Genomic DNA, 72089 nt, shown 5'->3' with positions numbered 1-72089 from the left:
TAAAAATGTATTTTAAAAAAAAACCCTGTACTTAGAGCCTGGCCAGCATGGCTCAGTGGTTGAGTGTCAACCTAAGAACCAGGAGGTCAGAGTTTGATTCCCTGTCAGGGCACATGCCAGAGTTGCAGTCCTGATCTGCAGTGGGGGGCATGCAGGAAGCAGCCGAGGAATGATTCTCTCTCATCATTGATGTTTCTCTCTCTCTCTCTCCCTCTCTCTTCCTCTCTGAAATCAATAAAATTATATTAAAAATAAATAAATAAAACTGCACTTAGAAATTGAGAATTATGCTTAGAAAAAATTGTCACACCCTAATAGTATTTGCTGCCAAGTATAGCTTTCTACTAACTGTCTTTTTATGGAAATCTGAAAGCTATAGTTTGCTTGAGAAATTTTTCAAATGTTGAAGGTAGCTGTTAATAATTTATAAATGTCAAAAATTAGTATTTTATTCAGTAACTCTTAGCTTTTATTGTTTTCTTTCTCACGTTGGATATTCATTTTAATTAGACACGTTTTCCTCAGAAGAGTCCCAGTACTGCATATTAGAATAATGCAATATTTTTCTAAGTAGTTATTTACACATTTGATTACTATATTAACCTTGTGAAATAAGCAAGGTAGGATCTTTATCTTTATTCTATAATTTTTTTTTTTTTTTAAAAAAGCAAAAATGAAGGGCAGCAAAGATAAAAGACAGAAGGCTAGAAACACATTAAATACTATCACCCAAAAATGATGACTACTCTCAAAATTTATTAGTGTTATAAAATGTTTAATTTTTCCTATTTTCATAATATATTCATAGAGAAAGCCCAATCTATACCTACCCCACTTTCAAAATGTGTATATTTTCACTCACTGACTCTCTTTTCACTTTGCTATTAGAAAATGAGTGCCTGAGAGTGAGCCATGAAAAGATGCCATCAGACTGTACCAAAAATTAGTGAGGACCATGTAGAGCCAGTTTCCATCCTTTCTTGCCCCCCTTCCCTGATACCCACGAGGGGGGGAAAAACACACAAAAAACCAACAGGCTTGTAAGCACCCAGCTATGGCCACAGAGCTGTTTGATTGCTTAAGCTGGGTGGTCAGACAATAGGACCAGAAAGAATGGCCGCTTCCTTCCTTCCTGTTGAGTGTTCTGCCTGAGTGAGCAAATTCAATAGCACTTTGCTTCACAGCAACACTAGGCTCTAGCATGAGGGAAAATCAACAAAGAGCCATTCTAGGGCATTTCCAACCCCACCTAAGCCAAGCCTCTGAGCTATAGAACCATGGGGGAGGGGCTGGCCACATTCAGGCACCCTTGGCTTGGCGGGTTGCATGAAGGCATGTAAACATGCAGTTATTGTTTATATTAATGGCTGTTACTTACCATACTCCGTGCATCTCTAATTGCCCGGTTTCAGTGTTTTCCACTTTCTAATCTACAATTTTCTGAAAAGCTTCAACACTTTTCTCATTGTGGTAACAAAGACAAAATTTGTATGGACAACTGTGATGACATAACTCTAGCATCATTTTAAATGCTCCTCCAGTGAGCCATCCTTTTCTCCCACTGCCTTTTAAATACAGGTACATAATGATTTGGCCAATTTGGCAGTTAAAAATGGGAACCAGAGGAGCTGTGAAAGACATTAAATATTTAATACTACATAGTTCTGTTTTTACTAAAACTAAATTTCTAAGTTAAAATCAAAATTTTTATTGTCTCTATAAGCACAGATATAGTTTGTAATTTCAAAGGATTTTACAAGTACCTCTGCTGCATTTATACACAAGAGAAATAACATTGACGAAGGTCCTTTTCATATTGGTTCAATGTTTTCTAAATGTGTAACTTGTGTATGTATATACCTATGTTACCAACATTTTGAGGAAATATGCCTTTAAATTACCTGTCAAAAATTAAGTATCAGAGTAGTGCATTACCTTTATTTTCCCCTCCATGTAAACCATACTCAGAATAAATTATGTCAGTAGGCTGAATTTTTAGGGGTGGTCCCCAAGATTCCACACCCTAGCTTCTGTAACTCATGAATGTGATGAGACATGGCTCCCTTGATAGTGTTGTTATATGGCACAGTTGGCCTTTAACAGGGAGATTATCCAGATGGCTCTAACCTAATTTAAGGTTAATCACACAAACCTTAAAAAGCAAAGAACTTTCTCCAGATGCGCAGAAGAGAACGTAAGAGAGATTCAAAGTGCGAAAGGCTTTGACAGACCATTGTTGGTTTGAAGATGGAGGGAGCTACATGAGAAGGAATATGGGTGGCTGGGAGTTGCTGAGGGTGACCATAAGAAAACAACCATAAGGGAAACAGGAACCTCCATCCTATGGCCCTAAATGTGCTAGAAACTGGGTTCTGCCAATAGTCTGAATGAGCTTGCCCAGAACAAGATTCTCCCTCAGAGCTTCTAAATATGGGCCCGGCCTTGATAACCTTGACTTTGCCCTTGTGAGACCCTGAGCCAAGAATTGAGCCAAGCCCACCCAACTCAGAATCTATAGAACCGTGAGATATTAAATTTATTTTGTTTTAAGCCAAGAGTGTTAATTTGTCAGGGCAGCAATAAGAAAATAATACATCTGGATCCAAGATGTCAGCAGACAGGATGGCAGTGAGAAAGAGAGTGTGAGTGAGTGAGAGAATGAAAGGGGAGTGTGTGGATGTGTGGGGTATGTGTGTGTGAGAGTGAGGGACAGTTATATTCCACAGGACTGTTGGAGACTGGTGGACCAGGCTCCCCTAGCCAAGCAGCCTCTACTACCACTGAAATCTCTCCCAGGATGGCCAGTTCTGCTGCAAAGACTGTGCCATCTTGAGGGAGAGAGCAGCTGTGGCTGGGAGCCCAACCTTACCTCCACCCTGGGGAGACCTCTGACACCACCTGGGACCCTACAGCCACATTGGCCAGGGACCAGCTGCCACGGCTGTGAACCCATGAACATGGAGACTCCAGCCTCCCAAACCATGGGCTCCTAAAAAGTTTGTCCAGGGGAAGACAAAGTGGTGGCCGAATAGGCAGACAGGTCTGGCACCTTCTCATGGAGCAGATAGAAGAAACAGCTGAATCAAATAACATCCACCAGGAATTGGCGAAGTAAGTAGAGTTGGAGAGGCAATCTGTGGACAGAAAGTCTCTATTGGCTTACTCATATATCTAATTTCCTCTCCCCACTCCAAGTTCATGTACCCTTCTCTTTTCTCTTTCTTCGTTGGCCAATTTTTTCTTGTTGTTGTTGCTTGTTTGATAGTTTGTTAGTTTTTGTTTTTTATTGTATGCTTTTTTCTTCCTCTCCTAGCTTATTCTCTTCTTCTAATAGCTTAATTAGTTTCACTCACCAAACTCAGGCTTATCTGCTGCCTACTCTATTTTCCTTTTTCAAAACTAGATGAATATAAAGATAGATTAAAGAAAGGGGGAAATTTTTAATATATAAATTTTTATATATTTTTTGAATATATATATTTTAATTACTATTATTTTTTAATTATTATTTTTTATTATTATTTTTAATTGAGTATTTTGTTTTTTACTTTTCCTCTTATACACTCATTCTCTTTCTACCTCCTCTATACTGAATCGTGGCCATTCCCCCATTCATTCAATTCCTTTACCTTACCTTCTGGAAATAAGCTCTGCCTCTTAGATTCAGCTCCCCTCCTTTTTTTTTTTTTCTGGGGGTTTGTTGTTTGCATTTTTTGGTTTAGTTGTTGGTTTTGTGAAGTTTCCTCTATATATAAATATATATTTCTTTTTTTCTTTTCTCTTTCTTTCCCCTTCTTTTTTCTTCATTTTTTAATTCTCTTATCTTTTTTTCTTTTCTCAATATCATTTTTTGTGCTCTATTCTCTACCCTAATTCTCTTTTCTCTGGTGGTCACCTTTAGTTGGGGTTATTGATGTCGTGAGTACATTTGTGTTTTGTTCCCTCTGTGTCGTGTCTTGTCGAGTTGTGTTTTGTGCCTTTTCATCAATGTGGTAGAAAGTGAGCCACATAACCAGACACCCAGAGAGGAGTGAAAATGGGGAGACAAAGAAACAGCCCCCACATGAAAAAAAACAAACAAACAAACAAGGAATCACCAGAAAAGGAAGTAAACAAAATGGAGGCAAGTGATTTGTCAGAGAAAGAATTCAGAGCTATGACCATAAGGACGCTGAAAAGGACAGAAGACAAATTTAACAACATTTGTAAGAATCAAGAGGAAATGAAGAAGAACCAAGGAGAAATGAAGAATGACATAGCTGCAATAAAGAACTCAATAGAAAGCATTGACAGTAGACTAGAAGATGCTGAGTTCCATGTCAGAGAGCTAGAATACAAGGTAGAAAAAAACACCCAAGCAGAGCAGCAACTGAAAAAAAAAAAATCCTTAAAAAACAGGAGGAGAGCCTAAGGGAACTTTGGAACAACACAAAAGGAAACAACATCCACATAATAGGGGTGCCAGAAAAAGAGGAAACTAAGAAAGGAATAGAAAACCTGTTTGAAGAAATAATGACAGAAAACTTCCCTGATGTTGGGAAGAAAAAAACTCACACCAGTCCAAGAAGCTCAGAGTCCCAAACAAGATGAACCCCAAAAGACCAGTACCAAGACACATCATAATTAAATTGGCAAACACCAAAGACAAAGTAAGAATCTTAAAGGCTGCCAGAGAGAGACAGAAAGTTACCTACAAGGGATCTCCCATTAGACTATCAACTGTTTTCTCAACAGAAGCACATTAGGCCAGAAGGGAATGGAATGAAATATACAAAGTGATGCAAAGCAAGGAACTGAATCCAAGAATACTATACCCAGCAAGACTATCATTCAAAAGGACTAAGGGAGTTTATTATCACCAAACCAGCAATGCAAGAAATGCTAGAGTCTGCTGTTAAAAGAAGAAATAGGAAGGGAAGAAGGAATGCAGGAATAAAGAACATAAATGGTGACAAACAAGCACCTATCAAGAATAACTTTAAATGTAAATAGATTAAATGTTCCAATAAAAAGACATAGAGTAGCTGAATGGATAAGAAAACATGACCCTATATCTGCTGTCTACAGGAGACCCACCTCAGAACAAAGGACTCACACAGACTGATAGTGAAGGGTTAAAAATTTTTTTTTCTAGAAGATATCAAGGGAGAGATCGACAGCAATACAGTCATAGTAGGGGACTTTAATACCCCATTGACATCACTGGATAAATCCTCTAAACAAAAAATCAGCAAAGAAACATCAATCCTAAATGACTCACTAGATCAGATGGACTTAATTGACATGTTCAGAACATTTCACCCCAAAACATTATGCTAAGCGAAATAAGCCAGTTGGAGAAAGATAAATATCACAGGATCTCACTCATTTGTGGATTATAATCATTAACATAAACTGATGAACAAAAATGGATCCAGAGACAAAGTGGCACTGAGCAGATCATCCAACCTCAGGGAGAAGGCAGGGGAGTGGGGGGTGGGTGGTTAGAGATTAACAAAAGGACTTGTATGCATGTATAGTAGCATGACCAATGGACACAGACACTGGGGCGGTGGGGGCTTGCCCTGGGGGGTGCGAGTAGCCAGGCGGGGAGTTAATGGGAGAAAAAAGGAGACATGTAATACTTTAAACAATAAAAATAAATAAATAAATAAATAAATATATTTTTAAAAATTTAAAACAAAAAAAATAATACATCTTTCTTCTTCACTATGCTGAATTTTCTCAGTTACATCTACAACCTTATGAATATGAAAATTTATTTTGTCATCTTTTGTTGTTAATTTGGGCATAGCATCTGCCACTGTGATATCCATATTTGAATATTTCTGGCAGTAAAAGTATTTATTTATTTGTTTATTTTTGTTATTTTTATTATTATTTTTTTAAATGGACAGTTCCACAACTGAAACTTGGCAACATCCAACATTATTCTTATAGAGGTATTCAGAGTACCTGAAACCATAATATGGTTATACTAAATTATATTAGTCATCAGATGGATTTGAACTGAAAAATATCTTGGATTCAAAATTGAAGATGAAAGACATGGTTCTTTATTAAGCAACTAAACAATGTATAACTTCATCTTTCTATTTGAAAAATTATACTCCACATGCATTCTCATTTATAATCATTTACACATGAACTAATTAAAACCTTCATTGTATTCCATAAAAATGAGTAAGGGCAAAAATCTCTAATGAAGAATAATAAAATTTCCTAAGAGCTAGAGACTATGTGAAGGTATTTTTCATTTAAACTTTAAAACATTCCTTTTATGATTATAGCCCTTGCCCAGCTGGGGTGGCTCAGTGGTTGAGCTTCGACCTACGAACCAGGAGGTCAGGATTTGATTCCTGGTCAGGACGCATGCCTGGGCTGAGGGCTCGATCACTGGTGTCGTGTGTGCAGGAGGCAGCTGATGATGATTCTCTCTCATCACTGATGTTTCTATCTCTCTCTCCCTCTCCCTTCCTCTTTGAAATCAATAAAAATATGTATTAAAAACAAGTATAGCCCTTTCACAGAAGCAGCAGCAGCTCAGAGAGGTTACAGGATTTACCCAAGCTCACACAGCTGGGATATGAGCCATGGCAAATTGACAACAGAATTGCAGATCTTATTTTTAGCAATGTAAAATACAATTTTGTTTGGAGAGAAGTTGCAAGTACAGAACAAATAACTTTTTTCTCCCTGAATCATTTGTGAGTAAGTTGATCTGATGTTCCATCACCAACAAATATATAGGTGCATATTTGACACAAATTAAGACATTGTCTTATACTAGTATAAGCACAAGCACAGTATAATCATCAAAAATTAAGACATTAACCTTTATACATTACCTCCATTTAATCCTCAGACCCAATTTAACGTTTACCAATCAACCCAATAATGTTCTTTATGAGAAATGGATCTAGTTCAAAAACACACATTTCCTTTGGGTGTCATGTCTTATTAATCTCTTTCATGAACAATTCCTTGAGAATTATAGGCCAGTTATTTTATAAACTATTCCTCAATGTCCATGTTTTTAGTCTTGTTTTCTAGACTTAAGTTATGTATCTTTGACAGGAATATCACAAAAGTAATGCTGTGTTCTTCTCATTACAAAGTATCTAGTAGCACACAATGTATACAATTTAATCTTTTTTCATCAGGTTTGAATATTTATTACATATTCACAAAGTATAAAGAAGAACATTAGAGTGGGGTTTGAAGTTTTAATGCTTTCTGAATATTTAGCACACAATTTATTTCCATGGAGGTTCTATGTCTGTTTCTTCCTGAAAAAATAAAAAATTATTATATGTAATTATAGAATCACTCTTGTTTTATCTATCTTAAATAAATTGCAGGCCACTTAGAAGCTGCTAATTTTATGGATTTCACACAAAATTACACACACACACACACACACATTTTAGTGTAGAATTATAAACAAAGTATATGTTCAATAAATCATTAATAAATGAATACATTGAATAGGTAAACATAATTGATCAATATTTTAGCTCTATGAAAAACAGTTAATAAAATACAGTGTATGTATATCATAAATACATTTTATAAATATCATTGGTTTTATTTGGTGGCTTAATAGTTTGCTTAGGCATTAAGAGTGAAATGTAGAATTAATGGTTTAAAATGTGTTTACCATTTAATCTTCTTGATTAAGGTGGTGTCTGACAGGTTTTCATCCTATGAATTATTTTTGTTCCTTTATAATTAAAAGGATTTTTTGGGGAAGTTATTTTAAGAAATGAAATATCCTATTACTTATTAAATGTCAGTTCATTCATTTATTAATTCATATCAGTATCATCTTCTAGATTTGTACTTTAGTTAATAATCCATTAATATTGTGGGGGCTAAAAAAGATTAACACTTTACCTCTTCATCTTGGGCTAATAATCAAATTAACAGAAACAGATTATCAGGAGAAAGCCAAATTTTAATACACATAGACGAGGAATTCACATAAGTAGGAAAAAATTCCAAAGGCAATGAGGCAACATTGGGTATATATGACATTTTTGAGTAAAGAAGAAAGGTGGGAGATAACGGAGTAGATTTCAGGAGTAATCATGAGTTTGAGGAAGAGCAACATACATGGCAGGAAAATTCCTGCTAGGCAACTCAGAAACAAAGGAAGGCAGGCCTGGAGTCTTCTGGGCTAATGCCAGAGTGAAGATACTTAATGCGATGAAGCCCAGGCTGATTTCCTAAGGCAGGTTTTCCTGTCTGAATCTCTTGGGCAGGAAATAGGGGAGTACCAAAAGCTCTTTCTGACTCTTGTTTCAGAATAAATCAATATCCCTCAAAAAGGTGCTCCTCTCCGGCCCCTGTACATACTTAATTAAATTTGATTTTCTCCTGTTCATCTGTCTTATGTAAAGGGGAGGGGCGGGGGTGTCAAAACTTTGGTTCTCTTCAGTATCATTACTATTATATTTATTTTGGCCAGTGGTGACCTATGTGAGCTGGCTTCTGCATCCATTTGACACCTTGGCATTCGTTTCTGTTAGTTGCTTTCTGGAGCAACAGCCCTGGAATAGCCATTTCTCCAGGATTCTCTCATTCCTTTGTGTGGAGGATGACATTTGGGAGCCCAGATGTGAGTGTCAGAGGTACTTCCGCCAGCAAGGTATTGTTGCCAGGCCCTTTCACAGAACTAGGTAATATATGTAAGTATATAGACATAAACATTAACATCTGTTTTTATTTCTATTTATAATGCTCTATGCTGAAATCCAGAGTCCACACCAATACCCCCTATCCCAATCCCATATCACAGGGTGAACTGAAATTTTCTCCTTTTTTTATTTGTAACTTCCTTATGAGTAAGTAAGAGATTCTGAGATTGCATGTTCCCAGGAATCAGAATTTACCTATTGGAATATCTGGGCTGTTAAATTCAGAATATTCTTTGTCAAACTTTCTCTGTCATCTCCAGTTTTGTTTTGTTTTTGCTCTTTTCTGATCTACTTCTCTAATCTTCCAGTTTCTTGTGCACACCCCTAAGGTGTTGCTTGTTACTTACTTTGAATTACATTAAGAGATTCAGAACAAACTTCTCCAAAATGTGCCACTTTGGCATGTATGTTATTTTGAGCAGATGGCAATCAAGACCCAGCAGATTCAAGAAAAACATGTACCTCTCCCTTAACTGAAATGTAGAAGGGGTCCTGGCCCAGAAAGAGAGCTATTACCAGAACCAACTTTAATTTGAATGACCTACCTGTATGGCAGGAGAAACATTTAATTACCAACCATCTGCTCTTCTTATCGTCCTCTGAATTAACCCAGGCCGGATCCTATTTCTTAGCTCAGATGGCATATAAGCTTCAAATTGACTAACTTGTCCTTGGATCTCATATTCTTAGGGTGCCCCTCAACCTCCGAGTGAGAATAAACAAATCATCTTTTCTGACAAAGAACAGTTTAGACTGCCACCATTTTGGCAGCTGCCATGTTGGCGCATGACTTGCAGCTCCCTGGGGGCTGCCATCTTGAAACAGCAAAGGCCAACCCCTCCCTTTGAATTAGCCAATCAAAAAAGACTGTGCGCTTGAGTGAGGAACAGGTCACGTGTGTCAGGACTAAAAAGCCAAGCTGACTACCTGCTCAGTGTGTGCGTGCTTCCAGACCATGTGCTGCACACCCTTCTAAGCAGAAGTAAAGGTATTTTCCTTGCTGCCTGGCTCCTGAGTATGCTTTGTGTTCTACCAGGACCCCTGAATTTGGGGGCTTGCCTTATTTCTTACAATTCGGAGGCATGTCCGGGATACCATTTGTCGTCACAGGAAAATTGGACCCCTCTCCTGAGGAGGTACGCCCCCGCTGCCGAGTTGCTGGGGCCTTGGTGAGGAGGGACAGCCATAACCCCTGGGCCAACTATGAGCTCGGGATTGAGAGTCAGCCAGCAATGCATGAAGGGCCCAAGCAAGACCCGCAGCATGAGCCACAGTGGGAAATTGGACTGAGTACTACTTTGGTGATTGGATATCCTCGGAAGTTGGGTATATGTGACTGGGATGTGTCTTGGATCTAAAGCGAGTGTGGAGTTCTGATCTGTGGTTCTTTTCTCCTGAGAGGGGAGTGGCCAGAGAGGGACAAAGCAGATCTTAGGGAGTACAATAAATGAAATGGGGGGCTGAGTACATTGTACATAGTCACAAAGGACCTGCCCAGAATGGGAAACAGAAATTCTAGGCCTAGGGAATACATTCCCCTGAAATAGTCCATTGGGAGAATGCTGAGATTTTGGGGAGGCAAGTTCCCAAACCAGGGACAGAAGACATTGCTCTGCTTTAGTGGCTCTTGAGGCAGGACATTCTATGGTGTAAACTTTTAGTATGTGTGTGCACCTGTTTAAGAGTGTTTGTTGATGTTTTGTATCTCTTTGTTTGTTTAATTTGGTTAAAGATGGGGCAAGCCCAGTTGTGTGTGGTGAGGCTGAATACGTGACAGAGACTGCAGGAAAGTCCCAGTAGCTGCCAAGAATCCTTATTCTTGGGGACTCTTCCTGCTCGCCCTGGCAGGGTGTTAGTCCACCAGAAACACTTAGCTAGTGAGATTTCTGTCCGTGTGTCTGTAACGTAATGTTGACTTTCTATCTTTTAGGGACTTTAGTTTGCTCTTTCCTGTTTTATGAATATAGGGAAGTAAGCTATACGGGCTGGGTTGGGCAGCAAGGTTAATGCTTCCAGGATAATGGACAGTTCTTGAATGAGGGTGGACCACATTCCAAGGTTGACTCCCAGGTTCCGGGGGCGTACAACTCCCAGCCAGGTTGGTATGTCCTTTCTTTGAACAGAAAGGGCAATCATGGTTAACAGCATAATTAATATTTCCCATAACCATAACTAGTCCCCAATGTTCTGTTTTTCCCCATAACACTGGGAAGAATAGATCTGTATAAGTACCCTCTATCAATGAAGCGGGGGCACTCCTGTTCTTATAGAGAAAAATAAAATAATATATTTTCATATTGAGTTATCCCTCTTATAAAATTGGTCAAGAAAATGCTTTAGGTAATAATTGGCTTTAAAATTTCAAAATTGTTAAGATATAATAAATAGATGTAACTAAATGAAGGATTTATGATGAAGCTTTTCAGTAATAATTATAAATGCGTTAATAATAAAAGTCCAGTCACTCAAGAGGAGATTGACTGTGCTCTTTGTTGGAGGAAGGGGCCAGTCGTCCTTCTCCCTGTAAAGGCAGAGAAGCCTAAAAGAGAACAAGGGCAGACAGAGAAATGAGATCTCTTGTCCCGCCTTCCCCTCCCTATGTGACCAGGGGAGAATCTGAGGGAACAGCCAAGATGGTGATTTACAATCCCAGCCTCCTCCTCAGGAGGAGAGCTATCTGATAAGGCTCCAACCTGAGGCCTCTGTGCCACCAGAAACCAGCTTTTCTAGGCTGAGAAAGAAGTTGGAGCAGTGAAAAAAAAAAAAAAAAAAAGAGTTAAAATCTCTGCAGAAAGACCCATGTGGCTTAGCTGACCAGCTAGACCCATTTTGGGGCCCACAAGTGTATACGTAGACCTGAGTTAATGTCTATCTTGGGGATACTATTCTCAGGAAAAGAAGTGGGAAAGATTTGAAGGTCAGTATGGCTATCTGGGAAAGGGAGCATATAGGTCACAGAGAAAAAGGAAGGGACTCTTGCTGAGCCTTTAGATCCCAAGGCCAGCATTCTCACCCCCTTCCCAAAGAACAGTTTCTTTACTTAACAGTCCTGATACTATCAGAAGCTGAACTCATTATCACCCAAACCTTAGCATGTTATCTCTAAGGAAAAATGTGGCAGTTTTGAATCCAAGCAGTTAGAGGTCTGGGAACATGCTGTGGGGCCTGCTCCCCGCCCCACCACCCTTTTCTCCAGCCTCATGGGTCTATACATAATTTTCCGAAGTCTTTGATAACTTAAAGGCTTTGGAGCATTGCTGGTTAAATGATAAACACCTAAATATTTTGAAATAACAGGATACTGAAACATTAATTAATTTGAGTTTGACTCTTAGGGAAAATATAGAGGATGGATTTGAATCTATTAATGAATAAGTCTTGTATTTTATTTGAAATAGCTCTTAAAATGTGAATGTATTGCTAATCTGAGGAATATCAATTACTTACATGACACCTAAAAATTAAGGTTTCTAAGGGTTAAGAATTCTAAAATTATGGAAATAAATTATGGTTTTGGTATAATAGAGAAAGCATGAGGTATGAAATGCATTGTGAAGGAGAAAGAAAGTGGTTTCTAAAGCTGGTTATTTCTGAAAGTTGTAAGATTTCTAAAGAAAGATTTGTGAAAGTTATAGAATGCTTGTAAAAAAAATACTGAAAAGAAGTTGAATAAATGACACAGGCCAGTAAGCCAGGGTAAGTAAATAGGGAAATTGAAATAGTTAAACAGCAGTTTGGAGCCATTAGTAAATCCTATCTTCCCTAAACCAATGTGCTCAGGAAGACTGAAAGCAGAAATCCAATTAGTGTCATTTGCTGACCACACCCAAGGACAAATGAAGTTAGAAAATAAACCTTATTTTGATTAGTACTTTTCTGAAGCAAAAGTTCTATAAAGTAATATGCTATATTAATCAGGTATTTTTAAAAAAAGTAATCTTAGTTATGGGAACTGTAGTTTACTAGCTTCTGTTTGTGTTTAATACCCTCTTGTCACTTTGAATGCTATATAATATTTTGGTAGACTGGGCTTGACACCTTCCTAGGGTTTAAATTTTAAGAAAAGTTGTTTGTTTGTTTTACTTAGAGTTGGCTGTAGGTGACTCCAATAGGTCCTGGAATGCCTCAAGATCTTCCTACAATGGAAGCATCTCTCTCACATTAGAAGGCCTCCTGACCCAAGGCCCTCCTCTTGAGTTTCTGGTTCATCCCCATCGACGAGAAGACTACGTTTGTTCTAATCAAGACTTGGAAGGGAAGCAAGTTGGAACCTTCCTGGGAAGAATCCTACCTTGTCTTGCTTACCACAGAGACTGCTGTTAGGACTGCAGAGCAAGGTTGGACCCATCACACATGGGTTAAGGGTGGACACACCTCAACTTGAACGGCCATACCAGGACATATCCTCTTGAAATTAACACTAAAACTGTGAACTCTCATAATAACCATCATGTACTGAGTTCTATTTGCTTTAGTGATCTGACAAATTGTGGGGGCTTACAATGTGGGTTGGAAAAGGTGTACAGTCTGGATCATGCTTACCCAGTTAAGTTATTGATTATAGATAATTTGAATGACTTGGATATTTCAGCTTTTAGGTCAAAAGATTGGCTAAGACTAGATTGAGGAGTAGATGTCACAGGACAAGATCCCCTAGGCCACTGCCACCACCATGCAAATAGAAGTAGGATATAAGGGAATGAATGCCTGGGTGGAATGGATTAAATATTGTGTACGTACCCTAAATAAAAGTGACTGTTATGCTTGTGTGGCAGGAAGGCTAGAGGCCCAAGTGATCCCATTTCCATTTGGATGGACCTCAGACAGTAATGGGATGGAATGTGTGCTTGCCTTGTACCAGGAGGAAACTGCCTGAGGAAATACTTCCTGTAAGACTCGTCCTGTTGTTCCCATCCAACAGAGGTAAAGAGCAAGGATCCCCCCAAACAATCCAGCCCCATCCTCCAATGTAAGCTATTCCTCCTGCCTCTCAAGCTAGGGGGTAGAGAGGGACAGTACTCAGAATTTATGAGAAATTTTCCCAGTTGCATAAATGGCCGAGTATTCTCAGAAGCCAATCAGGCTGCACTGTCAATACCTCATGCTGATATCTGGTGGTGTCATGGGGGATCCTGACTTGTGGCCTTGCCCAGCAAATGAAATGGAACTTGCACTCTGATACAATTGGCTGTCCCTTTCATTTGGCATATCGTAAACCATTTACAATGGACAGACAGACTAGGAAAAGGAGAGAGTCCAGGAGGCTCCTTTGATCCCCATATATACACAGATCCCACTGGGGTTCCAGGAGCAGGAGTGCCAAAGGAGTTTAAGGCAAAAATCAGATTGCGGCAGGATTTGAATCTGTCCTGTTCTGGTGGCCCACTGTGAACAAGAATGTGGTTGGATTAATTATCCTATATAATAAAAGGCTAATATGCAAATTGACTGAATGGTGAAACAACCAAACAACCGGTCACTATGACCTGTGCTGACCACCAGGGGGGGTATGTGGAACATGGCGGTGTCAGCCATGGAGGAATGGTGGAGCAGGTGAGCGGGGGCACCAAACCAAGGCGGAGCAATGGTTGCTGTCATCGAGGAGAGTCTCTAGTGGTTACTGAAAATTCTTTGCTCCCACACACTGCGGTCCTGACCAGCACTCACACCTGCTGCTGGTGCCAGCCCCAATCGGTCCACACCATCAGTGCATGGGAGAAGCTGCGGCAGGAGCGGGGCTTCCAGTGGACAGGGAACTGGGGCTGCAGCAGTAGGGGCCAGGTGGGGGCACGGAAGATGGGCCAAGAACCGCCCCTGTGCCCACCACAGCCTCGTGGCCCACAGTTCCTTTCAAGGTGCATGAATCCGTGCACTGGGTTCCTACTATAACCAGCAAAGGCTTGTTAACTATACTTGAGACACAGTTAAAGAGATAGCTGAACAGTTAGATGCCACCAGCAGGATGACCTGGGAGGACAGGTTGACCTTGGATATGATTCTGGCAGAAAAAGGAGGGATATGTGTAATGTTGAGGCCAGGGCTGTACATTCATCGCTGACAACACAGCAGACAGACCATCAATGAGGCCCTAAGGCATTGGCAGCTTTAGCTGATGAGTGAGCTAGAACCTGCTATCTAGGGTCTTTTCTCTGACTCACTGGAGCAATGGTTTGGAAAGTGGAAGGGAATGATGGTGTCCATATTTACCCCTTTGATTAGGCATTACAATGATGGGATGTTACATCATCCCATGTATGGAAGGTCTTATCCAAAGGTTAATTGAAACCACATTGACCAAACAGCAAATCAGTCTTCTCCTAGTCACCGTAGAGCATGAAAGTCAATGGATGTCTGCTGAGTTTAAAGAAAAGAGTTTAAATAAAGAAAAGGGGGGAATTGTGAGAATAAAAAAGTCATCTTTTCTGTCAAAGAACAGTTTAGACAGCCACCATTTTGGACTGCATGACTTGGTAGCCACTATTTTGGCCACATGACTTGTAGCTCCCTTGGGGGCCACCATCTTGAAATATCAAAGGCCAACCCCTTCCTTTGAATTAGCCAATCATGAAAGTCTGTTTGTCTGAGCTCCAATCAAGAGTGAGGGACAGGTCACGTGCGTATGGATTAAAAAGCCGAGCAGACTGCCTGCTCAGTGTGTGCGTGCTTCCAGACCATGTGTGCGCATACCCTTCTATGCAGAAGTAAATATATTTGCCTTGCTGCCTGGCTCCCAAGTATGTTTTGTGTTCTACCAGGACCCCTGAATCTTGGGGCTCACCTTATTTCTTACACCTCATACATATGAAATTTGTTTTCCTTCTGTTAATCTGTTTTATGTTAATTTGGTTGTTAGACCAACTAAAGAATTCAGATGGAGTAAAAGAAAAATTTTTGGCCCCCACAATGTATGTGCCTCTCTGTTCGACTGTAATGCCATAACCGTATAGATATTCCTGACATAGTACTTGGCACAAAATGTGTTAACAAGAATTAAAACATGAATAATGGAACAAATAATAAATGAACAGAATGGGCAATTTTCACGTCTTTAAAATACCAGACCATTGACCTGATCTGACAAGGAAAATCCATTTCAAAGTGTTGCTTAGACTCTAATCCCAGAGCTGGCTTGGCTGATTAGATAAGAAGGACATTTCTTTCTGGTGTTCTTGAAGACTACACGTGTCAGGCTAACCAGAGTCTTTAGATCTAAGTGTTACTTGTGTTCATTTATTGTGAATTCCTGTATTTGTTGTATACAATCCACTTGTATTGACGATAAGTCTATTAAGCATATTATAGGGTGAAAATAAACACAACATGGGAGGGCAGATATTTATTGATAGGTTAACTTAGTAAAACTGCAGAGGAAATGGGGGTGAATCAGCCAATAACTACTTGCACTATTAGAAGGAAAATAGCAATCCCCTTTTTGATATTTTTTTTAAAGCTATTTAACTTTTGAAGCGTTTTTGTCATTCTGTCTTTAGAATTAATCTAATTTTAGAAATAAAAGAACTGAGATGTAGAGAGTTCAAGGACATGCCAAGTCATAGAGTCATCCTTTATTTGAAGGGCCTGTCCATAATGAAATAACCTGAAAAGTTTAGTAAACATTGATGTTTGATTTCTGATCTTCTACTGTAGAATTCTGTTCACCAAATTGTGAATTGAATGAATGCCTTTTTCCCCACCCCTAAATTCCTTTCTTAACTTTTTTTTTTTTTAATGTTGAATAGTATGATTTACTCTCATTTTCAGAAAGGGCCACACAACAACTTCTAACAATTACTGCTCAGGCAAAGCCAGTGACATTGTATGCCTTTGTTAGAATGTTTAATTTGGGTAAAGCTGGCAGAAAAATGAAAATTTCCCCTAGCTTATTAGTTAATAAGTACACTTCTATTGTGGGTCATAGTGGCTTCTTTCAGTGAGTGTTTTGGCAACTCTTTTAGTTAATTAAAAGCTAGACTACATGTACTAATTATTCATTATCGAGCTGTCTTCTTTGCACTGCTGTTTACTCTGGTAAAAATATGAAGGTAGAGGGTTATTTTGCTATACAAATGGCAGATCAGAAGTATTTCATTCATTTAGTCTTACTGAATTATGCCCTCAGAAACAGAATGAAACACAGGGTGTAACTAAATCAGGGCAATATTTGCAAACTACCAAGATGTCTGATACAATTATTTTAATTAAAATGACTATCTATGAACATTTTGTTTGTCATATTCTGTTAATAATGGAGAAAAATACTATTCTTTTATTTTGATAAAATGTTTGACATTTTTCTTCTTCCCCTCTCCCCTGCTCCACCCAAAGCAGTACATGAATCCCTTCCTTGAATTTTAAGAGCTCTCATATGCTTTGAAGGTCTTGCATATTATTATTCGTTAGTTATTATTATTAGAACTAATAATTTCCCTAAATCCACCTTTCATTTTTGGCTAACCAATTTGGTTCAAATGTGTGTACTAGTACACACAGGAGTTTTAACAGGGTGTCCTATTTCTCAAAATCAGGAAACCTTTGTTAGAAGCTCTGTAGGAGGCATTCAAGGTTAAAATTCAGCCGGACTCTCTGGGCAAAGCCAGCACCTTCACTCCCACCCCCACTCCAGTGCTGAGCTTTCCTCCCCTCCCCTCCCCCAGAGGAGGAAGCTCATCAACATTAGCACACAAATGCAAACTAACCAGCCAGGCCTCTCCCTAGGAATACAAATTAGGGGCAGGTAGTGGAAGAGCTTAGAAAGCTGAAATCAGTCACAATGAAAAGGATGAATAGATGAGAGACCGAAAGTGGGGTGAAGTGTTTAGCTTTTGTCATTTAAAAGGACATCTTTAACTCTTTGCCTTCTAGAGGCTACCCCCTCACCAAATAATAGAGCTTTGCAATCAAGAGTTCCCGCGTTAAAAAAAAAAAAAGGTATCAGGTTTCTTTCTATAAGGTATAATGATAAAATTAGATATTGGTTTCACTAGGGCCTATGTCTGACAAAAATGCATTGAGAGCCTGTGACATTGAATCATTTACTAGAAGACTTTTTATTTAAAAAAAGAGAGAGAAAGAGGTTCACATTAGTGACTAGTGCACTTCCTTTTCTTCTCTTGGTCACTACTTTCAGCTCAATGCAAATCATGTTTTACTGCATTTACACTTGGCTGAGTTCTGACTTGGGGAGTGAGTTTGGCTGGAAGCTTGAATCTTATTTCCTAATTTGCTCTACATTGTATAGCAATCGATGACAGACCCTTGCCATAGCTTTTGATAATAATTATGAGATCAATGGCCAAACAAGTTTGTTTTCTAGGTTGCTAAAGTTTCAGATATTCCAAAACTGGGTATCCGGGAAGCAATACTTTGGGCAAAGCAACCAGCACACACACACACACACACACACACACACACACACACACACACTCAGACTAAAATCTGAATGTTTATGCCAGGTGCTACCTCAGTGGTTAGAAACAGAAGTACAGAGTAAGAAGATGCTTTAGAGCAGGGGTGGGCAAACTTTTTGACTCGAGGGCCACAATGGGTTCTTAAACTGGACCGGAGGGCCAGAACAAAAGCATGGATGGAGTGTTTGTGTGAACTAATATAAATTCAAAGTAAACATCATTACATAAAAGGGTACGGTCTTTTTTTTTTTTTTTTTTTTTTTTAGTTTTATTCATTTCAAACTGGCCGGATCCGGCCCATGGGCCATAGTTAGCCCACGGCTGCTATAGAGCCTTAATATAAGCTAACCAAGGGGCACAGTAGTAAGTACACAGCTTCATGAATAAAAGCCAGGGCGTCTCCTATAACAGCAGATTGTGATTTAGAGCTAAATGTTTTTGTTTTAATTAAGAGTGTTAAGATGAATTTCCTAATTTGGAAAGAGCAATCCTTACTTTAATGCTGCTAGAGATCGTGAATCATATATTATAATTTATTAAATACCTCTGTGTGCACTTCAACCAGACTCATACTCATCCCTGATCCTTACATTTTTGTAAAACAAGTTTGGACAAACAAGTTATAATTGCTGAAGAAGGTATATGTCATTGAAGCATAGAAAGAGTTAGTAAAATATAAATTCTAAGATACCTAAAATGATAATTAATATAATGACCTTTTAGGGAAAGAGGCTAGAAGATTAATACATTTGAGGAGGGCCATGCTTGTAAGGAGATTTTACATCTATTATGGCATATTAAGCATATTTCCATTTTATAGGGGGTGAGGGAAGCAGGGCCACAGAAAGTTTCAGTGTGTTATTTTGTTTTTTGACACTTCTAACTAAATCCAATACATCATCTTGTTCCCCCTTTCCTTTTATTTCTCCACATATAAGCAATTATTGAGGACAAAATAAGGGTCTTTTTTACTCAGTGTCATGAATGGTACTGTTTATAAGTGCTTAAATTTTTTTTTGAGCAATTTAAGAGTTCCACACCAGACACCTGTGTTTCTCATAACTGAGGTGTTTATTCATCACCTTTGATTTCACACACAGGTAACACTGCTGAGTTTCTCCTCTGAAATCTATCAACAGTAAAATCCATGAGACAATCATTGTGAAATAGAAATTTTTAGTGGTGAAATAGGCAGGTTTTGGGAATTTTTAAAATTAAAGGGGTCCAAAACACAGGGCTACAGAGTTGCAAAAGTTTACATTTCCATAAAACAGGGAAGTTGGGAGAAGCAGAAATTATATTTCCATAAGACAAGGGAACTGGGAGTAGCAAAAGGTCTATGTTAGGTCACCAAAGGAGGACCACACAAGGCCAGAGTGATGAGGGATTACAAATTTATTTGATCATCCACACACCTGGTGGCTGAGCCTGGATGGCCCCAGCACCCAGTGACAGGTGTCAGCGGCTTTTAAAGGACTTTTGGCGGGAAGCGGGGGGGGGGGGGGGGGGGGGGTACTTTCCTGGCTGGAGACTTCTTTATGCATACCCGGAGGGGAGAGAATGGAATGTGGTCACCACAAGTGAAAAGTGGTCTTCAGCAAAGGGAATGTCCATAATGAAATCACAGGGAAAACCAGTTCCCAGGGGAGGGGTATCAACTCAATTGCTCGATCAAACCTAACAGTCCAGCCCTTTTGTTTTATGGAATAGGGATGAAGGTCACATCTTCTGTAATTACTTCCTGCTGAGGTGGGACATTGAGGTCACAGGGGAATGGACTCTGATAGTAGTGGGCTGGACAAAGGCGCAGCAGCATGGTTTCCCCAAGAGACTGGTTGGTGAAGTCTTGAGAGGGATCCTGTTGAGGGACTTGGGAGGTAAAAGCTGGTCCTGAGGCTGCCACAGTGTCACTTGTCTAGTTTTGCTGCATTTCTGGGGCTGGAGCTGAAATACAACTGAGACTTAGATGTTATCTTTAGGGGGAAAAAGATTAGGGGTCTCAGTTGCCTCGCTAGTGATATGAAAGGGGAGAATAAGTTACCCTGGGGGTGAGGTTCTTGTTTTCTCAGTTTTGCCCCTTGCTGGGCATCCACAGATTTCTTGTAGGTCCTGAGACAGGGTTTCAAAATAGGTAGAGCAGTGGTTAAGCTCCCTATGGCAGTTCCAACCCCTGCTGTGATGCCCAGGGTCATTAGGAGAAAGGACTTCTCTTTCGTGTCAGATATGATGGGTTACAGGGACAGGTAAAGACTGATTGCTGGGGGCCACATCTACACTGAGTGAGAGACAAGAGTACAGGTTCCTGTCCAGCTGATGGGGAGACATGTATGTGTTTTCCCCACAGAGGAAGACAAATACCTGATCATGGAGATAAGCTGAAAGGTCTAAGCGAAGAGGTGGCCTAAAGGGTACGAGATTCTCTTTCCTGATTCCACGCTCCAAGCTGAGAAGGTAGTCACCATGGTGCTACCAATAAGGGGTGATAGATGAGTGGTTGAGATTTTATTGCAGTGAAAGTGGGAGGAAATGCTAGAATGGGCTGTTATCCAAGGGCAAAAAGAAAGGGAAGCAAAGGAGCAGTTGAAGCCAGGCACTTGGATGGTTGGATAAGAGGTAAGACAGACTAGATTGGCTGCGATCAATTAGTTGTAAGACACCACTGCACTCAGACCAGCCAAATTTAGTACTTTAAATTTCCTGAGGTTATAAGCTCCCGTTTACTTGCTTAACTTCTTATTTTTACTGAACCTTAATCCCTACTGTTTTTACTTTTAAACCTTAACTTACTTTTACTTTCTTTCAAACAGAGCAACCAACTTGGTTGCCTACCAGAAAAACAGGTAGGAGAGAGACATGATGGCCAATGCTGCAATGCATACATCTCAAGTAAATGCAGCTTTCTTTTTACTTATGGTGTCTCAATAATGGTGAGATTTAATGCTTGAATAATAACTTTTAGTTTACTCAGTAAATAGTAGTGAAAGAGATTTTTAAATTTCTTCTCTTTAAGTTTAAATTTACTGCTAAACAGCATTCTTTTTGGCTAGTGCTCATTTGCACATATATGCAAATTTTACTTTGGATTTTACTAGAACCAGTTGCTCATAAAATATTGGCTTCTCATATGAATGAGTTTATATGAGACCTTGATTATATTGTGAAAAGCTAACTTATCAAGTAATTAAAGTATGCTCCTTGATTGAAAATCAAATTAAGCAAACATACATTTGACCCATGGAGTACAGACCCCCCTGCCACCCAGCCAATCTGAAGAGCAAGCTGAGTGGGGGTCTGAGGCATTATGTATGCTCCTGTCTTAAAATTCCGCTGCTGAATATTTTGGTTTAGCTTAAGAAGTATCCAGCAACCTTGTCTTGCCAGGCTTGGAGACTGAAACCTCACTTTCTTGCTCAGAGTAAAATGGCCCTTTTACAATTCTTGTAAATAGTTAACTTTAGAACTTCTTCCTTTTTTTCAACATGTCTCTTTTCCTTCTCATCACATACGCAACCTTCACAAATTTCACACTTTCAAATTAGCCTTCAAACCTTCTTTCTATGTCCTTCAATAATGCATAACCATGCCTCAGACCTTCCATTAAGTATTTCTACTCTAATATTCTTTCTTTCTGTCATACGTTCAGCAACTTGTACAGACCTTTTCTTTCTTTTTTAAATGTATTAGAATTCTTCACTCTTAGAAACCTTAAACAAGACATGTTTATTAAGTTGAGTATTACTATTTTTTTTAGCTTAAAAAATTAATTAGGAAACTTTCTTCCTTAACCCCTCCCCCCACCCCCATCCTCCAGTTATCCTGTGTTCTGGAATGGTTTGAATAACATAGAAATTATGATTTCTTATAATTATGGTTTGGATATAATAGCCTATAAATCTATCAGTACCTGATACTCTTTTTTATTATTTTTTTAAATTAAATTTATTAAAGTTTCATTGGTTAATAAAATTATACAGGTGCACAATCTATAATACATTGTCTCTATATTGTATTGTGTGTTCACCACCCTCTGTCACCTCCCCCCCATACATTCTTCTACCTCCAATGATACTCTTTTAAGTGTAAATCTTTAACAATCTTTCCAATTGCCTCTATGGTGCTCACATATTCATATTTAACTCTCCTTGAATAAATCTTGCTAATTTATATTTTCTTAGGAAAGAATTAATGTTATCCAGATTTTCTGATTATTTATTAAACAACCCCAACTCAGTAAAAATTATGTGTTTTGCCGAAACCGGTTTGGCTCAGTGGATGGAGCGTCTGCCTGCGGACTGAAGGGTCCCGGGTTCGATTCCGGTCAGGGGCATGTACCTGGGTTGCGGGCGCATCCCCAGTGGGGGATGTGCAGGAGGCAGCTGATCGATGTTTCTCTCTCATCGATGTTTCTGGCTCTCTATCTCTCTCCCTTCCTCTCTGTAAAAAATCAATAAAATATATATATAAAAAAATTATGTGTTTTGCTTGCAGTGTTATTGGTTTCCCTCGTGCCTATACTAAATTAACTAAAATCCTCTGTGTATCATAATATTACTTTTTAAAAATATGTTTTTAAACTGACTTTAGAGAGGAAAGGAGAGGGAAACATCAGTGGGCTGCCTCTGGCATGCCCCCTATTAAGGATTGAGCCTGCCACCCAGGAAATGTTCCCTGACAGGGAATAGAACCAGTGACTTCTTGATGCATGGTACAACACTCAACCAACTGAGCCACACTGGCTAAGGCCATAATATTAAAATCCTAACTCATATATCAGTTGAAGAAATAAAAGTGCTGAGGTCTTTGAAGATGCATTCCTTGGGGGAGGGAGAAGGGAAGATTATGTCTATTTCCTCCACTAGCGCCTGTGCTAGGTGTGTTGAACACTCAAAAAAAGGAATAAACTGACTGTGCCAGATGGGGACAAGTGTACCCTCATTCTCCACCCAGGTTAGTGAAGTGTGAAACCAGGTACTTATCTCCTTTAGCCTCCTTCTACCACCCACTTTGGGTATAGCCATGTACCTGTTCAAAACTTGGACAATCTAATATCCCCAAAGTAGTGCCAAAGCAGCAGTATTTAGGTTTAGTATTAAGCCACTAATTTAATTAAAACAAGCTCCTACTATATTCAAAATACTATAATAAATCCTCTGAAAGATATAAAGAAGAATGAGATATAGTCTTTGCCATCCGGCAACTGACAATCTAGTTGGGAAAACTTGTTTGGAAGTAATGGCAGTTTATAAAGGAGATCCTAAACAGCACGACAGCATCATTCTATTTAACAAAGATCCAGTTAGCATCTAGGAACCAATCAGTATCTAGGTGCTATACTAGACATTATTTGTATAAAAATTAGTAATCCTCAAGAAGCTAATGATCTAACCAGGGAGACTCAGGTAGATGAAGTTAACTACACTGTGATGTGATTTATTGTTCTATGTGATGAATAAAATGGTGCATGGGTGTCCAAAGGAAAGTTGTGCATGGGCAGGAAAATCAGTCATGAGGATGGCTTTCTTATAAGGCTAACATTTAAGATGGACCCAGGAAACAAAGACAATGTATTACTACGCAGCATATAAGAAGAGGACTCATGAGGCAAGACATGAGGTTAAAACATGTGAAAGTGTGTTTGCACTGGGGAGGGAAACTGGGGTAGTGGAGAGAGAGAAATCATTGTAGCCAGATTGTTCAGTGTCTTGAATTGTTATTTTGTTTTTAAGTATATTTTTATTGATTTCAGAGAGAAGGAAGAAGGAGCAAGGGACAGAAACATCAATGATGAGAGAGAATCATCGATTGGCCACCTCCTGCATGCCCTGACCGGGAATGGAACCATGACCTCCTGGTTCATAGACCAATGTTCAACCACTAAACCACATCAGTTGAGCTTGAGTTTTTGAATAGGTTAATAAAGAACTTTAATTTTTAAAGCAATAGAGTATTTAGTTTACATTAAATATTCTGAGTGCCCTTTACCTTATCACAGCAAAAGAGTTGGGTTTATATCAATAAATTTGGAACTTATATTTGGATTGATGAGCCTTAACACATAAAATTCTTGATATATGCTGAATTCACTTTGGGAGCCATAGGAGCAGCCATCCTCCTAAACAACTGAGAAGCTTCTATGAGCCCGTTAGGAGAGCCCTAGCAACAAATTAACATACTATCAACAAAGGAATAAGTAGCAAATGTTCCAAATTGCAGGCATTAATTTGAAGTCAACCTGCTTCTCATTAGTTTATTCATTTAATAAAAGCCATTTTTATTTAATGATGGTTAATAATTCCCTCTTTCAACACCAGAGAGTCTAGTCAGTATGATGCTGCACATGGTGATAATAATTTAATAAGAGCTCATATTTGAGGCTTTCTGATAGAGTAATTTTGTAGAATGAAATTTATCCTAAAACCGTTATGTGCATTGCATTGTTGTTATCACAAAACTTCTGTGAGGTACACACTGTTTTTAATCCTTGGCCCTTAAAGAAACTGAAGCTTAAAGAGATGATGTGTTTCTTCCAAGGTCATGCACTTAGTTGCAAATCCAGCTCTCAAATTCTACCTGACTTTGGAAATGACATTTTCAATGTTGCTCATGTTGTTGTTTTACAAAGATAACTCTAGCAGTAAGTGAAAGACAAAACAGGCACAAGCTATTTAGAAAGAGAAAGCAAGCTAAGAGCCTGGAACAGTTACCCAGGCAAGAAATGAACAAAGCCTGGTGTCACACACTGACCAGGAGGAGGATGTAAGGCAAACAGATGCCAGAGTCATCTGTGAGATTATGTTGACCAAACTTGGACATCCATTGGATGTGAAGGATAAGAAGAGACAAGAGTCAAAGGTGATTTTAAAAATAGCTCAAGTGACTAGGCAAACGATGATAACATCAACCAACACAGGGCAGGCAGGCATGCAAAGGAGCAGGTTGTAGTGGGACATTCACAGGAGTGGTTGGAACTGAAGATATAACTTTTAAAATCAGTTTAAATAATACCAGTACTATAGGGATAGATGTCTTGACTCAGGGAGGATCTATAGTAAGATAAGATAAGGAAACAAGCTAGAATCCTAGAAAAATTCCCAAATCCCAGGTATACCTGTGGTCAAAACAGGTGCTCTGAGCGTTTGAAGAAGGCAGCATTTAATTCTGGCTGAGGGTCTCAAGCAGGCATTTTGGAGGAGGTAGGATTCACAGTGGAATTATTTATTTATTTATTTATTTATTTATTTATTTATTTATTTATTAGAGAAGAAGGGAGAGAGAAAGATCAATTTATCATTACACTTACTTATGCATTCATTGGTTTCTTCTTATATGTGCCCTGACCTGAGATATAATCCACAACCTTGGTGTATTGGGACAATGTTTTAACAAACCCAGCCAGAGCTATGGTGGAATTTCTTTTTTTAAATTTATCTTTAATTGTTGAAAGTATTACAGATGTCCCTTGGTTTGATGTCCTCCCCCATTGACTCCCCTCACCCCGTAACCCCACCCCCCTCCCAGGCCTTCACCACTCTATTTTCTGTGTCCACGGGTTATGCATATATGCATATAAGTTCCCCAGTTAATCACTCCCCTCCCTTCTCCCTCCCTCCCACTTTCCCTCTAAAATTCGTCCGTCTGTTCCATGCCTCTATGTCTCTGGATCTATTTTATTCATCAATTTATTTTGTTTGTTAGATTCCACATATGAATGAGATCGTGTGATACTTACCTTTCTCTGACTGGCTTATTTCGCTTAGCATAATATTCTCCAGGTCCATCCATGCTGTTGTAAATAGTAAGAGTTCTTTCTTTTTTACATCTGGGTATATTCCATTGTGTAAATTTACCACAGCTTTTTTTATCCACTCATCTGCTGATGGGCACTTGGTCTGTTTCCAAAGCTTAGCTATTGTAAATTGTGCTGCTGTGAACATAGGGGTGCATATATTCTTTCTGATTGGTGTTTCTGATTTCTTAGGATATATTCCTAGAAATGGGGTCACTGCACAAGTGTACATTCTCACCAGCAGTGTACTAGGGTTCCCTTTTCTCCACATTCTCGCCAATACTTGTAGTTTTGTTGATTTGTTGATGATACCCATTCTGACAGGTGTGAGGTGATACCTCATTGCCATTTTAACTTGCATATCTTGGCTGATCAGTGATTTTGAGCTGATCTTGTCTCTTGACCTTCTGTATGTTCACTTTGGAGAAATGTCTATTTATGTCCTTTGTGCATTTTAAATTTGTCTTCCTTTTGTTAAGCTGTATGATTTCCCTGTATATTTTGGAAATTAACCCCTTGTCAGATTTATCATTGTCAAATATGTTCTCCCATGCAGTGGGCTCTCTTTTCATTTTGTTGATAGTTTCTTTTGCTGTGCACAAGCTTTTTATTTGGATATAGTCCCATTTGTTTATTTTCTCTTTAGTTTCCTTTGCCCTAGATGTATCCCTAAACATATTGCTACAAAAGATGTCTAAGATTTTGCTGCCTATGGTTTCTTCTAAGATTTTTATGGTTTCACAACTTAACATTTAAGTATTTTATCCATTTTGAGTTTATTCTTGTGTATGGTGTAAGTTGGTGGTCTAGTTTCGTTGTTTTGCATGTACCTGTCCAGTTTTCCCAACACTATTTATTGAAGAGACTGTCTTGACTCCATTCTATGTTCTTGCCTCCTTTGTCAAATATAAATTGAGCATAATGACTTAGGTCGATTTCTGAGTTCTCTGTTTTGTTCCATTGATCTATATGCCTGTTCTTGTGCCAGTACCAGGCTGTTTTGAGTACAGTCGCTTTGTAGTATAACTTGATATCTGGTATAATGATTCCTCCGATTTTATTCTTCTTTATTAAGACTGCTGTGGCTATTTGGGTTTTTGGTTTTTTTTTTGGTTCCATATAAATTTTTGGAGGTTTGTTCTAGATATGTGAAATACGCCATTGATATTTTAATAGGGATTGCATTGAATCTATGGATTGCTTTGGGTAGTATACACATTTTAATTATGTTGATTCTACTAACCCATGAACATGGTATATTCTTCCACTTGTTTATATCTTCCTCTATCTCTTTTTTCTATGTTTTGTAGTTTTCTGAGTACAATTCTTTTACCTCATTGGTTACATTTATTCCTAAGTATCTTAATTTTTTGTTGCAATGGTAAGTGGGATTGTTTTTTATTTTTTAGTTTCTTTTTCTGAGAGTTCATTATTGGTGTATAAAAATGCCATCAATTCCTGGGTGTTAATTTTCTATCCTGCAACATTGCTGAATTCATTTATTAAATCTAGTAGTTTTTTGATGGAGCCTTTAGGGTTCCATATATACAATATCATGTCATCTGAGAATAATGACAATTTTACTTCCTCCTTCCCAATTTGGATGCCTTTTATATTTTCTTTTTGTCTGATCGCTATGACTAGGACTTCTGGTACTATATTGAACAAGGGTGGTGAAAGCAGACATCCCTGTCTTGTTCCCGCTCTTAGGGGAACTGGTTTTAGTTTTTGCCCATTGAGTATGACATTGGCTATAGGTTTGTCATATATGGCTTTTATTATCTTGAGGTATGATCTCTCTATTCCCACTTTGCTGAGAGTTTTTATAAAAAAGGATGCTGGATTTTGTCAAATGCTTTTTCTGCATCAATTGATATGATCATGTGATTTTTGTCTTGCAATCTGTTTGTGTAATGTATCGCATTTATTGATTTGTGAATATGGTACCAGCCTTGCATCCCCAGAATAAATCCCACTTGGTCATAGCGTATGATCTTTTAATGTATTGCTGGATCCAGTTAGCTAATATTCTGTTGAGGATTTTAGCACCTACGTTCATCAGGAATATTGGCCTGTAATTCTCTTTCTTTGTAGTGGCTTTATCATAGATAAATTTTTGATAATGCTGGCTGATAGATCCTCCCTTCCCCCAACTGGTGGGTGGAGTATGATGTAACCTGCAGCCCGGAAATACCTGAGTGACTAACCATGTACCTTATATGGACTATACATTGGACCACCAATCCACACCTGCCAAATACCCTAAGCCCTTGTCCTATATAGACAATGCAGTAAACCACCAATCAGTGTGCGCCAAGTACACTAAGCACCCACCCTTTCCCATTCCGCCCCTCAAAAGGCGTACCCACCCCTGCATGTGCTGCTGTCCTCCCCTTGCGAGACAGCCCGGCAGGTGCTTCTCCTCTAATAAAGCCTGTAGTCCTGGTTTTCGGCCTCTGTCTGATCTTTCACTGGCCTCATAGAAAGAGCTTGGAAGTGTTCCGTCCTTTTTAATGTTTTGAAATAGTTTGAGAAGGATAGGTGCTAGTTCTTTGAATGTTTGGTAAAACTCCCCTCATCCAGACCAGGGCTTTTGTTTGCCAGAAGTTCTTTTTACTACTGCTTCGATTTCATCAGTAGTTATTGGCCTATTCAGGTTTACTGATTCTTCCTGATTGAGTTTTGGAGGATTGTATTTTTCTAGGAATATGTCTATTTTGTTGGAATATGGTTGTTCATAGTATTTGTTTTACAATCCTTTGTATTTCTGTGAAGTCAGTTCTTACTTCACCTCTTTCCTTTTGGAAGATTTTATTTTTCTAAGAATATGTCCAATTTGTTGGAATATAGTTGTTTATAGTATTTATTTTTATAATGTTTTGTATTTCTCTGAGGTCAGTTGTTACTTCAACTTTTTCATTTCTGATTTTGTTTATTTGGGTCCTCTCTCATTGTTTCTTGATGAGTCTGGCGCAAGGGTGGGCAAACTTTTTGACTCGAGGGCCACAATGGGTTCTTAAACTGGACCGGAGGGCTGGAACAAAAGCATGGTTGGAGTGTTTGTGTGAACTAATATAAATTCAAAGTAAACATCATTACATAAAAGGGTACGGTCTTTTTTTTTTTTTAGTTTTATTCATTTCAAACTGGCCGGATCCGGCCCGCGGGCCGTAGTTTGCTCACGGCTGGGCTAGAGGTTCCTCAATCTTGTTTATCTTTTCCAAGAACCAGGTCTTCATTTTATTGATCTTTTGTATTTTTTTAGTCTCTATGTCATTTATTTCCACTTTGATCTTTATTATTTCCTTTCTTCTGATTATTCTGGGATTTTCCTGTTGTTCTCTTTCTCATTTTTTTATGTTGTAGGGTTAGATAACTTATTAAAAGTTTTCTTGTTTTTTGAGGTAGGCCTTTAATGAACTTCCCTCTCAGGGCTGCTTTCACTGGCCACAGTGAAATTTAAAGGTTCAGATGAGAGAGCTGTAAAAGATGAGAATTCCATTCCAAGAGAATAGTTTGAATAATAGTTGATGAACACCACTTCAGGAACTTAGCGTGTTCACAGGAGGGATAAAGTTGGGGTGGGAAGGAGAGAAATTGTGCTGTGGTTGGTAGAGCTGGATCATTGAAGGGGTTAACTTGTAGAGGATGTGTACTGGTGTGAAAGAATTTTGTGCAGGAGAGCTGTGTGATCATTCTAAGTTTCAGGAAGAAAATTTGTAGAAGTCTCTCCATGGGAAAATAAGAGGCTCTAACCTCTTCCAGGCCAGATCTCCAAATGACTGCAATGTGTTAAGGAACCAAGGAAGGGTGCCTTAGGCTTTCTTAGGCTGAAAAGGAGATGGAAGAATATGTTTTCTTTTTCATAAATCCTAGGAAATCTTTAACTCAGACCCCTATCTGACCCACGAACTAAAGAAACGGACTCATTAATCATATAATTATGAAATATCTGGCTTTTAACTTGAGCAAATTTATAAACTAGTTATGACAGCATTTCAGAAGGAAAATATCTTTCATCATCCCTGTAACTTAAAGAACGGAATCTTAAATTATATATTATTTACAGTGTTAAAAATTTGGATATTGTTCAAAAGTTTACCACTCTGAAGAATAAATTATTTGTGACTTTATAATTATACTTCAGATATGATGTATTTACTCTTCCAAGTAAATAAATTAAAATTTAAAAAGATTTTTTTTCTGATCTAGGAAGTTACATAGCTTCCTTTATTTATACATCTCAGTGATTTATGAAACATATTTTTATGCTACATTTTATTTTTTTAAATGCTCCAAGAATTTCTATTCCTGGAAATAGTTCTGTTTATTCACCACTATTAAGTTTTATTAAAACAACTTAAAGAGGTCCTACCATTGTGTTTTACTTTTCATTTTATGCACTTTTTTTTCCAGAAATACTAATATTGAAATGTGAATTTTCAGGGAAATATAGAAATGATATTATCAAAAAGGCATCAAAAAATAATAAAAAGAACCAGGAAGTATTACAGTAACATTTTAAATACGGATGTTCAAAAGCTTTTCCTGTCCTTTGTTTGCTATTTTCAGAAAGGGTGAGAAGTTTCACTAGCTAATGTCGACAGTTGTTTAGAAAAGTTTTCACAGGAGTTTGGAAGGAAATATGGCCTTCCCATGAGAAAGGAGGAATAGGGATTCTGCTGGGCTGACTTTAACCTTAAGCAACAGAGACGGAAATGGAAACGCATTCTTCTGAGAGAATTAACAACAGTGTCCTGTACTCTCCCTGGAGAGTCTGTTGCTAAATTTGTGCTCAGCAATGTTCATACTTGGTTCATATTACATAAAAGAAAGGTCAGGGATGTTTAAAGCCATTTATTTTAACCAGCCTGAGAATTTGATTCCCATGGGAGTAGGATCCCCCTCACCTCCATAATGAAGACGCCACTGGTATCTTTTTTATTTCTGTGAAGAACCACAATAAGGAGAGATGTTATGATAGAATCAGACCTCGCCGAAACCGGTTTGGCTCAGTGGATAGAGCGTCGGCCTGCGGACTGAGGGGTCCCAGGTTCGATTCCGGTCAAGGGCATGTACCTGGGTTGCGGGCACATCCCCAGTGGGGGGGGGGGTGCAGGAGGCGGCTGATCGATGTTTCTCTGTCATCGATGTTTCTGACTCTCTATCTCTCTCCCTTCCTATCTGTAAAAAATCAATAAAATATATTTAAAAAAAAAAAAAGAATCAGACCTCGTGTAAGCATGAGTTTTCTCTCAGCATGGACCCAGACACTGAGGATTTATATAACTTAAACTTAAATATTCATGTCAATTAGATAACAGAACGATAACTAAGACATTAAAGATCAGAAAGGCAGTTTTCCCAAACAGTGTTTTAGATATATTCATATGTTCCCTAAAAAATGAAAGTACATCTGAGAAATGAAGAATCAAATACAATTAAACAGGTTTCTTTACTTTAGGAACTATGAAAACTATTAAAAGTAATAATTTGTTTTTCAAATCTCCAAAAAGTTGATTATGAAGCATTGCTCAAATTTATACACTTTTCCAGAAAAGTATGTTAGAACAAAGTTTGGATAATGCTGAAGTAACAACATGAATGAATAGATGAATGAATGAATGAATGAATGAATGAATGAATGACAAATGAACATTACTAGTATGTCTACTATTTGTCAAGCACTTTTAAAAAGATACACACACACTTAATCCTTACTAAAATAATATGTATTAGGTACTATTATTATTCCCATTGTTCTGATGAGAACCTGGGACACATTCCCAAAGTTCTCTAGATAGAAAATGCCTCCTCCAATTCATGCTCTAAATTTTCTCTAATTCAGTGATAATGAAATATATTTGTTCATTAACTCATCAGTAAAAGTTTAAAATGTACTGGCATAACTATAAAAATATAAGTATTGCTATGTTAATGTATTATATCTATAATAAAATATAGCAAAAGTAAAAAGAGTAGAATAAAAATAAAATGATTACTTTAAAATAATTCTTTATTGATTATTAACTGTTAAAAAAATAAATTTGCTCCTACTACAAATGATAAGACCACCATCACTGAGTATAGTTAATTTTAAAATTAATGTTTTGTGATGCAGTGACTTTAAAATCTGATTCTAAGTAAGGTTCAGTAAATATTAATAATTGGTTTGGCAGTTGAAATGTTGGAAAAAAGACGTCTCAAAATAGTACTATATAAAAAACACACATAAGGTGTGTTTTTATTGCTAATGCTAGTAAATATAAGTCCATATTTTACGTACTTTTTTTTCTCAGACTTCCTTTCAGACTATCATTGTTTTTTCCATTTATCTTGACCGATGAAGAACTCAGACTTGGAGCTTTGTCATTTTCTTATGGCTCACTTGCATTACAAGAATTAAATGTTTAAGCTTATGTTTGGGCTTTAAGTGTTATGTTAGATTAGTTTAAAAGAGATAATAATATGAGCAAGTGCACGTAACCCAGAAAACATAACTGTCAAATATTGGTATATCCTGAAAGCAAAGTACTAATGAGAAAGCGATATTAACCCTCTACTCTCCCTCAGCATCCTGCTTACCACATATGAAATGAATGATTCTTGGATGAGACCTTTGAAGTCACTAGTGTGCATCCCTGTATTAAATATTAAGAAAACTTAATTCTTATTATTTTTAATGGAAAACATAGTTATGCTCTTTCTATACTCCAGTAGGGAGCTTCCATCCCACTTTGGAGGCTATTCTTCTAAACCATTTAGTAAAAAAAAAAGAAAATTTGCTTGGAAACATTAATTTCATTAAAAACAAACAAACAAAAAGAAAACACCATTTTTTGTTGAGAGAAAAACAATTTGTTACCTCTTGAAAAGTAACACTTTTGAATAGAGAATAGCATTTTATTCACAATAAATTTATTCACTAAGCTAGAGCTATTCACTTAAGCAAATCTCCTTTAAATTGACAATCAGCCTATCTTTATCATTTTTTATGGTATACATAAATCCAGTATAATAAACTCCAAAAGATATCCATTTATTCTAAGTTGAAAATTTCATTTCCTATGTTCATAGATAACATGGAGGGTTGAGCGTACACTTTTGGCAGGTAGGAGTTGTTAAAGAAATTGAAGAACTGCCTCTTTGTAACTAGATAGGAAAATGATGCCAGAGTTTGGCAATTGCCAAGCTCTATTTTTCCCTTAACTAAAAACAGAACCTCTTATTTCTGTAAAGCATTTTAGTGATCATGTATTAATCCAATTCTCCTACTTCACAGGAGGCAAACTGGATTAATGACTTGCCTGCAGTTACACAGTTAGCAACAGTCAGTATCAGAATCCAGTTCTCCTCATGGTTGCTCTGTTTATTCCACATTTTATCACTTATGAACAATACCCACAAGTGCCCTTTGTAGAGGGATAGCCTTGCAGCCAAGGTGCAAAGCATTTGTGCAAATTATTTACTCTCAATAATTCACTGTATTTAAATAAATGAACAAGGCATTTCTTTGAACAATCAAGCAAGTAAAAAATAATCCTATTTTATAAGGCACCCTTTCTTTTATTTATACATATACTAGAGGCCTGGTGCACAGATTTGTGCACCAGTGGGGTCCCTCAGCCTAGCATGAACCCTCTCACAATCCGGGACCCCTCAGGGGATGTCAGATAGCTGGTTTTGGCCGGATTCCCGCAGGCCCGATCCTGTGCGTTGAGTGTCTGTCCCCTGGTAGTCAGTGCACATCACAGCAATCGGTTGCCTAGACTTTTATCTATCTATCTATCTATCTATCTATCTATCTATCTATCTATCATCTATCTACTATATAGGTAGATATAGTAGATATCTATCTATCTATCTATCTATCTACCTATATAGTAGATAGATGATAGATAGATAGATAGATAGATAGATAGATATCTACTATATCTACCTATATAGTAGATAGATGATAGATAGATAGATAGATAGATAGATAGATAGATAGATAATAAGTAGATAGATAGATGAACTGATTTCAGAGAGGAAGGGATAGGGGGAGAGAGAGATAGAAACATCAATGATGAGAAAAAATCATTGATTGGCTACCTCCTGCACACCCCAGACTGGGGATTGAGCCCTCAATCTGGGCATATGCCCTGACCAGGAATCAAATTGTGATCTCCTGGTTCATAGGTTGACGCTCAATCACTGAGCCACGCCAGTGGGGCAAGGCACCCTTTCTTGATGTGCCTTTGTTGCCCTGGAATTTTATCTGTAAGATATGTCCCTGCTGAACTGCTTCATAAAATTCCAGGTTTCCCTGAAACCTAACATCTTTATCATTGTCTTTCAATGAGTAATGTACACTCATAGCTTCCAACTCCTACAGGTGAGAGAGAGAAAGCAAATCTGGGATAATATAAATAATACAATGACCTTGGATAGGACACACTTTAGGAAGTGTTACCTAGTTACTCACTTTGTTCACCTTATGCCCATAGGTTGCATTACTGAACGCAGGAGCAAAGTGTGTGGGAGGGTGTAAGAAAACGTTGGCTCTAGCATGAATGTGTACCCATCAGGAGGTCCAGGGCCCCATGCTGCCATTGTTTTGCATGCATGGCGGGTCTGATAGGACTAGATCCCAACACTCCTCTCCATGGTGCAAGGCCAGGCCCTGTCCTCTGGTGTGGGAGGATGTGCTATCAGAGGCTAAGTTTGTTCTCTAAGGACATAACAGTGTAATTATGTTCCAGAAAAGAAAGGGTTCCCATCAATTAGATTTGGCAGAGGCTGTGCAGGACATTGAGGTTGCTAGAGCTTGGAGAGCTTTTACCGAGTATTATGCCTCAGGTAATGCCAACACCCTGGTGCAGTGGTTGGCAAACCGCGGCTCGTGAGCCACATGTGGCTCTTTGGCCCCTTGAGTGTGGCTCTTCCACAAAATACCACACGCGGGTGTGCACTTACAGTGCGATTGAAACTTTGTGGCCCATGTGCAGAAGTCGGTTTTCGGCCTGGGCAAGTCTATTTTGAAGAAGTGGCGTTAGAAGAAGTGGGGGGTGTCGGTCAGGCAACGGGAGACGCGGCGCAGGCGGGCCATGGGATACGCAGGCGGGGGAGGCGCCAAATATCAACAGTACTTAAACTATGTAGGTAGGTTACTAACAATGTACCTGCCTATATAGTTTAAGTTTAAAAAATTTGGCTCTCAAAAGAAATTTCAATTGTTGTACTGTTGATATTTGGCTCTGTTGACTAATGAGTTTGCCGACCACTGCCTTGGTGTCTCAAAACTAGCCTCAGGGGTCCATCCGGAATTTAGGTGTCTTCCTGATCCAGGAGCAGTCCTGGGAAATGCGGGTCACCCTGGGAGAGAAACAATGTGACTCCTCAAAAGCGGTGTTGACTTTCATCACATTCCTTCCTCATGAGCAGAATGAGAAGGACACTAGAGCAGGAAGAGAATTAAAAGGCAGCTATTCAGCCACCATAGCTTGCTTAACCACAAATCTAAAACTGAAACATCAAAGCCATCGGTATCAGGAGAGACAGGCGGTCACAGCAGAGATTGATATGATTAGGAGATATGAAGACAATTGGAGATAAAGAGGAACTCACATTTACCAACCACCTACCAGGATCTAGGTGATGTGCTTAAAAATGCACATACCTTTATATGTAATACTTCAAACAATAAAAAAAAAAAATACACATACCTTATCTTATCATGAATTCTAAAAAGGCTTGAGAGGTATTACTTTTTCCTTCAATAAGGATAAAGAAACTCTGAGAGGTTAAGCACTCACCCAAGGTCACACAGTTTTCTTCTGGTAGAGATCAAATTAGGGTGTTACAGACTTCAAACTCATGTTCTTTCTGGGACAAGGCACCAATGAATAATAGAATAAATAAATAAACTGCACTATTTATTTTTGTAGGAAATTACTCCCTTAGTAAAATAAGCAAATAAACTAATAAATAAAATGATTCAGAGGAGTCTTAGTTAGAGTGTGCTTCCCACCAGCACATATATTCCCTGTAAAAGTTCAACCTACACTGATGATATTGACAGGGCAATACTGTAGTTTAATCTGTTGTGGTTCCACATAGATAAACAGGAGTGGGAGCAACTGAGTGAAGGAGAGAGGGAGATAGATCAAGGCACCTGACCCTTTCTTCTGGCTAAGATGCTGGTAGGTCATTACCTCATGCTCAGAGCAGTGACTGCCACAGGGAATTATCTTCTTCTCAGAAAGATTCCCCAGAAATTTATGTTTAAAATTTAAAGTAATTTCTTTCTTGGCTATATAAGTGAAATAGGCAGACAGAGAAAGATAAATACCATATGATTTCACTTATATGTGAAATCTAAAGAACAAAATAAACAAAATAAAAACAGACTCATAGATACAAAGAACACAGTGATGATAGACAGAGGGGAGGGGGCTGGGGAAGGGAACTGGGTGAAAAAGATGAAGGAGTTAAGAAGTACAAATTGTTAGTTACAGAATAGTCACAGAGATGTAAACTATAGCATAGGGAATATGGTCAATAATTCTATATGATAAAAGGCTAATATGCAAATCAACCAAACAGCGGAACAACTGTTAGCTATGATGTGCACTGACCACCAGGGGACAGATGCTCAATGCTGGTGGTCAGTATGCACCTACAGGAGAAGCGCTGCTCAGCCAGAAGCTGTGCAGCGGTGGTGGCAGGAGCCTCTCCCGCCTCCATGGCAGCACTAAGGATGTCCAACTGACAGCTTAGGCCCAGCTGAGGGACCCCCCTTCCCTCTGAGTGCATGAATTTCATGCACCAGGCCTCTAGTATTGTAATAACGATGTATGGGACCAGGTAGGTACTTGAAATATCAGGAGGCCACACTATAAAGTACATGAATGCCTAACCACTATGTGGTATACTGGAAACTAATACAAAATAATATTGAATGTAAACTGTAATTTAAAAATAAAAATAAAAAAGTAATTTTTTCTTTTCTCAATGTCTAAGCGTTTCTTTTCAACTATCACCATTATAGTACATTTAAAAATGAATAAACTAGAGCCTCTCTTGTATTAAGTACTTTTGTGTGTGTGTGTGTGTGTGTTTTTAATATGGTGTTTTGTTTTGTTTTTTATTGATTTCAGAGAGAGGAAGGGAGAGGGAAAGAGAGATAGAAGCATCATCAACTGGCATGCTGAGCCCGCAACCAGGACATGTGCCCTGGCCGGGAATCGAACCGTGACCTCCTGGTTCATAGGTAGACGCTCAACCACTGAGTCACACTAGCCAGGCAGTACTTTTGTGTTTTAATACCTGCTGAACAAACACGGGTCAAAGAATCAAGGCAAAGGCTGCAGAACTAGTGCTAACTCATATTAGTAGAGAAAGGGACTAAAGAAATTATAAGAATTTCTTCTATAAACTTTCATAGTTTGGCTTAGTATGAAATTCAGCTACTGTTTTATATTAACTCAATGAATTATGCAATCAAACTTTGAATTAATTAGACTGTCATGTAAACCAAATCAATTACTTAGTGACTCCACCCTCGTTTTCTTCTCCACTTCTCTTTAGAATTTCACCTAGCAGGCTGCAAGATGTGTGAGCGCTGGGAACAGACGGTGAGGAGGCGAGCCAGGCACCCCTTGCATGTCGGCCTTATCTAAGAACTACTCGGAGGCAGGACTCCGGGTCCTTACATTTTACTACAGTGACTGAAGTCAGCTTTTTTATGTGTCTAAATGGGACATAAATTATTGTTAACTTGAAATAGAACACGGTGATTTAGCATGGTTTTAATTGGATTTGGGCAATAAAAATACCCTTTGCTACTGAAAAAAGGAATGCAAAATTTGAAAATGAAGGTTATATAACCTCTTTATGGCAAAAAAAGAGCAGTCTTTTGAAAGGTTGTCCTTCTCACAAGGCTGATTTTATATTCCTAATGAGGCCTGGGAGACAAAAATCGGCTTTTGAAATGTTTCCACTCTCTTCAGTGTTCTCTATTTAATTAGAATTACTCCCTATACTAATCTCCCCAGCTAGCAATCTAATAGCCATTAGCAGAATTTATTTACTGTTTAAATTGCTACTTAAAGTTTAGGCTGGGTTCCAAGAATTTAAGCAGGTAACTAAGAGAAGGTTTGGCATTTTAAGTCGAACCCATGTCTCATCTCTCCCTTCAATGTATGTATAAGAACTTCCCTTGTAAAAAAAAAAAAAAAAAAACTTAAAGTCCTAGAAAAGCAGACCTGTTTTTTTCTGGGAGGGTGGGGTGGGGATGGGGATGGGGGAGCAGGGTAACAGGACAAGCAGATAATTCTATCTGGATGTACCTGCAAATCTGTTGAACTTGGAAAACGTTTAAGTCGATTCTTTTTTATTTTTGGTAAGCACATTTGCAGAATCTTTGAGCTTAATAATATAAGAGACAGACAACAAATTAAAACAATAAAAATGGATCTGTCATACCCAATAGGCAACATCTTTTTATTTCCTGTAGGGGAGAAAAGAAAGCTATAGTAGTAACCAACATAGAATTTGGGAAGTTCACTATTTTAACTTCAGTATATTTTGGGGACAACCTTTATTTTCAGGTTCTATCAAATTCAAATAAAATACAAAATTAAGTGCTTTAGTTTTTAAATCCATAACTCTTATTTTTTAGATTAGTCCTGTTTTTAGATTTAGAATCACAAAATAATTGCATTCTATAGTTATTAGGGTCAGAAAAATCAATTAAAATAAAATGGTATGTTTTCAAATGATAGCTGACCAAAAACTTCAATGAAAAAATTTGAGTAAACTATTACATAAATTGTTCTTAAATTTAAGGACCATGGAAGAACTATTTTATGTTGTTCAACTTTCTCAATTCTGGTTCATTAACTGAAACACACAGAAAGGTTAGAAAATATATTTTCATGGCTTTCTTTTTAGATATGTTTCCAAATTAAGAGTTTGCATGTCAAAAATAAAAAGGTCTGTGTTTTTTTTTTTTCATTATTTTGTAGGGTTAGAATTGCTGAGAGTAACTAGATGAGATCTATTACTAATGAACTGATTTAAAGGAATAATAGCAGTGGTGATGACAATTACAACAAAAATACTGTTGGGCCTCATGTAAGATGCTAGCTTGGAATATCCTAATTTTAAATAATAATTTGTTGCCCATGTATAAAGATGCCACAACAAAAATATCATCAATGAAGAATACATTTAACAGCAATTTTTCTACAAGCATTGATAGAAAGAAATAACTGTGATATAAGCAAAGTATGGGACTTGGAATAAAAAGTCTGGACTTGAAGAAATTTTCACTTTCTTACTATGTAATTTGGAGCTTACTATATGATTCTCTCATCTACAGAAACTCTAATTTCCTCTTATGTAAAATAAGAATATTAATGTCTGTCCTACAAGCATCTCGGGGCCAGCTGTGAGGATCAAAAGTCAAATGAGATACTGTATGTGAAAGCAACGAGTCAACAGTAGAGTTCTGTAATGTAAGTCATTACCATAAGATGTAATGAGTTACTATAATTTACACAGATGTGGTCCTAATTTCCACATTAAGGTCTCTGTCTAAAAGTCAGGGTATAAAACAGAAGTAGGGTACATTGCTACATAGTTAAAGATATTTAATCTAAAATGGTTTTATTTCTATCCTGCTTCATCCTACAAAGGAAGTGCAGTGGCTGCCTAACAACCAAAGCTGCTATTCATTAAGTGCTTTGTTTATTGGCATGCATTCATGCCACAAACATTGCAAATCCAAGGCATGTGTTAGATACTGGGGACAAAATGGCCCTTGCCTTGTCAAGGATTGCAAAAACTAACTTAACGAAGGCAGCGGTGATATGCCATAGTTTTAATTATGAAACAATTTACAAAAAGAATAATTTTAATTCCTCTTTTATATGTGAGTAAATTGAGGCTCAGAGATGTTGAGTAACCACCCTAAGGCCTTCAGCCAGCAAGGTGGGCACCAACAAGAGATGCCATCAAGTTCAAACGTTAATGATTTTGACTGCTATGTTTGTATTGCATCAAAATGAAAATTTTGGTGCTTTCCTAGAGACCCACTAAAGCTCTAATAGGTAGTCCAGACATTAAATTGTTCTATTATAAAGTTATTTACATACACAGTGATATTATAAATATACTAGAGGCCTGGTGCACGAAATTAGTGCATGGGCAGGGTAGTCCCTCAGCTTGACCTGCACCGTCTCCAATCTGGGAGCCCTCGGGGAATGTCCAACTGCCAGTTTAGGCCCGATCCCACAGGGGTCGGGCTCCTAACCGCTCACCTGCCTGCCTGCCCTAACCACTCTGCATGCCTTCCTGATTCCCCTAACTGCCCTCCCCTGATGGCCTGGTCATCCCTAACTGCCCTCCTCTGCCAGCCTGGTTGCCCCATTAACTTTTTAAAAATCTTATCCCCTTCACACACAATTGTATTTGACTTCCTTATTGGCTTCTCCCTCTCACACAGTTTTTCTCTCTCCTTTATGTAACACTTTTTCCTACTGGCTCATTATTTATAAACTTTTCTTTCCTCCTTATTTCCTACTTCTATTCCATCATCCTTCTTCCCATCTTTCTCCTACCCTCCCTCCTTCCCCAGATTCCTTCTTTCCTTTATCTTTACCCCTTCCCTCCCTCCCCTTTTCCTTCTTTCCCACCTTAATTTTTTCTTCACTTCCTCCCTCAGACCTGCTTTGCTCCCTACCCCATTTCTTCCTTCTTCCCATTCTCCTTTTAAGCTCTACTGGCTCCCCTTTAAAACTTTTCTTACCTCCCTCTTTCTCTCTCATCCTACCTTTCCCATATATTCTTCTCTACTTACTTCTACTGTTTTGATATCTATCTACCTGCCTAATTATTCAGTCATTTATCTTTTTTCTTTTCTGACCCCTACTTTTAAGATCTATCCCCAGTACACAACTATACTTGATTTTCATTATAGCTCCTACAGTTCACTCATACATCTTCTTTCTTTCTTTAACTCTGCTCTCTACTGATTCCTTTATAAAGTTCTTCCCTCCCTCCTTCCCTTCTTAAAGCTTCTGTTCAGGGGGGCAGGGGAGTGTTAACCCCAAGCCCAGGGCTCAGCCCCAGTCTGGTATTTGCTGCCCCCACTTCCCTGGCCTCCCTGCTGCTGTCCTGTTCCCATTCCCTGCCTGGGACGCCTGGCCCAGTGAGGGTGGCCGAGGCCCGTGTGGCCCTGGTACTGCTGCCGTGAAGCAGGAGCGCCTCTGCCCAGAAGGCCTCGGACCATCCACCACTCCATCCCGACCCATGTGTGCCTCCCCACCAATGGCTTGCCTCGGGGACCACCACCCTCTTCCTACATCTGGGCAGGCCTCCCCACTCCGAACTGCCTGAGCCCTGCCCCTCCCTGGGTGCACCTGCTCCGCCCCCTGTGGTGGCCACCCCCTCCCACGTGCAGCCCCACATTTCCTCCCCTTTTCCATTCCTGCGTCTTTTTCTTGTTCCCTTTCTGTATTTCTGTTTCTCCTCTCGGCCTGTCTGCATGCAGGCCTGCCTTCCTCTCCCTTTCCTTTCTTATCCCCTCCTATTGTATCCTATCCTACCTGGGGCCTTGCAGCTGCCTGAGCAGAGGGTAGGGACGCAGCCTGCTGATCCAGTTATGACGTGATGCTGTAACTGACAATTTGCATATTCCTCTATTATTATATAGGATCAGTTTTCAGAAAAGAAAAGTATTTTATATTTTTTAACATGGCTTTCTGTTTAATACAGAAGGTTTAATGTACCATTTTTTAAAGTCCCATCTTTTTGTCACCAAGCAGTGAGTGCATGATGTATTGATGAAGCAAATCAGACATAACTATTCTAATTAAGAACCAAGTGTTAAAAAAAGAAAGAAAAAGAAAGTACCAAGTGTTTCCCTAGGTCCTTTTTGCTTGTGATAGTAAGTTTTATATGTCAACTTGGCTGAGCCATGGTACCTAGATATTTGGTCAAACATTATTCTGTGTTTCTGCGGAAGTGCTTTTTTTAAATGAGATTAACATTTAAATCTGTAGACTATGGATTGCCCTCCATAATGTGGGTGAACCTCATCCAATCAGCTGAAGGTCTTAATGTTTATGTACTTCCTCTATGAAAGAAGGAAATTTTGCCAGCAGATGCCTTTAAACTTGAACTGCAATATTGGCTCTTCCCTGGTCTCTAGCCTGATGGTCCAGCCTGCAGCTTTGGATTTGCCAGCCTCCATAATCACATGCGTGAACTCCTTAAAGTAAGTACTCTATTGGTTCCTTTTCTCTGGAGAACCTTGACTAATGCACTGCTCAAGGGGTGATCAGCAGACCTGCAAGAGCTGCACAACTAGTAGTATCACAGGGAGCTTTCTGGAAATGCAGAATTTCAGATCCCTCCCTTGACCTATTGTTCAGAATGTGCATTTTATCTGGGTCCCCAGGTGATGGGTGTGCACACTTAATTTTGAGAAGTCCAACCTAGGATCATTAGAAATTCAAGTCCCCCACCCACACCCCCTTTTTTTGTAAGTATAACTCTGCTAGACTTGGCATCTGTTTTCAGAGTGTTTGAAGGCCATTTTATTCCCAGCTAGTTGAGTACTTTGGGGCAGTGAAGGAATTGATGAGGGAAATCATTGCTAGTTTTATTTAACCACTACCAAAGGTTCAAAAAACTTGATAAAACTTTGTCCAATTTTGTGATCTAATTCATTGCCACCACTGGGAAAGTCTAGTCCATATTTCTATTTGGATTGATGGGGTAGATGCAGAGGCTGCTCAGCTAACAAAAAATATTTTGAAGGGTCATGAATACCTAAAATAAGAAATACATACATATAAAATCATAGTAGACCCATCTCTATAATGGTGGGATCATGGTTAATAAAAACCCATTCATTCAAATGAAACTTACAGAGCATTCACGTTGTGCAAGGTATTGTGATGAACGCTGTAGACAGAAAGAAGACCTCATCTTGTCTTTAAGAACCTTACAATCATTTCAGGAGAAAGATGGTGTAAGTAAAAGCAATAACATGATACAATTGCCACCCTCCCCCGCCCCCAACAAATGTCCATGAAAAGAGGAAAAAGTAAGTTTTTCTTTAACTAAACTCTTACTTTCTAATTCATTCCACATAAAATAATCAGCTGAGTTTTCCAAAATGGCTACTTCTTCATACCTTTTCTTTCTTAGACAGCATCAGTATATGTTTACTTTTTATTTAATTCATTCATTCATTTATTCATCAAAGACTTATTGATCACCTCCTATGTACCAGATGCTGGGCTCAGCCCTCAAAATCCAACTCTATACCAAATTAAAAAGATCTAAAGGAGAGAAAAATGAAAGAAATAATCACACAGATAACTATATATCTACATTTATAATATGTGCTATGAAAGAAAAAGACAGAATAATATGACAGCAAATCACAAGAGGACATTATCTAAACTCGGGTTAGAAGGAGATTCCCCGAGAGGTGACATTTTCACTGAATCTTAAAAGAAGTATAGGAGTATTTCAGGTGAATGGATGTGGGATGTGGCTAAGATTCCATGGAAAGTCAGTAGTATTTGTGTAGGATGACATCAGAAAAAGAGAGAGGCAGACCCTTATGGCTCATGAGTGAAGGGGCAAAAAGAATAGGTATTGGAGTGAAGAACCATATTATTCAGGATCTTGAAAGAAATACAACTTTGTTCAAAGAGCAAAAGAAAGTCATCATCAAATCTGTTTAACAAGGGTTCAAAATGTTTAGAGTACACTTTTGAAGGACCACTTTTACTGCCAGCTGGAAAATGTTATGGAATGGCCCAAAATAGATTTTGGGAGACAGGTTAGAATCAAATACAGGTTCTTTAGTTTGACATTCAGATTCCTCAGAGTCGAGGCCAAATCTATCTTCCTAGTCTTTATTTCCACTTCTCCCTTACATTAATGTGCAGCTGGATTGGTCCATTCTTAAACTCTCCTGAGCAAAACTTTGCTCAATCTAGATTTTTGACTTTCCAGAACACTTCCTCACCACCAGTTTTTTTAAGAGCTAGAAAAAATGTAATCTATCCTCGATACTCTGGTTGAATATTGCCCATTTCTCTAAATATCACAACTGACTACCATATTTCTGAACATTTAAGACACTACAGGTTGTAAGAGACACCAACATTTTGAACTACAAATAAGTGAATAAATTCATAACAAAATTTTAATAGTAGTCTGTTGAAGTACATAAATTGGTCATTCCAGCTTAGCATTGCTTTAAAATTTTTCCCATCTTGTGGGTCTCTCCTTTTCTTAGGTTATATAAAACACTTAGTTGCTTTTTTTAAGAAAAATTACATTGTAATAATTTATCCAAACTGTATTTAAAAACTCATACATCTCAACACTAAAAACCCCCACACAAATCCAATTAAAAAATGCATAGACACTTCTCTAAAGGGGACAAATTGATGGCCAATAGACATAGGAAAAGATGCTTAATGCCACTAATCATCAGAGAAATGCAAATTGAAACTTCAATGAGATATCACTTTAGATCTGTCAGAATAACTGTCTATCATTAACAAATTCAGAAATGACAAGTGTTGGCGAGGATGTGGAAAAAAAAGGGAACCCTCGTGCACTTTTGGTGGGAATGCAGACTGTTACAGTCGCTGTGATAAATGGTATGGAGATTTTTCAAAAAATTAAAAATGGAACTGCCTTATGACCCGGCAATTTCACTTTGGGTATATATCTAAAGAAACCCAAATCACTAATTTGAAAGAATATATGCACCCCTATGTTCATTGCTGCGTTATTTACAATAGCTATGATATGGAAGTAACCCAAGTGCTCCTCAATAGGTGAGTGATTTAAAAAGTGGTGGTACATATTATACAATGAAATATTACTCTGTCATAAAAAAAAAAGAATGAGATATTACCATTTGCCACAGCATGGATGGGCCTAGAAAGAATTATGCTCAGCAAAATAAGTCAGTCAGAGAAAGACAAGTAACATATAATTTCACTTATATGTGGTAGCTAAAGAACAAGATAAATTAATAAAATCGAAAAAGAGCCCTAGCCGGTTTTGCTCAGTGGATAGAGCGTTGGCCTGCAGACTGAAGGGTCCCAGGTTTGATTCCGGTCAAGGGCACATGTCCAGGTTGCAGGCTTGATCTCCAGTAGGAGGCGTGCGGGAGGCAGCCAGTCAATGATTCTCTCATCATTGATGTTTTTATCTCTCTCCCTCTCCCTTCTTCTCTGAAATCAATAAAAAATATATTTAAAAAAAAAAAGAAAAAGAAAAAGACACAAGATACAGAAAGCAAAACGATAGTTGCCAGAGGGGAGGTGTGTTGAGGGACTGGGTTAAAAAGGTGAAGGCATTAAGAAGTACAAATCAGGCCGGCCCGGCCGGTGCGGTCGGATGCGCCGCGGCAGCCCCGGCCGGCTCGGAGGCTCCTGGCGGAGAGGAGGCGGCGCCCGGCCGAGGGGCTGCGTAGGCCCTGGACAGAGACAGGGCAGGGCACTGTTCATGCACTGACCGACCTCAGCAGCCCGGGCATGACCTCAGGGAACGGATATTCTGCCTCCAGCATCGCCGGCATTGTCACCCCCTAGAATGGTGAGAATAAACCACCACAGGCCAGTGTGAAACCCCAAACCCTGACGCATGTTATCGAAGGGTTTGTGATCCAGGAGGGGGCAGAGCCTTTCCTGGTGGGACGCTCATCCCTGCTGGTGGGGAATCTCAGAAAGAAGCATGCACAGGGGTCTTTGCCTGAGAAACGTCCACAGCAGGGCCTTACCACCACCGCCACTGACTCCGAGATGGAGGAGCCCTGTCTGCAAGAATCCAAAGAGGAGGGCACTCCCCTCAAACTCAAGTGTGAGCTCTGCGGCTGGGTGGACTTTGCCTACAGGTTCAATCAAGCGTTCCAAGCGCTTCTGTTCCATGGCCTGTGCAAAACGGTACAATGTGGGATGCACCAAACGAGTGGGGCTTTTCCACTCAGGCCGGAGCAAGTTGCAGAAGGCAGGAGCCATGGCCCACAACCGCCGTCGGCCAGCAAAGCCAGTCTGCCAACTCTTACCAAGGATACCAAGAAGCAGCCAATAGGCTCTGTACCCCTTTCGGTTACTGCTGCATTGCAGCTAACCCATAGCCAGGAAGACTCCAGCCGCTGCTGATAACTCAAGCTACGAGGAACCCCTGTCACCCATCTCGGCCAGCTCATCCACCTCCCGCCCGCGACAAGGCCCACGCGACCTGGAGCTCCCTGACATGCACATGCGGGACCTGGTGGGCATGGGACACCACTTCCTGCCAAGTGAGCCCACCAAATGGAATGTAGAAGATGTCTACGAGTTCATCCGCTCTCTGCCAGGCTGCCAGGAGATAGCAGGGGAATTCCGTGCCCAAGAAATGGACGGGCAGGCCCTGCTGCTGCTCAGGGAGGACCATCTGATGAGAGCTATGAACATCAAACTGGGGCCCGCCCTGAAGATCTACGCTCGCATCAACATGCTCAAGGATTCGTAGGGCTGGCCGGGCAGCCACGGTTCTGGCCCAGGATGCTTCCACCCAGCTGAGCAGAGCCAGACAGACATTCCTGAGGGGCCCAGACATGGGGCCAGTCGGAGGGCAGGGGCTCTCCTTGTGGGGCATGGCTGGTGGGGAGGTGTTGGCACCTCCCAGTGGCTCTCAGGGGCCTTTCTTTCTGTGGGAGGGGCTGAGAGGTAGGTGGCGCAGAAGATGGGGCTTTCTGCTTGTAAATACTGATAGCACTGGCTTCCTCCAAAGTCCCACCACTCTAGCCCCACGCTCTCCCCCTCTTTGTCCCCCATTTTCCAGGGGGTATATGGTCAGGCTCCCAACCTGAGTTGGGTTACTTCCCAGGGCAGCCGTCAGGCCTCGATAGAGGCCTTGAAAGCCCTTCCTGCCTTCCTCCCACTTCCTTCTCCAGGCCTGGCTAACGCTCCCGACGCCAGCTTCTCCCCCTTCAGCTTGTTTCTGAAGCAGCCAGGTGTTCCCCCCTACACCCTCAGCAGGTGGAGAGAGAGAAGCTGGGCCCAGTTTGCCATGCCTGCTGGCACAGACGCCTTAAACGCTGTGTGTGTGACTGTATGACTGTGTGGGAGCCTGGACTGACAGATAGGCCAAGAGCCGCCCTCTGGCCTCTCCAGGTGTTTTGTAGCAAACAGCCGTGTAGTGCTTTGTCCCGGACTCCACTCGGCCTCAGGACGGGGAATAGAAACGAAGGGCGGCCCCCGTGCAGAGAGGCAAGAGCAGAACGCGAGTTAGATGCTCCTCTCCAGACTGGCCACGAGGCCTCTGAAGTCCCTTCCCCACACTGTGAAGTCCCCCCCAACTGCCCTGCTGTCACAAACATTAAAGGGGCTGCGTAGGCCCTGGACAGAGACAGGGCAGGGCACTGTTCATGCACTGACCGACCTCAGCAGCCCCGGCATGACCTCAGGGAACGGATATTCTGCCTCCAGCATCGCCGGCATTGTCACCCCCTAGAATGGTGAGAATAAACCACCACAGGCCAGTGTGAAACCCTAAACCCTGACGCATGTTATCGAAGGGTTTGTGATCCAGGAGGGGGCCACAGTGCTGGTGGGCGGGCTGGGTCAGGCTGAGCCTCCTGCTCGCCGCCCCGGGGACCCCAGTGGTGAGGCCCAGACAACCTCTGAGGGAGAGAAGAGCTGGAGTGACCACTGATGTGGAGAAGGCAGCCTCTGGCCTCCCGCTCCCACACTTGGCCTTGCGAACCGGCTCGCAGCAATCAGCTGCCTGCGGAGGAGGCAGGGCAGGAGGGGCGAGGTCTGCCTCCCACGTGCCCTGTCCTCGGCAGCTCCCCGGGGGCAGGGGGCCTCTCCCGGAAGAGGTGGCTGCCTTCCTCAGCTTGTTCCGTTCCCCACTCACACCCCTGGCAGGGTTGGAGATGAAGGACTTTTTTAACCATTTGTTTTTGTTTTTTAAAAATAAATCTGTAAAATCTGAAAGAAAAAAAAAAGAAGTACAAATCAGTAGTTACAAAATCATCACGGGAATGTAGAGCACAGCATAGGGAATAGAGTCAATAATCTATATTAATAAAAGGGTAATATGCTAATTAGATCAGATAGATCGGATGTTTTCTGGACGTCCTTCTGGACAAAGCCACGGTGGCGGGGATCGAGGCAGAGGTGGTTAAGGGTGATCAGGCAGATAGGCAGAGGGGTTAGGGGCGATCAGGCAGGCAGGCAGGTGAGAGGTTAGGAGCCAGAGGTCCTGGATTGTGAGAGGGATGTCTGATTGCCAGTTTAGGCCCAAACCCTGTGGGATCGAGCCTAAACTGGCAGTCAGACATCCCCCAAGGGGTCCTGGATTGGAGAGGGTGCAGGCCGGGCTGAGGGCCTCCTCCATGCGTGAATTTCATGCACTGGGCCTCTAGTATTGTAATAACTATGTATGGTGCCTAGTGAATACTGGAAATATTGGGGGAAAACACTTTATAAAGTAAATTATTGTCTAACCTCTATGCTGTACACCTGAAACTAATACTAACTAATATTGAATGTAAATTCTAATTGAAAAATATAATTTAAATTAAAAGAAATGCTGTACTTGAGGTTCAAAAAAATCAACTGAGATTCAAAATATGATTAAATACTCTTTAGTACTTACTTTGTACCAATCACAAGGGTTAATATTTCACACATGTCTTTTCAGCCTTCATAACAACCTTTGGGTCACAAATTATCTTTCAGATGAAGACATTAGGCTTAGAGAAGTTAAGTAACTTGCCTGTGGCTATACAATTAGTAAGTAACAGAGGAGGGCATTTGCAAAGGAGTTTGTCTCTAAAGCTCATGAACTTGAAGTACTGCAGGAATGTAGGTGTACTGAACTTACACAGATATTTACAAATGTAGGGCATCTTTCCACTAGAAGAATTTCAGATGCTTCTCAGTCAGAATGAAAATTCCAAAGTTATGGTTACAGTGATCTCCCCACATCTTTAACCTCACCCTCCCTCATACAGCTGACAGCCTTTATCGCCACGTGGTCAGAAGGACATGTTACAGTTTCCCCTCTATTCCTCCGTTTCCTCTGTTGCAAACTCCATATTATGGGAAGTTTGAGCTGAATACTTCTTTGTTATAGGGCACTGTCTTGGGCATTGTAGAATGTTTAGCAGCATCCCTAGCTTCTACCTGCAAGATGCCAATAGCTCCTTTCTCCAACCCCTAACAGTGAAAATCAAAAATGTCTTGAGGCTCTGCCAAATGTCCTCTTGGGGGATCAAATTGCCCAGGACAGGAAGTGAATAACACTACCAGTCATTTTTCTATGACTTAGGACCTAAGTCATAGATTATTTGCTTCCACAAGGCTATTAGCATCATTCTTAATTTAATTTGCTAGTGCACAGTCACAGATGCAGTGAATGCTCTTTCTTCCTCTTACTGTAATGTCTGTGACGCTGAAGGTACACAATAAATACTGCATCAGTGACAAGTATTGCACCTGGGCCTGCAGTTTTGAGTGTCCATGTGGCAGGGCAAAGACCCAGAAGACACATTACTGGGTGACCCTATGACTTTGCACAGATGATTAGAATCATACCAAGAGCCCATAAAAGAATCTATTTTCAAAGTTTAAAGTATAGTGTTACCAAATGTTGGGAACTGAGTCAAATAGGCTCCATCCTAATTGCATGCATCAAAATCCAGGTGAGCCCTAGCTGCTTTGGCGTGTGGGTAGAGCGTCGGCCTGCGGACTGAAGGGTCTCAGGTTCGATTCCAGTCAAGGGCACTTGCCCGGGTTGTGGGCTCCATTCCGGTACAGGAGGCAGCTGATCAGATTCTCTCTCATCCTTGATGTTTCTATCTCTCTCTCTCCCTCTCCCTTCCTCTCTGAAATCAATACAAATAGATAAAAAAGAATAGACCTGGATGCAAATGTTGACTGGGTGGATGCTCATGCTCCTGGATTCAGTTCCTCACAAGCAGAGTGACGCATCCCAACATCTCTTGGGACACCCGGTCATTAGTGTGCCAACATAGCAGGCACTAAATTAATCCCGAGGCCCTGTGCCACTGCTTGATGCTGCTAGGTCGCTTGGTCACCAGGCTTTATATGCTCACAGTGACCATTAGATAGATATGCATCCTTAAATGCTGTTCTGAATTTACAAAGATGACTTTCTAATAGGAATGTCTGGAACAGTCTTCTGGTGTGACCAGCCAGGCATAAGGATACTTTGTGTCTACTTTAGAGCCGGTTTGGGGATGACAAAGGGTGTGCTGAGCCTATGAAGAGCTTGGAGAAATGAAGGATGATACAAAAATGTTGCTTACCAGAACACTGCCTGACTGTAAGCCCTACTGATGCAACTCAATAAACCAGATACTATTCAGAGCACAAAACCATTTCAAGATGGATGTTGTATTAACTTAAGAGCCACGTGGACCTGAGCAGCCTGTTTTTTGACAAGGGCAGAATTGCTCCAAAGTTCACCACTTCCTCTCACACTTTCACAGACACTTTCTCCTCAGCTTGATTATCCCCAATTCATTCGTCACAAATATTCATTCTACTCTATGTACAGAAGCAGACTAAAACTATGGGTTAATGACAAGAAGTGAAATTCCAGCAAAACTGGATTTGCAAGAATAGATGGACCTTTCCAACTTATTTCTTAAACATCTTAAAAATGTATTTTTCAACCCATATTTTTTAGGGAAAGGTATTATTGGGTTTTGAACCTTTAAGAATAAACATAGCAAAACATAGCTGTCCAACTATTAATCCAGCATTTCTACATTTCATTTAGGATTTAGAATATTAATAAATTTACAATGTTATTTCATGAGTAATACTAATTGTTTTATCTCTCCTTGCAAAAACTCTTTGGCTATTTAAATAGTGGTACCCATTGCCCTGGCTAGTGTGGCTCAGTTGGTTGAACGTTGTTTCATGCACCGACAGGTCATGGGTTCAATTCCCATTCAGGCAGGGCATATGCCCAGGTTTCAGGCTTGACCCTGAATGGATCTCTCTCTCTCTCTCTCTCTCTCTCAATAAAAACATATTTAATAAATAAATAAATAAATAAATGTAGTAACCATTGCCAAGACCTGGAGACCAAACCCACTACAGAATGCATCAGGGCTTTTTCCAGTATCTGTACTGTCATGGCACCTTGCTTGTGTCTTCATTTGAAATGTTCTGTCATACAATAGAGTTGGTAGCTCTTTCCTTTTGCATTATATCAGCTAGTCCTGTGACTCATACTGAGTAGCCATTCAAAAAACATTTGTTAACTTGGAATGCCAAATTATTTTCGTGCCCCAAACGCATTCCATGTGGTCCATGTATTAAGCCAAATTATTGTGTATCAGAACTGTTTTTGAGAAATACACTCCTTCCGGTATGCTGAAGCCTTACATGTCTCATGTAGCCATGCCAAAGGCCAAGGCAACAGGCTTCATTCTAACCTCTTTTAATAGTTTACTTAAAAAACATTAGCTGCAAATAAGACTGGCTTTTAAAAATTCTTCATCAATAAAAATGTAGTTTTGAATAAAAATGTAAAACATTTGCTAGCCGTGGATAAAAAGTTTGTGTTAATCTTTTTATTATTATTTGCTCTATTTCTATCTCCCTTTCCTTTTTTGACTGTTAAATATTTTAGTTTTGTTTTTCAGAGAGGAAGGGAGGAGAAATAGATACATCAATGATCAGAGAATCATTGATCGGCTGCCTCCTTCATGTTCCCTTCTGGGGATTGAGCCCGCCACCTGGGCATGAGCCCTGATGGGAATCAAACTGTGACCTCCTGGTTCATGCTCAACTAGTGAAGCACACCAGTCGAGCTAATATTTTTGGTTTAATTTCGTGCAGAGGTGTACTGTCATTAGTGGTAGTCACATGGTTGTCTTTCATATGAGGATGGTGGTGTGGCATCCAAATAAAATCCAATTATAGGATATATATAGGCTTTGAGAACCATGTGGAAAATATGTACATACATACATACACAGACACACACACACACACATATATATATATATAGTCTAACAGTTTTGTCCTTCCATGAACAGCCAAACCAGTTATTAAGTATTCCAGATGTATAGCTTCAACTCTGATGATCTGTTAGGCCAAGTCAGATAGGCCTTATCTTAAAATTCTGCTCTGGTTTTCAATCTGTGAGACCCACCCTTGGTTATGTCAGAGAAATGAGGCAATTGTCCTAATTAAAATAGAAATTAGCATAACTTTTGCGCTAATGAATAATGAAAACCAAACAATGGGTAGTGATACAGTATTGCTGTAATTAGTTAATATTCTACTTTTATTTTTCTTTACTCAATTATAATGTTCTGCACAAGATGACAATCTTGTTTTTGATCTACACTAAACACTAAACAGTTCTCAAAGTTTAGACTTTTGCACTGACATTCGGTTCCTTTTGCACATTAAAGAGAGAAAGGCAAAAGGACTAATGTGGCTATAACTGCAAGTGAAATTCTAAACCTATTGAACCTTTGAATTTTGACCTATATGCTCAAAAGTTAGTAAATTACATCAAACCCCTTAACTGACTGTTAGATACCTCACAGCACTGTGCAAAGAGCGCATTCACTTTTCTGACATCATCAGTGTCTTAACTTACATCGCCTGGAGGCAAGCAGGAGAGAGAGAGAGAGAGAGAGAGAGAGAGAGAGAGAGAGAGAGAGAGAGAGAGACTCGTACGCTAGAGCAAGAAGTTATGCATTAGTTTGGTTGGGAGTACCTGCACTAAGTTTTCACTTTCTTTTTTCGGTCAAACCCCAGAGCATGCTCCAACAAGGCAGAAATTTGGTAGGGCCTTAAATAACATCTCCTCAAAACACATAAATGAATGTTTTAAGTAACATTCAAGCTGTCACTCTTAAATGAATCTCACTATAGAGAATGTATAGGTTTCCAAAAAAACAAAAATGCAAGAAGCCAGAAAAATATAGTTAAGATTTCCATACGTGTTTAGCAGTCAACTGATGTTTGCTGTGTCCTTGTACTTTGAACCTACTACAGTATCAAAATAATGGGCAATGATTTTAAACTCATGGTATTTATGAATTTTCATGTATTCAGAGATTAAGAACTTGAGGTGGTTATTCCCATCACCGTGCGATGACTTGCAAAATTTAAAAATTCCCTTTAACGCACTGAAGAGCACCAGCTGCTTTTAATCTGTTAAGACATAAAAATGTAATTTTCTGTATTCTGAAAATGAATTCCATACTGTTTTTTAGATAAACTCAACATCTAATAGGTTGGAAGCTTATTGAGGAATCCAATTTTCCTACTTATCTTTAAATAAGTATTTATTTTCATCAGGACTTCATAAATACTTAACACAAAACCCTTTTCTCAGTATGTTCTACATTCAACCTAGTGAATTATGCTTTACATCCAACTCCATAAAAAAAAGTAAAGAGGAAAATTAGCAATTCCTTGGTCAGTTCTCAAACTGCATGTAATCAACCACTAGTGGAACAATTACAAATGCAAATTCCTCACTCAGTTGGATGGTTCAGTTGGTTTCAGCTATGTCCCATATATCAAAAAGGTTGCGGGTTTGATCCCCGGTACAGCTGTGTACAGGTGGCAACTGATAGAGGTTTCTCTCACATTGATGTTTCTCTTCTCGCTTTCTCTGTCTGAAAAATCAATAAACAGATCCTCGGTTAGGATTTAAAAAAATGCCAATTCCTAGGCCACACCCTCAGACTATCTAGAGACTGACTCAGTGAAGGATTCTTACTCTTCTTCAATAAACACCCAATGGGCTCTGATGCTATTTGTCTAAAGAACACTGAAAACTGCTTATGCAGTGGAAAAAAAATCTTATTAACAGAAGTTCTATCAGTCCATATGGCAGTTTTTGATGAATAAAGCTAATTAGTCAAAATTTTTGTGCTTTACAAGCCTTGCAAAATATCCAATGACAGTGAATAAGACACCCTGCCCAATTTTTCAACATTCTTCTTCCTCTTAGGCCATTTTAAAGGTTAAATTTAAAGAGTATTAGGATTGCAACATTCAGTATCCTGAGGTTGAAACTTATCGAGTAAATCATTTCTAAATTATTGTAACCTTCTGTTTTTTGGAGTAAGTTTTGAAGACACTGAAAGTCCTTACAGCTATGTGTTGGGTTAGGAGACTATAATTCCTTGAAAGCCAGTTAAAAACAAAACATAAGACAACCTGTACTAAGTCCTCTTAAGCAGAGGAGGAGCTTTAGAACAGGAAACGAGAGATTAAATAATAATGACAGGTAAATCATTTCCTAGACTTCCGGAGATTCTTGGCAGCAAAAAGTTGTGCCTTTGAAAGAAAAAAATTATCCGCCACAAAGTGACTGATTAATCAAGTGACTTATTACAAATAAAAAACCCTTGTATTTGGGCTTGTAGCAGCTTGCTGTGTTTGCTCCCAAAAGACAACTGCAAACAGACTTATTGTCATGCTGAATCTTTTTCTCAAAGTAAAATTTAACAATTTTCTGGGTAATTTGATTAAATAAGACAGGGCCCTCTCACATTGTCCTGTTTGAGCTAGAATTATTAGGTCAATATAGGATGACATTTCATGATGCCCTTTACGTGAACCAAAAACAAGCTATGTTTTCCATGTCTTTCCTAACATAAGGAATTTGGTATCATGGCGATTAAACAAATCTTGAGTCTAAAAACAAACAGACTGAAAAGAAACAACAACACATAGAAGTCAATAAAACATTTTGGCCTCACTTACAAGCATGTGTATTCTGCATGCCTGACAGAGGATATTCAATAAATGTTTGTTGAACTAAATTCCTTTCTCTGGTCTTGAATTAGCTTCATGGCAGTCGTTCTTAATACTGGATATAAAAAAAATCTAATTGCTAATCTTTTAGAGAGTCTCCTAAATGAATCAGTTTAAGATTTAAAACAATAACCACCTTGCAAAACAAAGGCAAGCCAGCAAATCTGCCAAAGCAGATGGAAGAACGAGAGCAATGAGATAGCCAGGATAAGTTCCCATGATTAATGTAGATAAGTGTGTCAAATGCTCAGCTATTTCTCTCCTGATGGCTAGAATTACCTCTGAAAATCATCAAACCTCCACGATATTTTAAAGCAATAACGACAGATAAAAATAATCTTATAGATAAGTGAAACTATTTCCCTGAAATGCTAGCTTTCACATAGAATGTGGTTTCTGTCACTTTGAAAAAAGGGGGGTGGGGGGGGGGGGTGGAAATAAGACAAGAGTTCTGTTTAATTTCAAACGTTAATATATTTTCTATTTTATATTGAACATTTGCACCTGTAACCCCTCATTTGCAGCAACTATCACATCCTCATAAAAGGGGCAAAATTTGTAAGATGCCTCTTAAAATAAATATTCTTTTTTATAAAATAATAAAACTTCAAATAAATATTCTTTACACTAAACAATATGTTGAAAAAATTAGAAAATAAAGGTTGAATTTTACTGTAACTGTACAATATACATGAAGTCCAAAGGGAAATCAGAGTCTTACAATAAAGGCTTTCTGTAAGGCAAAATACAATCTAAAAACATACTGATTGATTCACATTCTTCCGAATGTACAACATATTAGTATAATATTTTGTGACTGTGCCAAATAGCATGGCACAACATGTTTTTCACAGTTGCAAATATTATTGTATATACAAAAATATAGCACATTATCTCTGGAGAAAACAATGGAAAAAAAGTCATTTGCTAATTTACAAATTTTGCAAGGACTATTCACAAACAAAACATTTTGCCTAGGAGTGTCTGCTGCTTTAGCTTACGCAACATGTGTGTGAGTCGCCAGCTTCTGTATCCCATACCTTGAGTTCTAACAAGCATATCAGTTAAAATGGCACATGGACAAAAGCATTTCACTCCAAACAGCAAAGAATATCCCAACCCTCTATTAACAGTGCCAAGATTATAACTGTTTAGTTGGTTGCATATGTGTGTTAAAAAGAGAGAAAGAAAAAAAAAAGAACAACCCTATTACTGTCATATTCCTGATTAATAATGCTATGTTGGTTTTTCAAAGTTCCTGGGTGGGACAGTGGGAACTTTGCAGCAAACGGTGTTTGAGTTTTTACACCGGCATCCAGGCCTATTCACCCGATCGTAACACCCCTGGCACAACTTAAGGCAACCCTTGGCTGGAAGGTAACACCATAAACAAGGCAAAAAGAGAGACATGACGCCCATTGCCGACCAACGTGTACAACAGTGAGACTGGCTGCAAGAACACGGGTTGTCAGCACAGTTGTCCTCGTCATCATTAGAACAGTGATAGAAGAGACCTTTCACACAGCACACACAAGTCCCATAGTCAATCACGTTCTGGGCCGAGCAAAGACACTGCTTGTCGCAGATCCAGTCTGACGGCAGAGGCCTCGGGTAGGTGCACTCCTTACACTTGCACTTGCCACAGTCCTCACACCTGTAGGCATGCAGGCCCAAATCTTCCTTGCTCAGCGGCTTAAGCTCACCTGGCTTGAGCTCAGATTTGGGCTGCACCCGGATTATCCCATCGGCAATTGGCCCAGAGGAGAAGGATGGTCCCAACAGTCTCTGTTCAGAGGAGCTGCTGCTGGTACTTGTCCTCGTGCTGCTCCGGGACCCCGAGCTGACCGTGCTGATGGACCTGGACAGAGGTGCTCGTGCAGCAGAATGGACCTGCGAGTGCTGCGGCCTGGGAGGCTGGCGGTGCTCGGGCAGACCGTGGAGTCTCTCGTGCTTGTGCTGAGCAGAGGGGCGAGGAGCAGGCTTGAGGCCAGGTCTCGGGACAACAGTAGGCCCCTCTGTGTACTCATTGGTGTTTCGTATAGCTCTGATCTGATCCAGGGACAGCACGTGCACCTGCTGGACGAGGGCTTCTCTAGGGTCAGGCTCCCCACGCTGTCTCCCACTGTTACGGGGTGCCTGCAGCAAGGGTTGTGACCCACTGCCACGCTGAGCTCTGGCCTCCATCGAGTCTTGGAAGTGTGGTCACTCCAGCAGGCTTAGAACACATCTGAATTCCTGCAGAAACCAAGAGGAAAGAGCAGGTTTACACTCCAGGATACTTCCTACTCTCCACCCACCTGAGTTAACTCCTCACTTCCCACTTCCTCTAGAGAAACAGGAATTGCACCCGAGTGGCTGTGGGAATGATTAGAATAGCCACATGATCGATGCCGGCACCAAAACGTAAAATTTTGGCTGGATATTGACAGTCCTTTAATCTTGTGATGTGTAGTGACACAAAGCTGACTTTGTTTCAATCACGTAAGTATCAATTCCTTATTCAAATAAACATAAAATTTGCAAGGGTTAGGTTCCCTGTAAAAATTGCAAGGAATTAGAACATAACCATTGCAACGGACATTTTCAAAAGTTGAACACTTTTTCCAAATTAAGATTATCATGGTCATTTGTCTTTAGCATCAATAAATACACCCTGGAAATTCTTACTTTAAGTCTGCTTTTACATCAAATACCTTAAACTATTACTTAGCTAGTATTTTGTAACTTTATAATATCTCCATATGATGAATATGGCAGGCAAAAAATAAATATTCCTCCCCCCAAAAATAGTTATAAATTTTACAACAGTCATGCACTATCATTCAATACACAGTAGGCACAAAGTTTTAGAATTAAAAACAAATCGATTCAAATCCTGTTAGGTGCCAGGAACACAATCAAGCAAACTCACACAAGCAAGACGGAATTTATTTTCAATTTCTCAACTTCAGAGTCAGATATTTTACAGTCCGATTGCCTAGAACTTAAATTCTGTAGCTGTTTTAGAAATAAATTATGCCAAAATCTTAAATGCTTTGCCCGTTTCTTTAAAAAAAAAAAAAAAAAAAGATTAAAAGAAAGTACTTGAAAACATAAACCGGTTGGTGATAGCCGGAAGTGTTTTAAAATTCAAGTGTCACGTCTCAAATCTATCATTCTGACAAGTCATGGCTTTAATTACAATCTCTCTATAAAAACTACCATCCCCTTTACCACTAAATCTACAATGAATAAAAAAGGGCAAAAGTAGACTTTTACCCAACCTCTGATTTTTAGAAATGAGACCCAGGCAGGTGACACACGCCTCCCAATCCCGCAGAAGCAGAGCTGGAAACCGGATCTCACTCCCAACAGAAAGGGAGACAAGACAACCTTGCCCTCGCTTTCTCGGCGTTTATCGGCTCCATCGGCGCTCCAACACCGTCCCCAGCAGGTGGGACACAGTCAGGGCCCCGAGGGACTCGGTCTCCGTGCGGATCCCGGTAGCCCGGGGGGCAGGTTGGCCCCCATGTGCGCAATCGCCGCCGCGAAAGGCAGGCGGGGGGCGGGCGCCTCCGGGGGGTGTGCAGTGAAACTCTGGAGCACACCCCCCCAGCCCTCCCTTTCCAGCTGAAACTCCCCCCCACCGCAGGGAGCTGCCTCCCAGATCCCAACCGGGCCACTCCACCCCCAGGCAGAGGTCACGTAGCCCACCGCAGGGCGTTCCCGCAAAGGCCCACGCACATCCGGCACTGGCTTCCAGCCCCGACGCCTGGAGAACGACAAGTCCTGCCTTAGACGCACAGCCGCGACACGGAGGTCTAACCCGCGCACACAGGGCGATTCCATCAAGGGGCACCGGTGCGCCTGCAACTTGCACACACCTACATTTCTGAAAGTTAAGGAGAAATCACTTTTCAAATAAAGGACATTTCCCAAGGCTCCGCTGCACGTCGGGCATGCAGGACCCATACCCTTGGGCTGGGAACTTTCCGCGATTTGATTGCAGTGGAAAGAAGCATCTTTGGGGAGAGATTTTTTTTTTTTTTACAAGTTATTTCTGCCGACCCCTGGCCTATTTCTCAACCGCGCCCCCGTCCCCCGCCCTGCAGTCCCCTCACTCCTAGTCCCGCTTTTAAATTACTTTGAAACCCCCATGAAGAAGTGTCTGATCAGGTTTAGGATTAGGGGGGAAAGTACTTCAGCACAAGGGTGGGGCAAAACGACACAGAAACCACTTTGTAAAAACGCACGAGATTCCAAATTAAAAAAACAGCAGCGCCAACAAAAAAAAAAAAGTAGATCAGCCAATCAAAGGGGGTGGGGGGGGGAAACTAGCCTCTTTTGCCACCTATTTTCAGGTAATGGAAAACGATCGCGACCGCTTGATGACTTTCTTCCTGTGTTGGGTCAGCCCGATCTTCCAAAAATAAAATAATGAAAAGCGTGACCCAGGCCGACCACGGAGAACGGAAAAAAGAGAAAGCGGCACTTCCGATCCGCAGCGACCGGCGCCAGGCAGGGCGACGCTCCCACCCGCGCCGGGCTCTGTCCACACGGGACAGAGGCGGGGGCTCCCCCACCCGGCCCCCTCTCCCTTTTCCACCCGCGAGGCGAGCGACTCGCGCGCCCTCGGTCCCGCGAGCACCCCAGCCTCTTCCAGGACTCGCCTCGCTTTCCCCGAGGGGTACAGGTTAGAAATGCGGGCGCCTGCAACGGCGACCTGGAAAACACAGGGTTTCTCTCCCTTTCCTACTCTCAGCGCCGAATTCGGGACCAATGCAGGGCTGGGAGCCGACTCCAGGCGAGCCTCCGCCACCCCAACCCCCCGGAGTGCGGGCGCGTGGGACCGGGGACTCTGCACCGAGCGCGCTGCAGCCTCCGCCCAGGCAGGCCGAGCCCCCGGCCGGGCAGACCCGCGGGCAGCTCTCAGGATCTCCCCGGGGAACCTGGGAGCTAGAGAATGGGAGGCCACAGGAGAGAAACCCCACTCCCGACCCGGCTGCACCTACTCCATGTTGCCCAAAACGCGCCGGCCACGGCGCCAGGAGGGGGAAGAGCCGAACGCGCCTCACCGTGATCGCGGCTTTGCACCAACCCCTCTCCGTTGGATTCTCTTCTTCCAGCGAGGTGCAAATAATTCCAGCCCCGATGCAAACTTTTGCCCCTTCTTTCCAAACTCTGCTTCAGTCCAACTTCGGGGCAATCGGCGCGAGTTATAAAGGAGAGGAGAATCCGGAGCCAAGTCCCCAGCCGATTAACACTCCGAGGTGCAGGGCTGGAGGCGACGACCCCCCCTTTCCAGAAGCGCACGCGGAGTTATTGACTCGTTTTACTCAATGAACTGGAGGCCGAAGCGCCAACGGCGAGTCTCTCTTCCTGGCAGATGAGCGAATGAGAAAAGAAAACGGCCTTACGGAGACCCTAAAGCCAGAGGGCCAAGCCGTGAGGCTGCCGCCGCGTCCGAGCGGAGGCGGCGCGGGGCCGCGGGCCGGGCCGGGCCGGGCGGGCGCGGGGGCCTGGGCGCTGCGCGCTCCGCCGGCCCCTCTCCTCCGCTCGCGCTGCGGCGCGCAGCTCTCCGCCGTGCAGACTGGGCGTTGTGGAGGCGCGGCGGCGAGGCCGAGGCGGGGGCGGTGGGTGCGGAGGAGGAGAGGGCGGAGGAGGAGGAGGAGGAGGAGGAGGAGGAGGAGGAGGAGGAGGAGGAGGAGGAGGAGGGTCTGGGGCCCGGCCGGGGGGGCTCGCGGTTGGCCTGCGCCCTCGCCTTTCCGGAGGAGGCAGGGAGCTCTGCGGCGGCCGCGGCAGCAGTAAGTGGCGTCATGTGGATCCGAGGCGGAACAGAGCAGTTGTTGTCCCAGAGGATATATCGCATCCGGTCCCAGCTCATTGGCTCCGCGGGGCTACATTCACTCACACTCCAGCGCCCGCCAGCGCTCGGAGCCGCAGGAGGCATTCAAAAGGGCAACCGCGCCGCCCTGCGAGTCCCCAGGCAGGTCCTGCCGCCCGGGCGCCGTCACGCGGGGCGCCCGCGGGGCCGGCTGGGCACCGCGGGGTCAGTTTATCTAGTTTCAAGGAAACCCTGACCCTAAGATTTCCCCAGAGGCCATGCGGACGAGCCATAGGCTCGGTCTGACTTATGGAACTTTCCCCCCCACCCCCGCCACTAGGAAAAGGAATAAACATTTAAAACTAATTCGGGCCACTCAATGTTAGCATTTAAAACAAGTTGCAGGTTTAAAGACTATGGCAGAATCCATTTCAAACCCACCTCCCCTCTTCGGATCCCCCTCGAGGGGGCGACGGGGAGAGAAGAAGGGGGAGGGGAAGGGGAGCGGGAAGTGAGGTGGGAGGGCTATTGGTTTATTCTTTGTCTACTGGATTAACCCGATTATACACCAGGCACCAGCACCCACCGCCTCCCCCACCTCGGAGCCGTGTCCTAGAGGGACGGCATGCAGATTCGAGTTTCAAGTACCTTCTGCTCTGGCCGGGGATTTGAGTTTGATTGTGTTAATTTGTAGTTTTTTCGGTTTTGATATTAGATTTTATTTTAAAGGGGTAGTTAGCTACATACATGGAGGCTTTTTGAAGATCTCTCTCTGTTTTGTTTTACACAATAGCTGGTGGAAGTTATACAATAAGCCCTTTAATAAATAGTTAATTCAGTCATGAACACACGATTAGTAAGGGCCACATCACGGGCTTCTGAAACGGGAGGGGGGCTCGCCGTTACACAGCAGATTTCCTCCTCCTCTTCTTACCCAGGACAGTCATCCTTCATTTCCTCCTCTTCTGTGACCTAGAATACTTCTCAAGAAGACCCTATTGTCAATTTCGGTAATATGAACTGCATTTTCCTACTTAAAAATGTAAAGATAGAAATGCATACACACGCACTGCTCTAACTGCCGCTCAGTTACTAAGAAACGTGCTTGCGCGTGAGTACCAGTGAGAAATTACACCCCCCCCCCCGCCCCCGCACACACATACACAAACTCCTAATATTGGATTCAAGTGATTTACAGAATGTTTTCACAGGGAAGTACGATTAGTACTTCCGAATAGCACCTGCGATCGTGCCCCCGTGTGGAGCTCCGGTGCTAGGAAAACGTGGTGCTTGATTCCTCGGGTTAGGTCCTGCTCCAGCCCACATCCGTTGCAGCCGCCCTGGCACTCGCGGCCCCCTCCGAGCTCTCGCTCTCGCACGTCCCGGACAGGCACCTTCCCTGCCGCGCGGCGTCCTCGCCCTCCCTTCTCCATGTTTCGTTAGGGCTCTCCCCCCTCTCCCGGGGTTTAGAACCAGAGATGGCAGGGGAAGTGCCATGCGTTATTTCCGGGCGCTGGCCTACGTGCCCCCCCACCCTCGGGTGAGGGTGGGCGAGGCTCGGTGAGAGGGCTCTTCCGCGTCCCGGGGGCCGCAGGCGCCGATCTACCGAGCCCACCCTCCCCACGCCAGCCGCTCCCCCGACGCCCTAGTTCTGAGAGCCTCCGGGTGACGGCAGGCGCCGCGGCACTTACGGCGCGTCCGGCCGCCAGAGGGCGCCCGCCAGGCGCGGGGCTGCGGCAGCCTTCTTCCCCAAAACTCTGGCGAGGTTGCTTTTACTCATAAAATATACATTAGGTCGGCTGGTTCAAAATGCAAAAAAAAAAAAAAAAAAAAAAAAGTATTTGTAACATAAATGCCATAGCAGGTAGCTTTCTCTATCATCTCCTCCGACACATTCTGTTTGTAATGCGAAACTAGGTACCTTGGGTTCGGAAGAACTCCAGCCTTTACCAAGAAGAAGGAGTTGGGGGCCACAGCCAGGTTGTGCAAGCCTGGTCGGAACGCGCTGCCCAGCGCCCGCAGAACAGGTGAAAGAGACGCCTTCGCTTCGCCTCTTCAATCCCCTGCCCCCGCAGGCTGCTGCTTAGAAGACACTGTGCCCATGCTATTCTCCCAGCGCTGCAGGAACCCTGCGAAGACAGGTTGTTCTGGATCAAAGCATAAAATGGAATTTTAAAAAAGGAGCTTCCGGCTGGTTGGAGCACCTTATATTTTTATCAAGTCAATAGGGAAGAAGCTAGGAAATTATATTTATCTTTCATGAGCTAGAAGGAATCCCATGTAATCTAGCTCTCCCCTCCTTCCCCACAGCCTCCCACTTGCTGGCTGGGAAAACATTTAACCTATAATTTAAGCACGAGGTAAAAACAGAAATCTGTTGGATTCTTTCTAATTTACTCCTTACTATTTATTTTATGTAGTGCAATTATTATTTTTCAGACATGGTGTATAAAGCAGTATATTGTGCCTTCAAAGTTTACTTAGGGAGTTATAATCCCTAAGAGGAATTATGTTTATGTGTATGCATGTGCATGTACACACAATGAAGCGTTTGGTGCAGCTCTTGTAACGAATTCCCAAGTTGATTTTCATGTTGCATTACAAAATTATGACTGGGATTAATTCTGGATGATTCCTTGGAATTATGAAAGAATGTTATGCAAAACTTGACAATGGAGTCCATTTTCAAATGTGTTGTGGAGACTTCCAGAGAGGCAGCCCTGATGCCTGAATAGGTGTTGCCATTTGCTCAATGTTGAAAAATATCAAGTCCATGGAAACTCATGCTGCACCAAGTTCTCCAAATTCTGGGGGTAACATGCCTACTTAGTCCTAACAGTTGAACAGGACTGTATGTCATACATTTGGGACCTCAGCCTTCATTTTACTTTCCATATTCATTTATTTGGATTTACTTCCTTTTATAGCTATAACTATTCTCAATGTATTTATTTATTTTTAATATACTTTTTCTGGATTTCAGAGAGGCAGGGAGAGGGAGACAGAGATAGAAACATCAAAGATGAGAGAGAAGCATTAATTGGTTGCCTCCTGCATGCCCCTAACTAGGGGTTGAGCCTGAAACCCAACCTGGCATGTGCCCTGACTGGGAATTGAACCGTGACCTCCTGGTTCATAGGTTGACACTCAACCACTGAGCCATGCTGGCTGGGCTTGTTTGTTTGTTTATTACTTTTATTTTTAAAAAATCTTTATTGCTGAAAGTATTATAGGTCCCCTGAGTGGGACCTATATGAATTTTGCTTATTTTTATCTTTGGTAGAAGACATCAGGATGGACAATGCGGACATGCTTTTTTACCAGTAGGTATGTCGGCCTAGTTAAGTCAGATATTTTCAAGGTTGCACTTACTCATCTAAGCTTCTGATTTATGTGTAGTAATAGGCGAATGTAGCTTTAAGCAACTCTAGTTCCAGTTACTTTTGGAGATTGACCAAATCACTTGACCTTACTGGGTTCAGAACCAGTTTTGATAACCAAAGAGAAATCTTGCAGTGATATGATGTGTTCTTTTTTTTGTTTGTTTTTTGTTTTATTGCTTAAAGTATTACAAAGAGTATTACATATGTCTCCTTTTTTCCCCCCCTTGACCTTCCCCCGGCCTCCCCTACCCCCCCAGTGGATATGATGTGTTCTTGAAACAAAGAAGAATTAATAGCCATTGATGATTTGGTTATTTTGTTAGTTTTATAATCAAGGAAATTTATTTATCTATTTACATTTAAACCCAGCCTAGAGCACACCAGTGTATACTGTTTCTAAGAATAGCAATTTAGGTCTTTCAACCATTATTTCTCCTCAGATCTCAATTGCAATAATAAACTTAATTTCTGCAGGGACTCTTCTGAGAGGGACCTTCCTTGTCAGGGCTGACCAGCAGACCCTGAGCAATGGATGAATGATTACTCTGACACAGGTTCTCTGTGAAAGAGAGGGCTAAGGGACTGCCTGGCTAAAGGGACCAGACAGCCTCAATTGCCTATCTTGTCAGGCTTTTATTATAACAGCAGTTTAAGATAAAGTTTATTTTTAAGATACAATCAGTAGGGTAAGTAATCTTGAGGGGGATACATGTGTCTGCAGTGTCCTTTAAGCAATGACATTTAAAGATTAAGCATAGGATTCCGGTAAACACCCGAGGGTCTGCACGTGCACAGACTTGTTTGGAAAGGTCAAGAAGCAATTAGGGGTGCTGCCTTCAGTTGGAATTCTGAGAAACAGGGCAGCCTGCCTTCAGCCCACTTCCCTTTTGGAACGTCCTCCTTACAAACTTTCCAACCAAGTCTCCCATGCTTCACTACACTTCCTCAATTAAAGGGTTTTCCAATAATGGACCTTTTGATTTTGGCAGCATTGCGAGTCATGTCACACTTTGAATTGCTTTGATTTTCTGAATTCTATTGATATTGCCTCTAAGAGGGAATTGGGAGTGGCTGCACTAAAACATGCAAAGGAATTAAAAATGGACCACTTGAGTTCTTATCTAGGCGGCTTGGAGAAGTGGGAACAATTTATCTCTGCATCTAACCGTTATTCCTAAATCAACTCGGTGATGTCCTTTATTCCAAAATCAACTTGGGAAAGATCTGGAGTTATCCCAGGGTAAGAGGAGTAGTCTTCGTGGCTCCTGTGGGTCTAGTCTTTTCAGAAATCTTACATTCAATCTTGTGGTTTTTATTGGTTAATCAATCTTCCTGCTAGATCTATGCACATTATTACTGAAATTTATGCAAAATCAGGTGTGGACTGAAGTTCTTTAACAAGGCAAAACAGTATTTCTGTGCTGGCCAACATGATTTTTCTCATTCTATTTCCAATATATTTATTTCTTTGCTGAACGTCAAGGGTCTTCCTTTGTAGGACTGATGTAGGCAGAGAAAGTGCAATCAGTGGAAACAGTATATTGTTGCTTTGCCTACTCTCCCCACAATAGCCCTAGGTTTATTTGTTTTTTCTGTTTGTTTTAAACATGTAAGCCCATTTTTCCCCTGAATTTTTTTAACCCAGATGCTAATGCTTCATATAAGTGAAAATCATAAGTTGAAATGATTATTTAGATATTACTGGCCAACTTTAATAGCAATAGGGAGATTTTAGCCTCTGAATAAATAGGAAGTTTTGGTTTTATACTTCTCATTATGTGGACACTTGATTAGAAGGGCATAGGAAGTTCAACCTGTTCTCTAAGGAAGATGTAGTCAAACAGATTCCACTAAAGCCATTCTTAAGGTCCAGATGCCACAATAATATCAAGGCTGCCAGCCAGTCCCAAACTAACCTCAGTTAACAACAGTGTAAACATAAAAATGTTCAATTAGGGAAATGGAATAAGAGTGTATGCAGATTTAATTTGTGCCTTTGGACAAGAAGTGTTTTGAAGTTACAGTGAATTATGAATCATTTATGAATATGGTGGGATTATATCAAATAGCTTTTCTATACATACTCCCTGTTGGCAGAGTCTCTTTAAAAAGACAAACTATTCCAAGGATTTGGAGAGTATACATCAGGCCTACTTTGGACTTCTTTGTTAGGGTCCTGGAATGGAAATAGATTTTTCACCATCTCATTCTTAAAAAAGGATTGATTCCAATCTCAACATTAGACAGTCCATAAGTGCTTTCCAATAAGTGAAACTAATGAATGTAATCAAAATAAGTAAATATTTAACATCTTAATTTTGTGACAACAAATTAAAAGTTTTTAAATTTTTTAATGACAGAATTTAAGTCATTCCTCTATCCTGGAAATTATCATTGTGTTTTGCATATTTATCAGGACGTAACTGAAACGAGTTTTGCTTTTTTTTAAATATTTTTTTTTATTGATTTGAGAGAGAGAGAGAGAGAGAGAGAGAGAGAGAGAGAGAGAGAAGGGGAGAGAGAGAGAAACATCGATGTGAGGGAGAAACATCCATCGGTTGCTTCCTATAGGCTCTCTGACTAGGCAGGGATCAAACCCAAAACCTAGGTTTGTGCCCTGACCAGGAATCAAACCTGCAATCTTTTGGTGCACAGGTGATGCTCCAATCAACTTAGCCACCTGGCTAGGGCAAAAATAAATACTTTTAAAAATGTTTGTGCCGAAACCGGTTTGGCTCAGTGGATAGAGCGTCGGCCTGCGGACTGAAAGGTCCCAGGTTCGATTCCGGTCAAGGGCATGTACCTGGGTTGCGGGCACATCCCCAGTAGGAGATGTGCAGGAGGCAGCTGATCGATGTTTCTCTGTCATCGATGTTTCTAACTCTCTATCTCTCTCCCTTCCTCTCTGTAAAAAATCAATAAAATATATTAAAAAAATAAAATAAAAATGTTTGTGTCGTTTATTTTTCAATTATAGTTTACATTTAATAATATTTTGTATTAGTTTCAGGTGTATAGCATGGTGGTTAGAAAATAAATCTTTGTGGAATTTTCATGTAATAGAAAGGAAGCCTGTAGGGGACACCTATTCTTAAACTATATGATCAAGAAATTATCAAACAGGTGGATGGTAGAAGGTTAGAGAATATAGATTAAAGTAAACACCTATGAGTTTCTTACTTTGAAAAGTACATGTGGCAAAAGTATGGCAATATTAATTAAAATAAATGTTAATCTGTAAATTCAAATTAAGAAGTTAGCATTTTGCTAACTTTTAAGAATGTATTTTAAAAATAGCTGCAAGAAAGCCACCACATAGTGAATCATTTTATTTTTCTTGTTCTTTGTGAAAATCTCCTTGTCATTTTGAGAAATACGCTTTTCACCATACCTGTATCATACTCTAAAAGATTTTGACATAATGCACTTGCCAAGTTAGAAATCAGACCTTTAAAATTATCATTGCTTATTTTTTAATGGTAATTCCTAAAAGAAAATTATACTGAAGGTTGTACTCTTAAATATCCTCATAGGTTCTGAAATCTAGGCCACATTGGGCAAACCCAAAACATTTAAGCATCCCCTGCTTCTGATTATTCCTCGGATAAAGATTCAAGTCCTTAACCCAACTTCAAGGTCCTGTAGTCCAGCACCCTGCTCTTCCCAGTCATCTGTTACACCACATTGCCCTGTTTTCTGCTCTGAAGCCGTGACCTGTAGGTTGCTCAAAATTACCTCTTTCCTGCCAAAGGGACATTCTCTTTTCTGGCCTTTTGCCATATTAACTCCTACTTATCTTTTAAATCTCTGTTGTGATTTTTTTCAGGACAGCTTTTTCTGACCTCTATGACTAGGTCAAATCTCTCTTTTTCCTCTTCCTTCCTTTTCTGCTACAAAATTAAGTAATCATTTGACTAATAACGGTCTCCTTCACTGTATTCTAAGCTCCATGAGGTTAGAATCCAAGTCAGATTTTGCCTGCCATTTTATCCCCAGCACTGACGCGTCTGGCAATTTAAGGAACTTAAATGTTATTTTTAAATAGGGTGAATAAATGAAATAATTAACTGTAGTTCCCATCTGTAAAAGGGTTGCTGTGGAGATTGCATGATATAAAATATATATAAAGCTTAACACGTGGGAAGCTCTCAATAAATAGCAGTGATAATTTCAATTGAATGCGTTTGGTAGTTTATTTGGTAAAATTAGCTATTTTGCCTCCATATTTTCAATAACTTTGAAAATTAGTAAGCACAATTTGATTTTATGTATCTTATTTGTGTGAGAACACACATTGAGATTTAGAACAAGTTTTAATGACTGTTATTAGCTGTATTCAGCTATTAATTTAAGTCAGAATTTATATTAACTTTTGTTTTCATGTGTAACCTTCTCAAAGTAGGTAGAGCACTTTAGGGAAGAAGGGACTGGCCGATTTGGCTGATGTGGTTGTTTCTGCCTGGAAAGTCTACTCATAATGAATTGCCTGTTCAAGAAGTCTGTAGGCATAAGAAATGTCTTTCTTCTTCAGAGTGGCTTCCACATTTGGGCTTTTATCCAGCACTGAACTTAACTTTATTTTGGGGGATGGAGATTTGTGTCTGCCCTGGTGTTGAAGTTCTATCCCCTGTGAGAGGAGGATGTATATTCACTTACATCAAATGATCTGTGGCAGAGGTATTTGTTGGATACTAGAATGCCATGTTTTATTCTTTAGGTTATTATGTTGTGTGTAAAGGTGGATTTGCACATGCCTAGAGTATAATAATCCAACAGAATTCTGAGGTTTAGAGTGTCACACTATGTACCAAGCGTTAATCTCCAGAATTTGGAGGGAAAATACATATCAAGGGCTCTCACTTATTTAATGTCAATATGGTATGGCCTTATGGGGGCAAAATTCTTGTCTTCTTGGCCTTGGCCTGGGAGCTATGGCTCTATCACTTTGCTCAGGGAGTTCGAGATAAGAACTAACTAGTTTCTGACTGCAAGGAACTGACAAACTAAATGGGAGATTATGCAAATAGCCATGAAAATACTAGAAAGCCATTGGGGTGAATCCACTAAGGCAGTTTACAACTGGATGTTACTGATGCTTGAGGGTTTAAGAGCAGTGCAAGAGGTTCATGAAGGACACAGCCTCTGAGCAGGGCAGTTGTTTGATCTCTTTGAGCCCCAGTTTATCTATCTGTCATCCTCTCATTTTGATAATACAAATTTTAAGTGGTTCACTAAGAAGCTAAAATTCTTTGAATATGTACCAAGGGTGTGGGTGAAAGAGACCAATGTAATTTTATAATGGCATTTGGCTAAGAATCCTGCAAGTATATTCAAGACATCATAGGGGCATTTCAGCCTCAGGCTGGGCCAGAGTTTGTGGCAATAGACAAACGATTCTCTTCCCATATTTGGCATCTTTTCCCCAAGAACTTCATACAATTGTTAAAATAAGTTGTTTTCATGTCCTACCTTCTTCTTCTTCTTCTTTTTTAAAATTATTTATTTATTTTAATATATTTTATTGATTTTACACAGAGGAAGGGAGAGGGAGAGGGAGATAGAAACATCAATGATGAGAATCATTGATAAGTTACCTCCTGCATACCCACTACTGGGATCAAGCCCTTGACCAGGAATCTAACACAAGACCTTCTGTATTCAGGCTGATGCTCTAACCAGAGAGCACCACCAGCCAGGAATAGATTCCCTGTTTCTGAGGGCTTGAGGACAGGTTGATTTGCTAGAATTATGCTGTGATAAGAATTCTTGTTAATATGTATTTGCACATTTGTCTTACTCTCGTAGGACATATCAACTGACAAAACTAAGGCAATTTAGTAATGAGTTTTATGCCCTTTGTTCAAGGGCAAAATTATTCATGAGTTGGGGGAGGACTGTAACTTACAAGCAATGGAGCACTGTTCCAGACAAACATTCAAAGAAATAGGATTTATTTGAGGTAAATTTGTGCCTATTAAAATTTTAATAATATTGCTAATAAGCTCACTAAAAGATTATTCCAGTTTACATTTCTATTCCCAGTTTATGAGAGGGAGTGTTTTTTTAAAACTCTCACCAATAGTGAGTTTTGTCAAAATTTTTAATCTGTGTTATCTGATAGGTGAATCATGACATCTCATTGTTTCATTTTGTATCTCTTTGTTTACTTCTGAAGTTAAGCATATTTTCTTATATTTACTAGACATTTGCATTTTTTCTGGTGAATTCAACTTGATATCCTTTGTCTATTTTTAAATTGGGGTGCTTGCCTTTTGTTTATTTTCATCTTTCTTATTTTAGAATCTAAATATTGCCCCCCCCCCCATTTTTCATTTATTTTTCAAACTTACTTTTAGTATTGTTTTGTTTTGTCTTTTGTCATAAAGACATTTTCAATTTGTATGTAAACGCATGCCTAATAATCCTTACATTTCTGGTTTCTGGCTGTGTTCAATTGCTTAAAAAGTTTCCTGGAATCCAAACTATAAAAATATTGACCATTGTAGTAAATTTATAATTTAATATTAAGGATCAAAATCATTGGAAATTAATTCGGTAAATAGATAGTAAAGCCATTTTGTTTATTGGCATAATCACTAGGCCAAATCTGGAGAATGGATAAGTTTGGAAGATGAAAAATGAAGGAAAATAATACTTGAGTTTTGATTCAAAGCATGAAAATTCTAGCCCCAAATTATGCCAGGCTTGACAGATTAAAGACATAAAAATATGGGACACTCTGTCACAATTGCATTTCAGATAAACAACCAATAATTGATTTAAATAAGCATAAGTATGTCTCATACTATATTTTATCTGGTGACCTCAAATTAAGGAAATTAAGTAAATAACAATATAAGAATATTTAAAATTAAAGCTAGACATTTCAAAAACTACTGCTACCTCACTTATTGAGATATTTAGATTAGAATATTTTTTTTTAGAAAAACTGCATCATATCCTGAAGATTGTCTGCATTCTCACTTTATTAATCTCTACAGAGGTTTTTCATGTATGGTGTGTGTGTCTGCATAACCAAATAGAAGTGTGAATTGAGCTTTATCCAAGACCCAACATGTAGCTAGCCACTTTTAATTGGAAAGTTATTATATATTTTTTCAAATAGCAATTGTTCTTCTTTGTTTTCTAGATCAATGATTCTCAAACCCCAGCTGCAACATTAGAATTACATGGGGAGTCTAGGCTGGTAGCTCAGTTGGTTAGAGTATCTTCCCAATGCACCAAGGTTTCAGGTTCAATTCCTGGTCAGGGCACATACTAGTACAAGTATCAACCAATGAATGCATAAATAAGCCAAACAACAATTTGATGTTTCTCTCTCAAACCAATCAGTCAATACATTTTAAAAAAATTAAAAAAAGAATTACATGGGGAGATTAGAAAAAATCAGATGACATGATCCTTCACATAGAATCTGATTTTCATTAACCTGGGAGGGGGCCTTATATAAAAACTAGAGGCCCGATGCATGAAATTCGTGCAAGAGTAGGCCTTCCTTCCCCTGGCTGCCGGCACCAGCTTCCCTTGCAGCCCTGGCTTCATCCAGAAGGCCGTCTGGAAGGACGTCCGGTCTAATTAGCATGTTATCCTTTTATTATTATAGATTAAATCTCCACCTGCTGTAGTTTCCTCACCCATAGGTGGAGATAAAAATATTTCCTATGTCTGAGCATCAGTGTTAGGATTACATGAATAATACATATAGAGCTTTAGAAGAGGTCTGATTTGTAATAAGTCCTCAATAAATGAAAGTCATTATATTATTATAATAAAGCCATAATAGAGATTGATAGCTCACTGAGAACAAGAATAGAAAATGGAGTAGACACTAAACAAAGTATGGATAGATGAAGATGCTATACCAGTCTCACACTTGCTTGAAAGAGCTGATTAATGATATCTTGTCTCATCTCCACATTTAATGATGGTATTGGGTTTGAAAATCAGTCATGGTGAGTTTATTTACAACACAGAAATCACCAAATCCTGTGTACCCCAGAGAACCAATTATTAACATTGACCTCCACCTGAGAAGATAAAGGCAGTTGAAAGGGAAGTCTGAGGTGAAAAAAACCATATGCTTACTTTGTGGTTTGGCCTGGGCATCGGCCTGGCCAATCATGGCATCTGTTTGTCATTCATGGAA

At 40.4% G+C, this 72089-nt stretch overlaps 1 protein-coding gene and 1 pseudogene across 2 annotated transcripts; one reads left to right on the top strand and one right to left on the bottom strand.

The window, feature by feature from the left end:
* Positions 1 to 45439: 45439 nt before the first annotated feature.
* On the top strand, positions 45440 to 46433 carry LOC308513670 (polyhomeotic-like protein 2; annotated as a pseudogene). Its single transcript has one exon. The product of its transcript is annotated as a polyhomeotic-like protein 2 (transcript).
* An 8760-nt stretch (positions 46434 to 55193) lies between these two features.
* SPRY2 (sprouty RTK signaling antagonist 2) lies at positions 55194 to 60059 on the bottom strand. The gene is made up of 2 exons (XM_081084639.1): positions 59791 to 60059; positions 55194 to 56971 (listed from the first exon to the last, which is right to left on the bottom strand). The coding sequence occupies exon 2, from the start codon at positions 56918 to 56920 to the stop codon at positions 55973 to 55975; it is 948 nt and encodes a 315-aa protein (XP_080940765.1). The 5' UTR covers positions 56921 to 56971; positions 59791 to 60059; the 3' UTR covers positions 55194 to 55972.
* Positions 60060 to 72089: the final 12030 nt, after the last annotated feature.

Source organism: Myotis nattereri, assembly GCF_964212035.1.
Source record: "Myotis nattereri genome assembly, chromosome: 2".
Classification (NCBI taxonomy): Eukaryota; Metazoa; Chordata; class Mammalia; order Chiroptera; family Vespertilionidae; genus Myotis; species Myotis nattereri.
This window is presented reverse-complemented; position numbering and strand designations above follow the sequence as displayed.

Coding starts and splice junctions, on each gene's coding strand:
- SPRY2 (XM_081084639.1), bottom strand. CDS start 56,920: ATGGAGGCCAGAGCTCAGCGTGGCAGTGGGTCACAACCCTTGCTGCAG.